The sequence below is a fragment of the Phodopus roborovskii genome, unplaced genomic scaffold (assembly GCF_943737965.1).
Source record: "Phodopus roborovskii unplaced genomic scaffold, PHOROB, whole genome shotgun sequence".
Lineage (NCBI taxonomy): Eukaryota > Metazoa > Chordata > Mammalia > Rodentia > Cricetidae > Phodopus > Phodopus roborovskii.
In genome coordinates, this window is record NW_026126567.1 from 14,050,720 (window position 1) to 14,122,808 (window position 72,089).

Here is a 72,089-nt window from a genome sequence, read left to right on the forward strand (position 1 = left end):
AATAGAGGAACAGTGGATCTGGGGGAGAAGAGTTATGGGGAATAGGGGAAGGAGAGGGAGGGAAGGCTGTGGTCTAGATGTATTGAATGAGAGGAGAGCATAGAAAAAAGATCCTTCCTTGCTTCATAATCACTCCATGTTTCCAATTGGCACAGACTGGCCTGCTAGCATCCCCAAAACGTCAGATCTCTGCATTGTGTCTGTAGTAACTTTATAAATTGTTAACAATTTATCTATGCATATGTCCATGAGATGGAAAAGGTTATAGCAAAACAAAACCATGAAAAGGGAAAGGTCATTGCAAAACTGCAAAACAAATACAACATATATACCACACAACAAAGTACCTCCAATTTAGCAGTAACATAGAGATAACCTGCTTTAAACGGCAGCCTTGACCTGACCTTCATCTGGTACAGATTTCTTATTATCAAACTTTCATTCTGTTCTTAACAATATATTTTCATATATATATATATATATATATATATATATATATATATATATATAAAATATATCCTTTGAAACAGGAAGAGTAACCAGACCATAATGGAAGTAGTCATTGTGGGATGTGGAAATCACTTAGTTTATCTATTAAAATAATAATAAGCAAATGACACTGATTGTTGAAGAATGTTTTATAGTATACTATTAAAATATCTATGTATCCTATCCATCTATCTTCTATGAACATCTTTCTTCTATGTATGCACATATCTTATATATTTATCTTCTATGAATGCATGTATGTGTGTATCTATCTGTATAACTGTCTATGTATCTTTGGTGTATCCATACATTTGCTTGTCTGTATTAGATATATAGAATAACTGATATATAGAATACCTGAACCAAAAACACAGCTGAAGGGATAAATAGTTTATTTTGCCTTCAACTTCCAGATGCCTCCTGTTCACACACAGTTCAAGAATGGGTTACTGAGAAGAGAAATGTGAATGCTTGTGAGAAAACTCCAAGAAACCAAGACAAGAGCCTTGTGACCTGAGTGTCTTCAAAATATGAATGGCTCTTAGATTATGGTTTTGTGCCCCTCTGAGATATAGAAGACAGGAATGGATTTACTTCAGATTATTCATTACACCTGGCTATTGTCATTTGTTTATATGCCTCTATGGGAAAGCATGTTTTTACCTGCCACATGCAGCTTGCCCGCCACATATGGCTTGTGACTATACTCTTTACTCATGTGACTCCTCTAGCCACTCAGTGTAAAGTGTCTAATGCCTGATTAAAGTTGGCTGTTGCACGAGACTTTAGTCTGCCTCATTTATTGGCTTCATTCCCTGAGGTCCCACAACCTCTAGAGCAGTCAGCAGCCTCCGGTGGCAGCAGCCAGCATCATGAGGCTTCTCTGGTGGTTAGGAGGCAGGGAGAGTAAGCAGGAAATGAGGCAAAGCTATAAATCTTCAAGGCCTGTCACCAAGTGATATACCTCCTCCAGCAAGGGCTGATCTAATGGATCTAAACCTTCCCAGACAATCCCTCCATGTCAGAAACAAGTGCTTAAATATTTAAATATATGAGCCTATGGGGGACATTATTCTAGTCAAAATACAACATTGTCTATTCTGTTCTATTCTATTCTGTGTACAAGATAGCGTGTTATATGCTAAAGATGAATATAACACTACCACCACCAGTACACTATATGAACATAGTAGCTAGGACACATCTTTCTTACCTAAATAAGCTTTACAAGAATTCCAAGAACTTCAATCTTTACTAAATAGACAAAAAAGCAAAGCTGGTGGTAAGAATCACTCATCCAACTTTTTAGAGGTTAGTAAAGAAATATTCGGTTCTATGAGAGCACATACCAGTAATTTCAACAGCTCTGAAGCACTGGTGGGGGTTTGTAGATTTGAAGCCAGCCTGGGCTACAGAATGAGTCATGCTTTTTTAAAAAAAAAAAACAAAAACAAAACACAAGGGATGGAGATATTTCTCAGTCATAGAAAATTTACCTAGTATGAACCAAGGATTGAATTTAGTACCAAGCACTGCAAACAAGAAGGAGATCATGGGGACTTATTCCCCAAATTGTATGCTTCTTCTGGTAAAATTGGGAGCTTCTCCTTATATAGCTATTCTAAAAATAACATTTTTTTAAACAGTAGATTTATTTTACCTTTTTACATTTATTTGTTTCTCTCTCTCTCTCTCTCTCTCTCTCTCTCTCTGTGTGTGTGTGTGTGTGTGTGTGTGTGTGTGTGTGTACCTCAACTTTGTGAATGTCAGGACAACTTGCTGGAGTTGGTTCTCTCTTATCACATGGGTTCTGTGCATGGAATCTCTTCAGCAGCTACCCCTACCCATTGAATCATCTCCCTAGGCCCTTGCAGTGGGATTACATATTATCATACAGTAAGTAGGAAAAACATCATTTAGGTAGAAGGTTTCTATAACTTAGACAGACTTGGCAAGTTTTAATACAGCAAACTACTTCCGTTCCACATAAGTGTTGTTTTCTCAAATGCACTCTTCTGCCTTTCAACAAATTAAATTCTTAACTCAAGGGTTTCCTTAACACCAAGGAAGATTTCACCATTTGCTTTTGTATTTCTTAGGATGCCTGAGTCAAAGCTTTAAAAGTATTATGTGTTTAATACATATTGGCCAAAGAAACTAATGAGTAAGCAAGTGATCACTTAATATCTTTTTATATAACCAAGCTAAAGCCATGCTGTGGTTGGACATTTCAGGAGGCGCGGTGCAACTATCGCAATAAGTTGAATTTTAAAGGAGGAAATAATAAGCCTTGGAGTAGCAGAGGAAACGCCATTTGCCGCAAACAATGATTCTTTGATCCCTGCAGCCTTGCCGTGATAAGATGAAGCTGATACCACTGATTCCATCTTGTACCTGAATACTCAAGCACTCAGAGAAACATTACCTTGCAGGCTAGGAACTCTTAATTCCTCCATTTGTCAAGGTAAATATTTCCCTGGTCTGTTATCTCCTGGTGGAAGAACAAGCAAGCATCTACCGACGGACAACCCAGACTTCTTATCAGAATCTCTCCCATGATTGCTATCCCCTGGTGAAACAGGGGAACTAATCTTGCCTAGAAAGCAGAACCTCCTGACACAATCACAACACATCCCAATGCTGGGTAATTTTCTCATGCATTTCAGAGGAGACTTCCAAGCCTCAAGCTCTTCTAAATTAATATTTTAAACTTTGAACAAAGAGCTCCCGATGCTTTCGGTGAGACTTGATGATTGTTAATCTAGCCAGCTCTGTAGGTATTTCACACACACTGCTGATGGTTAGTAGGTGCTTCCGGAGGAATCGCCTGCACAGCCACAGCTTTTAAGTCTTCAGGAAGACTTGACTAGTGTTTTATGATTTAGAATGCTAAACATTCTCACTGTAATGTGAAGAACAAATTCTTAGGGATACTGTCATTTTTAAACTTCTGGTGTTTTCGACAGTAATTATGTTTAGCACTTATTTCTTTCCCATCAGGACATTACAATGTTATGGCCATGTCCCACAATGTAATTTGAAGATAAATTTTCACATCCAAATCAATATGAAACCATCAACAGGAAATGCTTCGGATCTCCCAGTAGTAGCATCTTGCAAAAGAGGCAGTGTTACTCTTTCAATGGCCAAGTCATATTAAGGGCAAAAGCTGTAACTTCAAATACCCATGGTTGAAAGGCACAGGTCATCTCATTTTCACTTCCCTCATTACTGGTGCTTAAGCTAAGCTCCAGAGTTTCAGTAGTTCATAAGAACTACCAGGAGGCTTCCCAATTTTTCCTAGCATACATATTTCCTGGAGTCACTAAAGGTTCTGCCTAAATGATCTAGGCAGGCCTGAGACTTTGAGATAATCTGCATCTATCTATCTGTCTATCTATCTGTCTGTCTGTCTGTCTGTCTATCTCTACACACACACACACACACACACACACACACACACACACACACACACATAATTTAAATTTGAAACAAGCTTGATTTACATGTCACTCCCAATTTCTGCACTCTCCTATCCTCCCATTCCCCCCCACCACCCCCATCCCATGTCCTTTCTGCTTCCCAGGGAGGGTGAGGAGTCTCCCATGGCGAGTCTTCAAAGTCTGTCATATCATTTGGAGCAGGGCTCAGGCCTTCCCCCATGTGTCTAGACTGGGGAAGTATCTCTCTATGTGGAATGGGCTCCCAAAGTCCATTCATATACTAGGGATAAATACTGACCCACTACTCTAGAAGTCCCATAGACTGCCCAGTCCTCCTAACTAACACCCACGTTCATGGGGTCTGGGTCAGTCTGGTTTCCCAGCTATCAGACTGGGGGCCATGAGCTCCCCCTTGTTCAGGTCAGCAGTTTCTGTGGGTTTCTCCTGCCTTGACTCCTTTGCTCATCACCCCTCCCTCTCTGCAACTGAGTTCAGCTCCGTGTTTAGCTGTGGGTGTCTGCTTCTGTTTCCATCAGATACTAGATGACAGTATGTTAGTTTTCTCTTTTTCAAAAAAAAAAAAAAAAAAAAGTGAGCACATATCATGCTATCTAAATAATTAGGAAGAGTTGGGATTTCATGGTCTTTTCAAAGATACCACAATGTTTCTCATGGAATGGGAGTTTTAAATTTGTTGTGAACAGGTGTAGAAAGAAGTATAGTTCTTCTGAAATCACATGGTAACTACTCAATGTGTGGGAATTATTTTGGAAACAGGCCCTTTTCTTTTCTTTAATCAAATAGTAAGAAAGGTCCCTTTACTCAAGGAAGTTTAGCTATTATAATCTTAACTAAGAAATAAGCTCACATCTAACAATTGCTCATTCAAAACATATGAAGTTCCTAAGATTTTTCATGAGTTAATGACGTGCCACAGAATTTCTAAGGAAAGTTATTGCTCTCTCTCTTTTTTTTTTTTTAACTTACTCTTTTTATTACATATTAGCAAATGACTGTAAATACCTCTACCATAAGAACTGTTTTTACAATATTTTAAAACAAGGTACACAGGGCAAATCAACTCCACCAACCTACCCATGCTTACATATTTGATATCTGTGGTGAAAAAGTTTGAAATCTCCCCTCCCAGTGACATATGCTTTACTCAACTATTGGGAGTCTAAAGATTATTTCTATAATGTAGATATTTAACACATTTGTACAGACAAGACTATTATTAATTACTTATGAACAAACATATACATTTTCAAATCTTCCCTTCTGTAATTATGGTTAAGACCATAATTGCAATTGCAGAGGACCCCTTAAAAACACTTCTGCTTTGTTTCACTCAGTTAAGTGCATGCTCATCTTGATGAACATGATAGCACTTAAGAGTGTTCTTATACTTTTCTGTAGCCAGTATCTGAAAAGCCCAAGTGAAAAAGATGTCATTGTGGTACATAAAGGGACTTGAAAATTAAGTAAAAACATAAAAATTATATAAGCAACCATATAACTACTTTGTAATTAAAGTAGCATAGCAAGATTCTATTCTGTGACACAGGGATTCTTTCTCCATTTAAAATAGATGACTCTAGGCTGTAGATATGGCTTGCAAAGAAAACTGGTTTGATGCTCAACACTCACATGGCAGCTTATAGCTGTCAGTGACTCCAGTGAAGGGGAAATCAGATACCCTCTTCTGGCTTCCATGTGCACCAGGCACACACACACACACACACACACACACACACACACAGAGGCATGCATCCAGGTGAACACTAAAGCACAGAAAATCAATGGGATTATGGTTGTATACTGATAATGTTCGGTTTTATTCTAATTCAGCGAGGCAAACCTGCCATCATAATGTCAAGATCTGAGAGTGTCTGCTGCTTATGGAAACCCTGAGTGCCCAGGAGAAAATTCCTAAGTGGGTAATTTGCATTTTTCATAATTGATATGAAAGCCTCCAGTACTTGGGGATGTAGTGGATGAGCCTGGAGGTAGTGCTAGTGACTGTGTGTGCTTTTTAATAGTGTAATATTTGAACATATCAATAACCCACTAAACCAATAGGTTTCCATATCGACATGTGATACTAAAAGTTCATGAATGTTTTAAAAGATGGTCTGTCTATCTATCTATCTATCTATCTATCTATCTATCTATCTATCTATAGGATACATGGTGCCAAGGCTGGCTTGAATTCATGATTTTCCTGCTTCAGACACTTGGTGTCTAGGACAATAATCGCAGTACAACCAAGAGGCACATTTAGAATGTTCAATGAACAAGTTTTCAAGTGGCAGAATACCCAGACTCCACCCTGTTTTTTTCTTTCTTTCTTTCTTTCTTTCTTTCTTTCTTTCTTTCTTTTTTTTTTTTTTTTAAATAGATTCAGCAGTGGAAGCTTCCAGGCTCAGGCTGTCTAGGAAGACTATTAAAAAGTTCATTCATTTCAGATGACATAGAGGTGGAAATACCAGCTTTCTTTTCATATAGCTATCAAAGCAACAAGAAAATTTCAAGCAAATAGAAGAGCTCAGTTTTCTTCTGTAATAGACAGTAAATGCACACACACACACACACACACACACACACACACACACACACACTAACCAGGCATGAGAGAGGGGATGGGGTAGGTAGATGCTCCTTTTTCCTGATTTTTTTTTCTTTCCACTTGCAACTATAAAATTGAAGATCCAGAAAAGTGAAGTGTCCTTCTATTCCCACAGACAGTGGATATCAAAGGAGAGTTTGAGTGTCTGGATCCCTTTTACTTATAGGGAACGTTATCTTCTAGCTTTAAAGGGTACTGGCATTTTTTCTCTTGCCCCCTAGGCAGGGGAGGGGATGGCAGAAGTTCCCAGATATAGAATCCAAGTTTATATCTGCCCACAGCTGGAGCTATGGGTTATGAGTGACCAGGTAGAAACAACAAATGTGTTTTTCTTTAGTAAAGAAACTCAGTTTTGTAGCAGTTCTGTTGCTTGATTTGTTAAACATAGGCGGGTTTTAACATCACTAAACAACAGCAACAGGTAAGGCACCTCATTTGTAGGCAGTTAAGAAAATTCGAGATGGGGTTATGAGGCCCTTTTGGGGTAGTGTTGCAGGTAGAGGCTTGGCACCCCATAATTTCTACCCTACTCCAAGCTCAGTTTAATGTACATTGTACATCATGATGTAGAAGCTGGGAAATACTTTAAAATAATAAGGTGATTTTCCCCCAATCCTGAAAAATCAGGAAGTGCCAGTGTGATTAAGTGAGATGAAATTGTACTCTGAAATCTGAGCTAGTCTTTGCAGTAGCTGAATCACCTCAGGCAGGGTTCAAAGGCTGAAGCCAAGAGGGCTATTGGGAAAATGAGGAAGTGGGTCTCCACAGAGTGACCCGAAGAGTCATCCATGGGCTAAGCCTTCTCAGAAATGAAATGAGTGTTTGGGGAATTGGTCTGGGCCTGGCTTTGCTGACCCAGCGCCAGGGGATGGGCCAGCTGACTATCTGGCTTTGTAGCCAAACTCTGCAAGCCTGTTCACACCTTCAACTCCACACCTGTCCCGATGCCTGCAAGGGCCACCCTCAGTGTACTCTACATTTCTGTTTCTACCTGACTCGTGACTAAATTTATATTCAGAGCTTATCATGAACAAATCACCCAGTAATCAAGGTACAGTAGAATTAAAAAGAAGTCCACACCAATAGCACGTAGAAGATGAAGAAAAGACGAGAGAGGAAGAAATGAAAGAAAAGGAAATAAAAGACCAGTGAGGTTTTACCAAATTACTTGAGCCTCTTTTCCAAGACATAGGTTACTGAGCAAACCCACTCTCATTTTTTCCTAAACAGCGCCACCTACTGTCTGTTTTAATTCATTAAACTTTTTTCTTTTTCTTCTTTTTTTTTCCTTTTACTTTGGGTGGGGGCGGGGGCTGAGGCTATGGGGATCAAGGAAAAAGAAGCAGAAGCCTTCAGGTTGAGGGAATAATCTGGAAAACGAACTGTCCAGTCTTAGTGGCGCTGATTTTTATTTTTTTTTTTTTAAGTATTTTGAAATCACTACATTAAAGGCTCTCAAAAACCAAAGGTGACTTCAGCCGTCTTTAGCGAAGGCCACTTTCCCTTCCTTACGCGTCCTCAGGTTTATGGTTATAATCATCATCATTATAAGTTTTATTTCTCAAGTGTGCCTTTCCTATCTGGGAATCCATAATAAGAAGAAATTTTAAGACATTTTCTCTTTTCCGTTCTCAGCCCACCCACAGCGAAAGCTTCTGCAGCGCAGAGGCATTGACATTTGCCTTCCGCTTAGAAAGTTTGGAGTTGGCTAAAAAGAAAGGGTTAACAAATGGTTTGGGGAGGCTCCAGGTAGCACAAGCCAAGCATACACACACACACACACACACACACACACACACACACACACACACACACACACACACACACACAGAGCTATCCTGCCCAGGACAATGATTTAGTCTAAGAGAAACATTTGGACTTAAAACAAATCACGTATATGCGAGAGGGGGTTTATACAGTCGAGGGAATCCTTTTAACCAAGGCAGACTTCAGCCGTATTTGCAAAGCAAGGCTCCTCTCTCTGCCGCCACAGGAAAGGAGGTGGGCAGCATCTGTACGCTGCGTTTCTCTGCACACGTTAACAATCAAGTTAATTGAATTCATTGGAGTTTAGAAGCGGCCTCTAGCTCTAAGAGGGCTTTGAATGGCCAATTTCTCTCTCTCCCCCCCCTCACTCCTCCCCGCCTCCCATCCCGCCCAGTCCCTCCCCTCCGGGTTCCCCAGTCCACACCTCCCTCCTCCACTCCCCTCTCCCCCACTCTCTCCGTCCTATTAAAACACCCACCGGCTCACTTGTTAGGACCCCCTTAAGTTGGAGGAGGCAGAAAGGCAACAACAGAGAGGAAGGAGAAGTCAAGGCGTCTGGAAAGAATTACCCAGTCCTGGCTTCGAGCAGCCCATTGAACCGGGGACTTGAACCAGCCAAAGACTTCTCTCTTCATTCTGCCCTTCCTAGGCTCTCTCTGTTGGGTCTCCACCGGGCTTTTAGGTTGATGTGAAAAAGAGAGACTTCGCTTTATCGGAGGGAGGGAGGAGGATTGGAGCAAAAGAGCAAAGCAGAGGGGGAAGTTTAATTTATTCTAAAGCACGTTTAACAAAAAGAATTAGAAGATTTAAGTTCAACGGAAATAATAAAAGAATATTTAGTGCAATTTCTTCTCAAAAAGGGGGAGAATCGAGCATTTAAGGCTCCCCAATCTTTTTTTTTTTTAAATGTTGTTTTTAAATTTTTTATTTTTTTTGGCCGGTCGTCTCAAATTCATCTGATTTCTTATTACCTCAATTTTGGAGACTGCTTTCCACGACCCTCCGGGACCACACAGACGGGCTGAGGACGAGTTTATGAGCAGGAGTTGAACAAGGTACGTTCCACAGGCTTTTGGGTGAACTGTGAATGCCCCAGGTAGATCCGGGGCAGGGAAGAAATTATCCACAGGACTTGGAAAAATAAAAAAAGAAAAAAGAAAAGAAAAGAAAAAGACTAACATGTGAGGTCTGAAGTTTTCATTTTTCAACAGACTGCATATTAGGGGATATTAACAATCACTATCAAGCCCCGCAGCATACCCTGGCTTTTATCATCCTTGAGCTTTAGCCAGAAATCCGCTGCCTTTCAGGGCGCACAGGTAATTGTGTGTCCCAGCAAAGCCGATTGTCCCAAGATGGACTTTTCCACTAGGCATCTTCCTGAGCCTCAAAGGGGCTCTGGAGCTAGAAAACAAGGATTTCCACTGTGTAAGGAAAATGCATTCCATAAATGTCCTTACCTTCCCACCCTTCCCTTCTTCCTACTCACTCACCCCCGCTACTGTGTGGGCAGGAACACCCTGACACAGTTCTGTGTGCTTTAAGGGGGGGGGGGGGCGGGGGGAGGCGGGTAAGGCTCGATTTTGGCTTGCATCGAAAGGGTTAAGCGACTAGAGCTTCCAGCTCTGTTTGGCTGAGACCCCAAGGAAAGAAAGTCCTGCGCCACCTTTGCTACCATCCAGGTTCAGCCACTCCTCTCCCCCCCCCCCCCTTTTCCAGGGCCTCCACTCTTTTGCAGTTTCCAAACTCCATTAAAGTGTCAGGCGGGGGGCATCCGGGCTCAGCCACTCTGCGGAAGCCTTTCTGGGGCAAGGGGTCCCTAACGCCGGCGGTGGCATTCTCCGCTGGAGGCGAGACTAGGGCGCGCATCCCTACTTGCGCCAGGCTATCAGCCGCGAGCCCAGAGGCAGGGCGTGCGCAGGGACAGCTTTGCGCTCTCTCGGGCAGCTGCACCCTATCCCGAGCCAAATACGACGTGGCACGGAGCACGCTGGCGTGTCTTTCCTCTGCTGCAGCTGGAGACACCACTGTGTGGGGGACTTGGGGGGGGGGGGGCTCTGTCCCTAGACCCTTGCCCAGAATGGGATCAAGGGGCCTTGGGAGCTGGAGTGGAGCTGGGAGGAAAGCCAGAGGCTGGGTTGAGACGGGATAATCAACACCTTGGGCGGAATTCGTCACGGTGGTTCCCGCCCAGAGTGAGCCAGGGCATAGAAATCGGTCCCGGTGAACCAGAGGGCGGGTCTGAAAGGAGGGTCTGTGTAAGGGTGAGAACTTCGCCGCTACAGAGGCAGCTTCCTCTGGTCTAAGAAAGGCAGGCAGCCCAGGGGAAACAACTCTGAAAGAACCCTTAAGGCTTGGTGGAAATGATAGGGGCAAAGACGATGTTTTAGGACTAGAGCTTATGAGATCCAGGTCTTATTACACGGTCCTAGGTGCCAGTTTCCATCCGCCCTACTCTGGACATGTCCCAAACTCCAGGACACACTATCCCGACTCAGGTACCCGGAGTCACTAGGGAAGCCAGCTGCAACAACCACGTCGGTGCTTGGAACATGTAGAAGCCCAATCAGCCCCTCCCCGCCCAGCTCACTTCGTTATCTCCTGGGACCCTTTACTGCCAAACGAGTCTCTGAGGCAGCTGCACAGAAACGCTACACCCCTTCAACCCACGTGGCTGGGCTGGGATTGCATTTGATGTCACACCCTGGGAGGGGTGTATGTGATGCAATAGAGTAGGAGGCTCCCATTGGCCAGGAAGGGTTCCCCCCCCACCCCCACGCTAGAGGCCAGAGTATATATAGACACTCAGTCTGCTTAGTGTAAAACGAATGAAAGCAGTAGATTGGGTTCCTTGAAGTGGTGTGGTGCTTACTCCTGAGAGCAGCCTCCCTGCCCATTGTAGATGGCAAGGCTTAGCCTGGCTGGGATTTCCTGTTAAAGAGAGGCATGTGACAGTGTCCCTTTGGAGGTGTTAAATCTCGCTGTGACTTGCTTTTCATGGCTCATTTTAAAAATAAATATTTGAATAGTCAAGACATATTTGATCTTAGAATATGAGATTTTTAAATTGAAAGATGCACCTTGGTTGGAAGAGCTACAACAAATATCCATACCCAGAAACCTATTTAAGAATAACATTTACATTTTGTAAAAACATTTAAGTGTAAAATAACTCCAATGTTAAATCTTTCTCTTTGCCTTCCAGCCTATGGAAAATGATTCATTCGTAAGGTTAATGCTTAAATTTTCTTAGATAAGATTAGCTTTTCAAATGAGATAATGTTTTTGAATACTAATAATCTTCTTCCAGCGGTTTTCCTAGTAGAGTATTGGTTCTTTCACTTTTTCAGTGGAAATTTAGAGACATAAAGCATAGCTGTGACCTGTATGTTATGCTTTGTGCATTTGCAATTCTGGACAAACAGAAATCCTATGCGGAGGTCCTGGATTAAAGCCTTGTACCTGGAATATCATCTTTCCTATTTTCATTACCAGAGCCAGATAATTTGACACCTGGATTGTAAATGTATTGATTAGATGCATTTTACCTAGGCTCTTTCTATTATATCAAAAACTGAATCCAAACTTTATCCATTAAAATCATCAGTGTATGCAAATCCAAGTATTTAAAATATGAGTGATTAGCATCAAGTTTGAACATCACTCTCTAGAATGCAAATACTGTATACAGTCTGCTGTTCTCTGGGAAAACAGGACTTTGTAATGAATGACTAATCAATAGTTACTAGAAAGTAAGGTAGCTTGTTGGTTCTAAAGGGTTATCTTTACTAACCAAAACTTCTTGATGTTCTGGTTTCTCTCTCTCTCTCTCTCTCTCTCTCTCTCTCTCTCTCTCTCTCTCTCTCTCTTTCTCCTTCTCTGCTGTCCTTCTTTCTTCTCTCCCTCACTCTATACCTTTATCCTTCCCTTCCTATTTTCTTTTGCCATGGGTTCACTACAGAAGCTGGACTTATCTCCAATTCGCAAGTTCTCAACACCACTACACCTTGCTTCAAGACTTTACAAAACATTTCCCTTTTTGATTATTTTAAACACATACCTTTCTGTAAATATTCTAATTTTAGAACCATGTGGAAAGCCTTTGTTTTGGGATCCAAGTGGAGATTCCCTTTGGGGAATTTTTATTACACAATATCATTTTAAGTCTGAGAAGGAGTGACGAGGAGTTGGGCATTATTAACTACCTGCATCTTGCATGATGTGCAGCCCACAGATTAATGTAATGATGAACTAACCCATAAGCTCTCTGTCTTTCAGAGTTCTTTTCATCCATGCATATCCAGGCTGTGTTCTTCTAGAAGCTGTAAGGATAGAGACAGAGCTCTTGGAAGCTGCCTGATAGCTGAATAGGTGTTAGCTCCCTGTATAGAAAACCCATTGTCATAAGTTACCACAGCTTGACTTTCATCATTTTCCCTGGCACAAAAACTTCCATAAAGTGAGTGCCAACTTGCTACATATGGCTTTATATTATCTCACATAAACCCGGACATTTGTGCTGCACTGAACTGTATACCTATTTGACCTAAAAAGTTTCTAAGTTCAAGTATTAGCAGTCAGGAAGATGGCATGTCAACTCCTTGTGTATTTCCCTTCCACTATGGATACAGTGCAGGACTGTAACATTCAGGGACCACTTGCTGTTTGGGAAGACTGCCTAGAAGCACATGGTTAATAGTGATGGTGCAATGGAGATAAATTTGAAGCCTGCAGTTCCATTGGAGTGACACAGTGGTTAAAAGACTTTGATTTCTGATACTGCTTACTTGGCTCGGGGTCTTTGGTAGGAAGACTGAGGTGAGACTAGAGACAGAAAGGCAACTTCAAAGACAGAGTAGGTCAGATGGTCGGATGGGTAAGAGAAAGGCATGGGTGTGTTCCACTACGAAGCCTTAGGAGCACTGCAGGGAGCACTGGGTATTTCTAGTTTAGATGTCTAGTTCCGAAAGGTAACAGAAGGACATCACATTATGTACACCAAGGGGAAGGAAGTCTTGAACTCTGTAACTCAGTAACTGCTAGCCCAGACTTTGTTGCACTTCAGAATATTGTGACACTCAAGTAGCAGCGTACATCATTGACCTCTGAATATTGTCCCAACCACACACCAGCTGGTTTTTATATGTCTTTAACTCAACCAGATATACATCAACATTTGGGGACTGCTGAATTTTAACCTTTCATTCACTACCCAACTTTTGGCCATGGCTGGCTGGCAGAAAGCTACCATGAGAGTGTCTTTTATTATGAAAAGCAAGTTTCCATTATCCTTGCTGATGACACGTGTCTTCATCAATACTCCCAGTTCTAAAGGCCTATAGAAAAAAAATGAAACACTTATAAAATATTTAAATGAGTTTATGTCAAATAAAAGTTTACATTGCAGTACTGGTTCCATATATTAGCAGAGTCTGGAGCAACATTTTCAGTAATGAACAGTCATCTACATGTCTCCTGTCATCTTGGTGTCATAATGTGATGACATACTGGTCCCAAGTTAGAGTATTCAATGGATTTGAAGGAGAGAAAGCAGAAGTGAACTTTACTTTGCTTTATATGCATTAAAATACTGGCTTGTGTCAGCCATCAAAGAACCATTTTTTCAATACACACTGTACTTCAGGTCAAGCCTTCCATACATTCTCCATTCCTCAAAATGGTGTCATTCACAAGTCACTCATAGACCAGGAAACGACGTCCAAGGGGTGGATACCAATAAGAATGTTCTGTCTATTCTCATTGGGTAAATATGGTGAAGACCACGGAAATGGAGAATTTAGTGTAACCCATGTTAATCTACGAACCAATGAGTCTTAGCGCTATTTTCCACAGAACCTTCAAAAGTTTATGTAATGTATAAGGCTGGTATAAGGCAAAACTTGCTTTGATGCAATTTGCTCTAACCCCTAATACTCCTGTGCTGTCCATCATGCCATTCTCTTAATCGTTAACTAAGAAGTAGCAGTGGGTTATAAGGAAGGTGAGTGCAGGTAATTAGGTCATCATGGGAAGGGGAATAGCATTATGGGGATTTAACTGATGGCTATTTCTTTTTTAAGCACTTAAATGAGCTTCTCCTTTTCCTCAATTTCATTACCTTCTTTGCAACTCTTTATGATGGCTCCATGGCATAACTTGAGACACAAAAGTCAGCTTATTTTATGTACTGTGGTTCAAGTTACACATTGATTAAAAGGAGGATCTCAAATCAGTCTGTTGCTTTGGGCCAAATTCTATGGGGTGAATGAAAAAGCTGGGATTCGAACGTAAGTCTGTCTGATTTCAAAACTTTTGCTAATCTCGCCAATGCCTCTTAATCTCTCCAGTGAAGAGACAACACAGATGCACCTTCTCTCTGTCTCTCTCTCTCTCTCTCTCTCTCTCTCTCTCTGTCTCTCTCTCTCTCTGTCTCTCTCTTTGTCACACACACACGTAGTTAGACCCAAAATATAAAGCTGTGTAAGGGTTAATGAACAGAATCGGACCACAGGGGATAGATAGCCTTTTGGTTTATAAAAGATAATCTTCTTATCCCTCACAGCCCAAACATGACCCCTGTACTCATAAAGTTCCTCAGATTGCAAGTCATAATTGCCCTGAATGCTCTCAGGGACCATGCCTATCTTCTGTTGTTATTATTTTTATTGCCCCAAAGTCTTCTAGGGCTGGTCTGGGACTCCTCACAGAGGAGGCACCATCTGACCTACTATCTGCTGCTTTCCCAGATGTTCATGCAACAAATCTGAGCCAGCTTCAGTTCCCCAGATCAAATGTAAAAAGATGCTGCTTTTAATCTATGGAAACCCAGTTCTCAACATGGCACCAAGGCAAAGAAAGCAGCTAATATTCCCTCTTTGTCCAACAGTCTCCTGTCTTTATGATATAAAAGGTCAAAGGTGAGGAAAAGGCTCTGATGCTCACTGACCCAAGGTCCCGTGTGGAGGAGATGGGCTACCAGTAAAGCTTTATGACTTTTCCACAAGTGACAGCACTAGAAACAGTGGTCCCTTTCTCATGGCAAGATGGGATTTCTGCTGCTGGCATTAAAACCCATTTGCTTAGATGGGCCAGTAGCTTATTTAAAAGCAACACTGTTCTTTATCTTTTTAGGCTGCACACATGTGGGAAAATACACAAGCGCAGGACTTTTTGATATTGCCTGGCTATATATCTGAACTCACAGGATTGTTCATTCTCTACACATTTTAAAGTTCTCCCCTAATCTTCTCTTCTGCCATACAGTTTTTAGCTAGAAACAAAAAGACTTCTGTAAAATTTATCATGAGTATTCAAATCTTTTTCAGCAAATGCTACCTGGATTTAGGGCACTTTGTGGGTCCCTCTCTTGGTTTGTAACTTTGGCCAAGTAATTTCAATACTCAGTATCTTGGTTTCTTTGTCATATACATGCATTTTGATGTGTGATTAATGATAAGTTTGCCACCTAAAGTCATTAAGATGAAATAAGAGCAAGCCTTAAAATAAACAAAAGCCTTTCTTTACTGATTAAAGCCCAATAAATGATCAATAACTATTAGCTGCCATTACACAGGGGGATAATGATGATAATTGTGATGAATGCATTCAATCAGCAGAGTGAATACTAACTGTAAATTAGGCAATGCCTTATGTCATGATATACATTAGTAAAAACAGCAGAAAGATAAACATATGGGTGGAAAATGATAGATGGATAGATACATAGATAGATAGGTAGATAGACCAATGTATAGATATATGTATTGATGTATGGATGTATGAATGGATGGATAGAGATATGAGCTTATACTATATTAGAGCAATCTATTCTCTTACATTTTGTCTTGACCTAAATTTTGGGGGACAATAGACATTATTAAATAGTTGCTATGAAGTTCAAGTACAGTAGCAGTTCAAAAGCCAGGGGACTAAACTCTGATCCTGCCATTCCCTAAATTTAAGTCTTATAGTTTAAGTATTTACAGAATGCAAATTTCCAAATCATCTTTCTTAGGATCTAGGGCTAAAGTAACCCAGCTTCTCTAAGTCGAGAGAAAAGTCACAGACACATTCTACTTTTAGTTGGAAAGTAAGTTTGTGTAACAGAGTGTTTGAATTAATGATTGTCTCAGAAATTTTACATAGATGTGGTGCCCACATCTATGAAACTGCTCCTAGTAATTAAACAAGTCACACACACACACACACACACACACACACACACACACACACACAGACACACACACAGAGAGAGAGAGACAGAAAAAGACAGAGAGAGACATACATACAGGAACACACACACACACACACACACACACACACACACACACACAAAGCAGGCCACACAATGTGCCTTTTGCCCTTTGATCCACTCTGAGATGGTCTACATGTCTCACCAGAAAGAACTGAAATATTGCAAGAATATAAAGGTTCAATTCTAACCACATTATTGCAGTTTGTTAGCAACTTTCCCAGGCTTCAAAAGGACATTCTGCAGACGTCTATGATGTAAGAGGGTGTTCCTACCTCAGTTGTGGCCAGCAGATGCTGTATGACCACTCTCTACATCCATGTGTGCTGATAAAAAGGAAAATGTGAATAATGAAAGAATGACAGGCTGTTCTTTTGCTAGTGATGGTGATTTTTAAATGCAAGCTGAGCACACACTCAAACTTCTCCCTGGCAAATGCTTTGGTCTCTTTGAAATTTTTCACTCTTGTGAGAATGACTCATGTCTTGGAAATGACAAGTTCAAAGTCTGGTGCTAGCAGCACCTTTAGGCATTGGTTAATGTGGCCTCTGGGAGTGTTCAGGGTCCTGTCAGCTGTGTTAATTAACAGGGATGCAGTCCCTGCTCACCACTCACTGAGAACTCTGCAGCTCACTCTTTTTCTAGCAGACTCAGCTCTCTATTTGTGCTAAGGTTGTTGTTATCAGAGTCCCATACCACACACTGTGGTATTCTGTCTTGCTGCTGAAAGTGTCACCCACGTCTATATTTTGTTCTGAATGTTTTTCAGCTTCCTCGCCAGATGACCCTTCCAAGGAAACTCTTTCCACTCTGTTTCACTTTGCTCCTCAGGACAGTGCTTTGAAGAGTCTGATGAGCATGATCACTTCCATTTAACAGAAGGAAATGATGTCTACAAAGTAGAAAGATGAACGGCATCTTGGTCTCGGGCCTACATTGCATGATCTTGGTTATACCAATTAGGGTTAATGAGATCTAGAAATATATAATGGCCAATTTAAAACAACAAAACCCTGAAAGTTACAGCTGACTTACAGCTACCTTGCTAGATGAATCACTGCATTCCATATTTAATAAAATGGCCAACCTCTCTTCTAATCCTGGGGTGATATATGCCTCAGAACCTTGCTGTTATATATTCAAATCAGAGGAAAATAAAGAGGGATTAGAGGGAGACTAAAATCTTTCCTCTATTAGAAGAGGCATATCTTAAATTCCCACAGGCCACAATGTCATAGCTCCACCATATCGTCTATGAACCAGGAGAGGTGACTGTTTAGGTGCACAGACCATCAAAATTTCTGACACATCTAGTTCATACTCAGTCAAACATGATTAGGTACAATAGAAAGTGAAGATAGCTGTACAGGTGTTAGTAACCAAGACAATACTACTTACTATGGGACATTCAGTTTTACTGTTTGCTAAGGCTTACAAGACTATAAATAACACACAAAAGAAGAGGTTTTACAGCGATAATTGCATTCTCAATCTTTTACATTTAAAATAAATTTATTCAGTTTCAAAAGTTAGTAGGGCTATAAAATTAATATGTATTTATGACACGCAAATATGGCCCATTCCCCAAGTGAAAATGGGAACAAAGGCACATTGCATTTAAAACAATTTATTTCATATCTTATTCTTAGAAGGGGGCTGAAAATAAACTAAAAAGTTTGTGGATCAAATTTTCATTGCTTAGTATGGGAAGTGGTTAAGGAAACATGGAAAAAATGGCTCCCCAGTCCTTAGGTTGTTTAATACCTTGTTTAGGCAGAGGTACACAGATTGTTAAGGTCCCCTGTCTTGGGCACTTGGCAAATTCCTGGCCAGTGATAGGCCTTGTCTCAAAGAGAAAAAAGAAGAATGGCATTGGAGGCTGTCATCTGTTTCCACATGCATGTGCACACAGGAACATATGTACTTGCACACACACACACACACACACACACACACACACACACACACAGCCTTACTTAGGATACATGCAGAATTTAGGGGTGAATTGAGAGCTGAGAGAGACTTAAGGTCTGACCTGCTATATCTTTTGATACGATGGACTTTCAGCTGTTGGATTTTTTTTTTCTCACTCAATGTAACCATTATTCTAATAGTATGGATTTTATTCTGTGATGATGCTCTTGTTTTCCTGACCTTCAGGACTGTACCATCTGACACTGGTGGGTGCAAGGGACAGACACATGAATTTAGGACTTCTGGGATAATGGATTTTAACGTCAAAGGGAGATTTGTAAAGTGTGAACATTGCCATTGAACAGGTCTTAAAAAACAAACATATGAACAAACAAAAACACTGAGATGCAGAGAAGTGAGATGATGCAGCACTAACTGATAAGCTAGTCCCAGAACCCAGTCTTCCTAATCTCTAACCTCACCCAGCTTTCTGGAAATATAAGCCTAGGGACGAGTGTTAGAGATGAAATGAAGTCATGCTTGGGAAGATCAACAGAATCTTCTTTGGATTTCTTACTCATCAGTAATTAGAGGCTGAAGAAAGCATTGAGCAGGCAAAAAGATTGCTTTAGCAAATTTTAGTTTGATGTCTAGCTGTGCCTACATACAGAGGGAGTTGCCTTGGACCTAAGATACTGAGAACAATGCATCTGGGTAGTATTCAATGTGTTGTGACAGTTACTGGCACTGCCCACCCATCTGATTCTTGAAACAGTCCCGTGGGCTGTGTTATCTGGGTATTCTGACTTGAAGATGAGCCTTGGCATCAATATAACAAGCTAAGTGAGAAACTCAGTGTTACAATTCCTGAATGTCGTTGTGGAGGAGGGGCACCCCAAGTTCCATTTCTTACTGAGGAACCATTGGTAGCTGATGGCTGCTGGAGAATGAAGTCTCAGTTTTCATCAGTTTCATCATCCTGGGTTGTCATGCTCCAGAGGATGACACTGTATCTGTGCCCACATTGGTAGCACTAAGCAGGCAAAAACAAAAACAAAAACAAAAAAAGTACATGATAAAGTGGGCAGGGAGACATGGCGGTGTCAGTATGGGAAGAGCTGGAAAGGAGGGAGTAAGCAGTAGTGTTGATCAAATCTATTGAATACAAGTACAAATTTATCAAACAATAGATATAAAATGAATAAAAATAAAGCGGGGCAATCCATGAATGTTCCTTGTACAGTGTTCCCTGCCACTCATATCTGTGTATGATAAGCATGGGATAAGAGTGGTTAACTACAAGGGTCTCTGATTCTGTTACAGATGCATTGTGAGAGGTTTCTATGTGTCCTGAGAATAATTGGAACTACACTCTTTGGAGTCTCTCTGCTCCTGGGAATCACAGCTGCTTATATTGTTGGCTACCAGTTCATCCAAACGGATAATTACTATTTCTCCTTTGGACTCTATGGTGCCTTTTTAGCATCACACCTCATCATCCAAAGCCTCTTTGCCTTTTTGGAACACCGGAAAATGAGAAAGTCCCTTGAAACCCCCATTAAACTGAACAAAACTGTAGCTCTGTGCATCGCTGCATATCAAGAAGACCCTGACTATTTACGGAAGTGTTTGCAATCTGTGAAAAGGCTGACTTACCCTGGGATTAAAGTAGTGATGGTCATAGATGGGAACTCAGACGATGACCTTTACATGATGGACATCTTCAGTGAAGTCATGGGCAGGGACAAATCAGCCACTTACATCTGGAAGAACAACTTCCACGAAAAGGGACCTGGTGAGACAGAAGAGTCCCATAAAGAAAGTTCACAACATGTAACCCAATTGGTCTTGTCTAACAAAAGCATCTGCATCATGCAAAAATGGGGCGGGAAGAGAGAAGTCATGTACACAGCCTTCAGAGCACTAGGACGAAGTGTGGACTATGTACAGGTAGGTACGAAAACGCCTGCCAGGGCAAACGTACGTAGAAATAAAGGCGCTTTTGTATCTCCCCGATCCTATGCTATAGCCCATCCTTGTCCCCCTGAACACAGTGCTCCTTTCAGTCCATTTGAAAACAGCATGACTGTTGAAAGCACATTTTAAAAGACAGAAAAAAAAAAGTCTTACAAAACTGCTAGGAGCATCTAGGAAAGTACTTCCCTGTCCACACACTTGGTCAAAAATTAGGATTATTTGGACAGGAGACCTCTCCTTCCGTTTGATCTCTTTTCCTTAGTTCTTCTCTGTCCCTCCAGATTCTGCCAAGTCAAATCTGACTTCCTTGTCCACATTGTTTATCCTCCTTGTCCACACTCTTCTCTCTCTCTCTCTCTCTCTCTCTCTCTCTCTCTCTCTCTCTCACACACACACACACACACACACACACACACACACACACACAGAGGGAGGGAGAGGGGGGGGAAGCAACATCAACAGCAGCAGCTATGTAAGTAAACAGCCCCTGCCTGACTGCCTGAGTGGAAAGGTCTTGAGAAAAGCTTCAGGCCCAATGAAAGACTAGAAAATAATTGGTCCGTAGACTCGGTAAACAGGGAGTAGTGCAAATAGGTTTGATTTTTAAAAAGAGTAAGGGTTGTAAAACTGAGAAGGAGAAAGGAAAAGGAAAAGGAGGGACAAACTAACTGTCTTAGAGGGAGCAAAACCAATGTAATGTTTACTTCACTCCCCACACAGCATTACCTCACTGCAACTTGACCTTTGGAAAGAGTTTGGGATGGTGTGTGCTTGCTGGAAACTTAGGCAGGCTGTGTGTCTTCTTACTTCCCATCTAGCTCTCTGCAAGCTTTCTCCTTCTGTTCACACTAAGTACGTGGCAATTTTCTCATTTTAAGTTGCTTTCAGCTTCTTTCCTTAGTTAGATTTTGACCATGAGGAGACCAAGAAAAGAGGAGTAGGTCTGGTATAAGAAAGCCATTGTAACCCTTTGTCTGGCCTAAGAAGCGAATCCCTGTTTTTAGAAGTGGGATCCTATTGCATAGGGGTTGCTATTTCACGCATATCATGCTCCCAGGTCCGCTAATGGCATGGGATTGAGTAATGATTTTAGAGTCATTGCCTGAGGATCTATTCACTTGGATTATTAGCTGTTAACTGAGAAATTCCATCTCCTTGAGCCTCAGTTTACCAGATAGAATAAACAAATCTTAAAAGTACTTTAAAATAATTAGATCAAATAAGACATCCCCAGGGCTTAGCAAAAGTCACAATGCTATTGGCCACATAATTAAAGATATTTACTATAAATATGTTGTATATTACATTATCCTCCAATTTATAGTAAAATATGCAGTATGCACCATCTGTTGTCATGGGGTTAATTTCAGAAAGTGTTAAAAGAATAGAAGGTATTTCTGTGTAGTCAGCATGGATCTCCTCTTGTCTCCTAATTTCTCAAAGGCAGAACTTTTTCTACTAATGGAATTTTAGTTATTTTTGGACAGTTGATGTTTACATGATGTACCTTTGGTTCTAGATAGGAAGACAACAGGATATTTTTTCAAGGAAGTTATGACAGATACTTTAGAGCACAAAGAATAAAGCTTTGTGCCTTAAATGAGAAAATGTCTGTTTTGATATTTTGCTTTTAATTCTAGTTACATTCATCAGTTCCAATGAAGACATCATTGTGTGCATTAATTTCTCCTTTTTCTTAACCTACTCCTCCCAAACCCCCTTCTCCCATCACTCTTGTTTTGAGTTTTGTTTGTTTCCTTGACAACTTTACACTCTATTTGTCCAGGAAAAAGTAATAAGGACTAGGAAAGGATGGAGTAGGCTTTCTATTGGAGTCTTCCTCCAAATTAAATTGTCTAAAATACTGGCGGAAGCAGCTGCTGGTTTCTAGGCTCTGAGGCCTCCTGAGACTCCCAAACTGTTTCATGCACACCAACAGGAATAAAAGTCATTTAGTATCCCAAAGCTGGCCATTTCTTCCTATATCATTCCTCAACAAAAACCTCTGAAAGATAACCTTGCTTAGCTTCAAAATGGTATCTACTCTAGATTCAAGCTAAACACCGAATGCTCTAATTTTCTCTTGTGGCTGATCCAAAGTTGGGAAATTGGAAAGTAGAGGCCCCATTAAAACAAGAAATATTGCTGGTGATTGAACTTGTGGGTAAGCACCTAAAGGGTAGCAGGGTGCAAGACTCCAAGGGTAGGACACGGAGGATGGAGGTGTAAAAGGGAGAAACTGTGACTATCTGTGTACTTGTTAGAGAATACTGACTCACCATGGAGAGGTGTGGCCAAGACATTTGGTTTCTAAGTCACGGCTGGCCTGCAGTGTGCCTCTGTACTCAGTGCATTTGATTTTCGGTTTCTGGATTATTGTTTTCATGACCTATTATTTCATATCTTCATCATGCTCACAGTTCCCCATCCAAACTCCTCCCTGTGTAACTACTAACAGATGACCTCACCTCCCACAAAGGAGAAACCCAAGGATACTGAATGTTCTTAAAGGCATCCTTACCTTCTGATGTGCATCCTGTCTCAATAGCACCCAATCCCTCACGACTTTCTGATCAGTGCTATCCTTTAGAGCTAATCTCCAGGGACTTGAGACTTCCTCTGGTCTGCTCAGGATGGAGGCTTCAGAAGTGTGAATTGTTCCTTTGTCTGTCTTCTTGGCTGACTACTGTCCCAGTCTTGTAACCTTTCAAGCACCTAACACTGTGCCAGAATACTACAGAAGTCCTGGTCCAGGGAAAGGTAGTATAATAGCAGATTACCTGTGATGGTGGTGGTTGCCTTGGAGATAGAGCAGGTAGAAAAACAGAACAAGAACATAAAGTGAGAAAACACAATGAAAGGAGTATAAACCCCCTGAGTGGAGGAAGGAGAGTGAAGAAGGGAGGATTTTAGACATCTGAATGGATGATTTTGTAATGAAACCAATTTCCAAGAAGATACTCTCACTGAACTGCCTCTGCCCCTCCAAAGGTGAAATCCCTTGTTTACATCCTCAATATTGTTCTCATGTGTGTTATCTCATTTATTAAAGCAACTACACATTCATAATGGTATGTTTTATATATTTAAAAATCACAAGGAGTAGAATTAAATGATCTGCAGGAAATAAGTGATCAATGACGGGCTGATGCTTTCTACTATGTACCCTTGGTGCTTTACCTGAGTTTACAAAAGCTTAAGATTATATTTAATTTTTCATTAATTCTTTACATAATGCTATCAGGCTAGAAGACATATTTTGATATCCATACTATATAATTGCTTATTCATTTCTGTTATCTTTAAACATGATATGGTACATAACAAAGTGGCCATCAGTTTGTAAGACAAAGAGAAAAAGTCAAAATCCCCTGATGTGTGCATAGGGAATTTCCCAGATAGAAAGAATACTATAAATATGAACATTTTCTAAAAGGAGAATTACAAGTGGCAACTTTATCATCAGTTTAACCTGGCAGCATCATAGGTATCCAGATTTCAATAGTTTGCTTTTGTTGTTTTGTTTGAAGCACGATTTTACTGTATAGGTTTGACTGTCCTGGAACTCATTCTATAGACCAAGCTGGTCTTAAACTTCGATCTGCCTGCCTCCACTTCCAGAGTGCTGGGATTAAAGGTGTGTACCACCACTTCCTGGCTCTGTGTGTGTGTGTGTGTGTGTGTGTGTGTTATAATTTCTAGTTTTCAGAATTCTGTTTAATTTAGTCTTTGTCCCCACTGTCCCTCACCTCATACCAAGTCAAAAGCTTGCACAGCGCTAGTGCCTATAACTTCAGGTGGAGCAGAGATGAATGAATCCTAAAACTCATTGGACAGCTAGTTCAGCCCAATCCATGAACTTTCGGGTTAGTGAGAGACCCTGTCTCCAAAAATAAAGATGGAGATCCATGAAGAGAAATAGTCGTCGTCTTCAGGCCTCCACACCCACACACACATATTCACATGCACCCTCCTCAATCTCAAGTACTCTTGAGAAGAGCTCTAATTAGATGTTGTGAGGTTCCCGACTGTTGTAGATGGTTCCAAGTAAACTGCATTCTGTTTGCATAAGAGATTCTCTATATGTAATCCTATCTTGAGTCCCCTTTATGCTTCTATTGAGCATTTCCCATAGAACAAAGATCCTTTAGGTTTGAGTTCCCTCAGAAGGAAGTCATTTAAGGGTTATTTACTATTTTATGCTAATGGCAGACAGTGCTTTGTAACCCATGTAGGGTTTAAGTATTCATGGTCCTACTAATATACGGTGATTGTGATAAGTTCAAAGCCATGCACTAGTAAGACACAAGAGTTTAGGTTTCTTGATTCTGTGAGCAGTTGTTCTTAAAGTAGGCAGTAGTGAGTCTAGAAAATCTGTACATTAGCTACTATTTTCCGCTCTCCTAGTCGCCACTCTTTGTACCAGATGGAGAAGAATGGAACCTTTGAAAAGCCAGCATAGTTAACATTGTGATTTAATCTCAGTGAGTGCTGCTGATTCTTTTGTGAAAGCAGAACCTTTTCCTGCAACCAATTACTTTAAATCTAAGGTAGATGAACTTTGCTTGTAAAACACCGGAGATGAATATTATGTTTTGCCACTGTTTGACTTTGTTGTAGTGTGAACACAGCAGAAAGTAACAGGTACATGAACAAGTATGGCTGGATGACACGGACAGTGAAATTTGAATCTCATACAATTTACATATATGGCCAAACTACCTTCTTTTGTTTTCTCAAATGCATAAAATAATTATGTGTTTTTCAAACACATAAAATCATCTTAACCACTAGGCAGTAGCCAGAGAAGTGGCAAGATAGTTTTTAACTAAAGCCCCTAGTTTGCCAGTTTCTGCTTAATAAAAGGAGAAAATAGAGGGCATTTTTAACTCTTGTCAGGAGTGAAAAACAGAGGAGAGGACTGGCCTTTCTGTGGTTAAACTGAGGTAGCTGATCCTTCCCAATAGTGGATTGGACATTGGACTCCCCCACCCTTATTTTATTCAAAAATTGTTATTCTTCTTCATTTCTGTTATCTGTTATTGAGAAATTTTACACCTAACCATTATGTGCTTGAGTTATTCATAGTAATACCCAGTATTGATAAAGACTTTTGATCTGTGCCATGTCTCCCATGTGCAAATCCCATCCTATAGCTTTTCTTGACATGAGTTTCAGCTACTCATGAAGTGGTATATGTCTATCCTTGGTTCTAAACCTCAACTAGGCAGCCGGCATTCATTTTAAACATGTTATTAGCCGGTGAGGAGAAAACTAGGAACAGTGCCCTATGAGATGAATTCTAAGGACTAAAGTTGTGGTCTTTACATCTTATTAAATAAATGTTCTTGTGCCCCTGAGCACACATGGTTTTTCCAATTGGCAAAGGCAGAGTTTCTAGTTGGCATTCAGTCACTGACCAGCATCCAGAAACTGAAATTCTCTAAAGCTCTTAAATCCTATGATAACAAACCCCTTCCCAGGAGATTGCTGAGAACTTTTCCTCCAGATATAACTAAGCTCACCATACAGACAGCCTCTCTCAGAGACTGCAGTTTCTGTAGCAAAGTGGGAGGAGCCAATTTAAATATGACGAACTTTAGAGATTTGGTTCAAGTTTTGTCCTTTCAAAGTGGCAGTTCTTGCTTGCTTATGTTCAGAAGCAGGCGTGGTTATGTGGATGTTACTTCTGGATTGCTCCCTTCCTGTTGTTTTAAGCTTATTTTAGCCTTTGGTTTTTACCATTCCTGACTTAAGTCAATAGAGGTAGATGTGACCTTAACTTTGGATGCTGGAATCTAGAGGTAGCTGGATTTGTACCTTTACCTCTCTCTCCCCTTAAGTGAGGTTTACTGCCCAGCATGTCGACTTATGAAAACTTGTAATAAACAAGTCACAGGAGAACCAAAGTCACTTTTTGATTGCCTTTATGTAGTTTACTCAGGCTTGGAATGCTTGGATTTAAAATGAGTGTTAGTGAAGATTTGTGTTCTAGAATGAAGAACTGAAAACTTCCCTCTGCCTATTTTGTCCTCCTCAAAATAAAGGCTATATAGTGATCCTAAATGTAATTTTCATAAATCAACGAAACAGAACAAGCTACCACAATAAGAACAAGGGATAGATTTTTTTTATTTGTAAGAGAGTATTTCTACTTAGTAAAATGACAACAACAAAAAAATTAAACCCATAATTTAAGCCAAAATTTCTGTAATTATTTAAATGTACAGTGATATGATTACTTCTAGTTGTATGTGCATACATTGTTTAAATCCATGAATTCCAATACTGCATTTAAATAACTGTTTTTGCACAATCTTCACTAGCAAAGAATCTTTTCAGAAAAGGCATTAATGAAGTTGAAAGAGATAGGTTTTTAAAACATTGGGATTGATTAGATAATAAGGTAAGTGGTCCATAATACATATAATAAATGTCTTCAGCTCCTGAGTTCCATGCTTCTAAAACTTACTTATTTTCACAAAATAATTTTAAGGAAATTTGGAGACTTGTTAAGATTGCCCATTTTGATTATAAATGTGGTTGTATTTGGTAATACACTCTGAAAATGCATTTTAGGTGACTTTTGTACATGGGTATGATTACACACTAAATTGGATATAAGCCACTAGACATTATAATATTATGATGCCACCAGCACACACGTCACCCATCTTTGACCAAAGTATCATTTCATTACATAAGTTAGTACTACGAGGATACTCAGAACTGAGGGCAGAATAGAGAATTCGGGAGAAGTGGGCAGTACTTTAGGGGATGGGAGATTTATTTTGCCTCAGAATTTGAAGGAATAATGTGTGTCATGGCTGGGAAGACATGGCTGTGGGTGACTCCATGATCATGGAAGCTTGCTGCAGCTACTGGCCGGCCTGTCTGTGGATCAGGAAGCAGGGAGGACAGAGACCAGTCTAAAAATCGCAAGCCCATCTCCCCAGGATTCCAGTGAAGCTCCATCTGCTAAAGGTTCCACAAACTTCCCAACCAGTGCCACTAACTAGAGACCAAGTTCACACAGACAAAACCATGGAGTGCGTTTCAGACAAAAACTCTAAGAGTCTCTCCAGTGGTTCATCACATAGCAACTCTTGGTCAAATTACATTTGTTATGGCTGTGCTGGATTTAATACAAAAGAGTACTGTGTCCCATTGATGTGAGTTGTGGTGCTCTTATCCGAGGTGATTTCTGCTGCATTAACAAAATACCTGAGGCTGGATAATTAATAATGAATTTTATTTGGCTCACATTTCCGGAGGCTAGGAAGCACAAGGGCACCTTATAGAGGTTTGCATATGCAGCATGATGGAGAAGAGGAAAGCTAGTCACAGAGCTTGCTGCAGGACAGCTGAGATTTCCTGGCAAACCAGGACAGGCTGATCTACTAACATTTGAGCTGGCCTGCCTAGCAGTGTATTGAGCCTGCTAAAAACCTGTCTATATTGGGTACGATATGAAGAACTGTTTGTCACATTTGTCTACTTTCTGACGGAAGTGTTTGACAAGGCTAAGAGTATATATAGCACACAGGCTCCACTGTGACTGAGGTCCAGTCATCATGCTCTTTACGTCATTTCCCGCTTTCTCCTTTGCAGGTGTGTGATTCAGATACCATGCTTGACCCTGCCTCATCTGTGGAGATGGTGAAAGTTTTAGAAGAAGACCCTATGGTTGGAGGTGTTGGGGGAGATGTCCAGGTACACATGGCTTCATTGTTTTTGGATGAAATAGTTTTGCTAACTCATATATTCATTCACTTGATATTTATTGGTTCATTGTTCTGTGGTATTGGTGCTGAACAATTGTGAGAACATACACCGAGTAAATTTTAATCCTTATTTTCTTATCTAACTTGAAATAATTTGGGATATCTATACTTTGTTCTGGTGTCAAATATGTATTCATAGTGACTAGTAAGTGACATATAACGCAAATATAAATAGATGAATAGTAATTTCCATCAGGCACCCTCAGGCCACAACTTACTAGTCAGCTACTAAAATCTGATATTGCAGTTATTTCACAACAGAAATGATGAAATGGAAGAATATTCAGGAATGTATACTGTATTGTATACCTCTTCATTTAGAAATCTGGCTACTCTGTAGTATGTTAATATCACAGAAAGAAAGGTCCAAAGTGATAACTGAATTGTTAAGTGCACTTTTGCTTTAGCAGAGAGCTTAGCTTCATTCAGCATCCAGCACTCACATGATGGATCACAAATATCTTATCTCCAATTCCAAGAACTCTGTTGCCATTTTCTGGTCTCTGTGGAAACTGCATACATATAACTCAATGCACACACATTACATACAGACAGGAAAAGCACTCATACACACAGCTTTTTTTTTTTAAAAAAAATATAGACTGAAAAACAAAGAAGGAAAAGAGAAACAGAAATTCAAACTCACAACAGTAAGAATAGACAGAGACAAAATTAATAAGTGTTTCATCATTTATTAGCAATGGAGAAACAATTGTTAATGACACAATAATGAAGTTCTTGGACAGAATTTAAAGTATGTGAAAATATGTAAAGTTTAAATCAGAGTCCCTTGAACGTGTAGTATTTAATTCTGATGCCAGATGATAGGTACAGAAAAAAATGAATCTCAAAATGGAGGTTGGAATCACGCGACCCATGTATGCATGCGTTGCTATGAAAGAGGACAATGAGACACGTATTAGGAAGAACAAAGAAATATCTTGGTGACATAAAAAAGTAGAGAGGCATATGGAATTCAGATAGAATTAGTTACGTTGGCAAGTCTTTTCTCCCTGGCATTACTAAATGGAGGAGGAAAATGAACAGATAAGGGCTGGAAACATAGAAGTTAACCAGAGCAGAAGCATCTAGGACCTTAAACCTTCCCACTTTTGTAGTAATTTACAAAAGCACATCTGGGAAAGCTTAGGGATTGATGGTTGATGCTTAAAAATATAACCCAAAATTAGCGTCCAACAGCATGAAAGAATATAGCAAGAGAATGAGAATAATGAAGTAGGAAAAAAAATCTATTCCTGTATAGACACATACACCCTGCCTGTCAATCTTATTTCATAATACAAAACCTGAGCAAACAAGATAAAGGAAGTGCAAAAGGGGGAGAGAAACCAAAATGGAGTCATGGAAGAACAGATCTCATGTCAGGCAATGATCTTAGGATGCTTTGGGGTTTTTTGATATTATTAAGCTAAAGATAACTTTTACTTAATCGTTATTTATTTATTTATCTATCCATTTGTTTATTTGTTTCTACTTGCAGATCCTAAACAAGTATGATTCCTGGATCTCCTTCCTCAGTAGCGTCAGATACTGGATGGCTTTTAATATAGAGAGGGCCTGCCAGTCTTATTTTGGGTGTGTCCAGTGCATAAGCGGTCCTCTGGGAATGTACAGAAACTCCTTACTGCATGAGTTTGTAGAAGACTGGTACAACCAGGAATTCATGGGCAACCAATGCAGTTTTGGTGATGACAGGCATCTTACCAACCGGGTGCTGAGTCTGGGCTATGCAACAAAATACACAGCTCGGTCCAAGTGCCTTACAGAAACACCTATAGAGTATCTCAGATGGCTGAACCAGCAGACGCGTTGGAGTAAATCCTACTTCCGAGAGTGGCTGTACAATGCCATGTGGTTTCACAAGCATCACTTGTGGATGACCTATGAAGCTGTTATCACTGGATTCTTTCCTTTCTTTCTCATTGCCACAGTCATCCAGCTCTTCTACCGGGGTAAAATCTGGAACATCCTCCTCTTCCTGTTAACTGTGCAGCTAGTGGGTCTCATAAAGTCGTCTTTTGCCAGCTGCCTTAGAGGAAACATTGTTATGGTCTTCATGTCTCTCTATTCAGTGTTATACATGTCAAGTCTACTTCCCGCCAAGATGTTTGCAATTGCAACCATAAACAAAGCTGGGTGGGGTACATCTGGAAGGAAGACCATTGTTGTTAATTTCATAGGACTTATTCCAGTGTCCGTGTGGTTTACAATCCTTCTAGGTGGCGTCATTTTCACCATTTATAAGGAATCTAAAAAGCCATTTTCCGAATCCAAACAGACTGTTCTCATTGTGGGAACCTTGATCTATGCATGCTACTGGGTCATGCTTTTGACTCTATATGTGGTTCTGATCAATAAGTGTGGCAGGCGGAAGAAGGGACAACAGTATGACATGGTGCTTGATGTATGATCACGATGACGTTTGCAGTCACACATGGGGACACACACACACACACACACATCTTAGCTCCTCAAGAGGTTGTACAGTATTGTGGCATCTCACCCTGCCACCACAGGAGACATATCACTGCTGCTGGGACTTGAACAAAGACGTTTGATGGGTTGATTTTCGATTCTGCCAAAGTAAATTGATACATCAGTAAGAAAAACTCAGATTTAACCTAAAATTTCTAGGAACGTGGGATGACTGCTTTGTTTATGCACTTTCCCCCTTACTGTGCATCCAACTGACAGTGTTTGTTCTATATACCTCACTAGCCGTGCTTTATGTGGGTGATCATGGAAGAAAAGCATTCTGAAAACTCAAGGGAACATTCTTTCAACCTATACAACCTAACTTATGGACTGTTATGATAGATGATTTTCTTTCTTTCTTTTTTTTCAAAGGAAAAATGTTTGTCTTTAAATTTACCAAATGAAATGCCAAAGGAGAATTTAAAGGCCACTGGCTATGCTGTATTTTGATATGACTGTACTGTGTTTTTACATTTTATATGCCAATTTTTAAAAAACAAAGTTCACATCATAGTCTATATTTTACTTCTCTGACAAAATACACATTTTCTTTTCTTTTTTTTTATAATAAAACAGGTTCTAAAAAATAAAAATAAAAATCTGTACTATAAAAATTAACCTGCCCAAAATGTGAAGCTTGGTTGACTGATGTTCATGAAAGAATAAAATGATTCTCTCTTTCTCTACTTTTTACAATTGAATGGTTGTTTTCTGTGAAAAAAAATATGTAAACTTTCAATATTTCTAACTTTTTATTTCTTCTAGAAAGGGCCAAGATACATGTCAACTTTTAGGTAAAAATACATTACTCATATGGGCACAAGAGCAAATCTTTAAAGTTGAGGCCAAAGGGGTAGAAAAGTGCAATTTTGAATACATTTTTTTTTCCAAAAGGGAATACTAGTCTTTGAAAGAAAACACTGGGCACCTTTGTACTGAATAAACATGAACATCAAAATTGGGTCATCAGTAGAGAGGATGGCAATATTTGTGTAGGCCTAGGAAAATGGTAAACTGGTGAAAATTTATCTGTGTTATTGGGACAAATATAATTTAGTCTGTGGCCTGTATGTGGCAGACCTTAACATATATACATTAGGTATGTTCCCCTGCTTAGTGTCTGAGTTTGCCAATTCACACTGCATGCTGGTGATGTTTACGTGAGTGAATTTAGACTAATGTAAAACACAATTCAGAACTGGCACATTTATGTTCCAAGTGTCCTCTTTACTTCTCAGGAAGGGTATTTTTTTTCTGAATTGTACAGGTAATCTTTTCATCTCTTCCATACTTGGCTTCCCTAAATATGTCCACAAGTAGAAAAGACGTTAAGATTTAGGTAGTATTATTAAGAACGGGTACATATAAAAAGTGATGACCCAGTTCCTCTGAACTTGACTAATTCAGTTATTATGGCCTCAGTCATTCAATCTGACTTATCCCCTGTTATATCTTGCCTTGTGGCTGGTGCTGTGTAGACCTGTGTAAAACATGCACTCAGAACACAAGAGTAGCTGGATGAAAAAGCATTGTGTTGAAGTAGATGCAAAGTCAGTGTTCTGCTTCCTCAGCATGCAGGCTTCTGTGTTATATGTCACCTAAGAAAAAGCTGCACTCTCTATCTGTGAGTACAAAGAGGTTTGTTTAAGTTCTGAAAAACTCAGACTCTCACTGCATGGACAGCTAGTGGAAAGCAAACACGCCATGACAATAAATGAGACTAAAACTTGAGTTTGCCTTTTTAACTATTTATGTTCTAAGTTAAGCTTTGATAACGTTCAAATGTCAAATTTTCTCATTCTTATAAAAAGTTGAATTAATTGCCTTGTATTTATTTTAGCAATTATTCAATGTATTTCCATTATAGGATGTATAGTATAATTGATTTTTGTAAATAAAATATTTTTGATAAGATTATTGTCTTCTTTTTCTAAGGGAAGGGGGTGGGGTTGTTTTATTGACTGTAGTGGTACAAGTCTAAAACTGGGGTGTGTAGGAAAGTATCATGGTTGGTGAAAAATATGTCAGCTGATGATTCCTATACAGAGTATAAATCTTCCAAATTGGTGTGGTTTGAACATCTGGAAGTCCCCAAAGGGACAGAGACAGAGACACCATATCATTTATCATTATCTTTGTATCTGAATTCATCCTCTATGCTTCTTCCATAGTTTCCAAAATTAGAGAAATCACAGACATGATGAAAGCAATAAGTAACTTTGTTTACCATTGCATTACTCATACAAAATAACAAAGCCGTAATTAAAATCAAATACCATTGGGCAACAGTTAAATGGTTTATTAACATATGTTAATATAATATATAACAGTTAAATGGAGCATTGTCAGCTACTGAACACACTATCAGAGACTATATGAGAATGGTGGAGAATGTCACACTTGAATGTCACCATTTTGTACAGTAGCATCCCCATTTTGTAATGACCAGACTTTAAATGTGGTTATATCTAATTACAGCAATATGGCTAATTTATATTCTGTATATACTTTTTGTATTCTTCTAGTAGCATAAACATGTATTGTCTTTACATAAAAGGAAAAATATAATAAATGTCATTTTTTAAAAAAAAGTAGGTTGAAGCATCGAGTAGCATTTGCTTGCTTGAGGAATTTTGATGGTTAACTGTTCTATTTCTACAGTTATCATTAAAAGTCAAACTATTTTTATAAATTATTTTATTTCATTTTACTCTTTTGGTTTCTAAGAATCCTTCATTTCTTTGGCGATGCTACCATGAAGCTAGATCCACCAGATAGTTTGGGCTCTATAGGGACCAGAGATACTATTGACTCTAGTCCCAAGAATTCACTACTCAAGTGTCTGGATACTATAGCAAGGGTTGGCAATCTTGTACTGTAGATAGACAGTCTACATTTCTGATGTTGATGGCCTGAAGTTATATCATGAAACTTCTCACCTCTGCTATTTTAGTACAAAGAAAACATGCACAGGTGATATATAAATGACCTCATGAGTCTGTGGTCCTGAGCACCTTGCTCATGAACATTTAAATTTGGAAGTTTTAAATAATGTTCATATTACAGACCTTCTTTATGATAATTTTCAAACAAATGTGGCAAACAATAATAAATCAAAGACCATTCTTAGTTCATTAGCATTACCAAAGCAGTTACTGAAGCAAGTCATCTTACAATTTACAGCCGGAGTAGAAGTCACTAGCCAATGTTTCTCTACTTGCTTGCAATCCCTTTATATCAAGCTTCATTTCCTTCAGATCTTTCTGCTTTCTCACCCATGCGATATGAATAAGAGAAAAAAATATGATGATCTCTTTAGAAGGTTCCTCTGCCAATTATCCATTACTTTTCAATTCAACTTCAGTCCAGTTCTCAGGAATAATAAGAATGTCCTTTGTCTCAGTTCTCTATGGAACCCTGGCAATCCCTGGAAACCTTATGAATTAGGCATCCACTCTGCATATTTATTAACATCTTCACATATTGGTTCTTCAGACTCCCACAGGAACATCCCACTAATCTCTGATTATAATATCTTAGGGATACTTCAGCACAGATCTCCAAACTCCTCTATCCCCTGCCCCGACTTGCATAGCTGTTCTAAGAGTCTATGAATCACATGATCAGGGTTATCACAGAAGCAGCCGAGTCTTCGCTACCAATTTTCTGTATGTCCCTCACTGCTGTAACAAAAAAACAAAACAAAACAAAAAAAATCTTGCAAATGTGTGTGTGTTAACTTGAGAAAAGAAGAGTTTATTTTGCCTCACAGTCCATCACATGGTTAGGATCACACCGATTCTTCAGTTAGGAAGCACAGACATGGGTTCCAGTGGTCAGTTTGATTTGCCATTTTTATGCCATTCAGAACCTTTTCCTACAGGATGGCACATCCATATTCAGGTCAGTCTTCATTTCTCAGTTTAAGTTTTCCAGAAATAGTCTTGTAAAAGTGTGCACATGTACAGTGCCATGGTAATTCCAGGTCCCACCACATTAACATCTGAATCTATTTGAATCTATTATCACATGGTCTTCCCAGTTATTTCTTCCTTGGATCTTAATTAAAAGTCTAATACTTTCTTATGAACTGTGTAAGTATCCAGTATGTGATGGTATCCAGAATAAAATTCAGCACTGACAACTTGGCATCTGACAAAGGGTTTCAGAATGTTCAAAACATTGGGACAGTAGGAGGAAGGATGTGACAGTGGCACCCTGTGGGGCCAGAGTCTTATTTGACACCCCACTTGCTAGTTTGAAGAGTATATACCTACTGCAACCTCTGTAATAATGTTATTGAGATTTTAAAGTAATAACTGGAAGGGAAAGTCATTTGACATTCAGAGAAACTCTTCAGATTTTTGTTGCAGTTGTATTTATGAATGTTGGGAAACACTCAAGTTTTTTCCATGATAGACAAATGTAGGGCATCCATTCTTCTTGTATAGGTCTCTTCAGTCTTATTATGAATGTCATTAGCCAATCTCTTAGAACCTTGTGCTTATCATTAGAGATATCTGCCTCTTATCCATTCTTGCTGCTCTTTATTTCTTTATGAAACAGTCAGTGGGAAGGCTTGTCACCCACCTCCTTGGATGTCTTTATGTGCCATTTTGCTCAGGACACTATGTTCCATAAGGCCCAAAAGATTCATCACTGTCTTTTTTTATGACTGCTTGGTAAACATACCTCTTCCTTACTTATTACACCCTTGAACTTTTTTTCTGTTCCCTAGCCAAGACAAGCTTGTTCTTAGTCGAAGTCATGAAGAGTTAGTATTTATCTGGCCCAAAGCACTCTTCGTCATCATGGCTGATTTATTCTTGTCACACAGATTACCTCCTCAAGACTCCTTTCCTGGCCATGCAGTGGAGTGTGATGCTCTAATCTCCTTCAATGTCTACTATCACTTCCCTTTATTTTACTCATAGCTTTTATCATTATCAGAAAGTAGAATATTCATTTATTTACTAGATTGGTAACTCCCTTACTACACAGGACGTAAAAATCAGAGACCAGAGGCACACTCTTTATCTCAGTGCGAAGAACAGGGCTTGGAATACAGAAAGTGCTAATGAATGTGGTTGAATTCCCATACACATGGAGTCAAGTCAAATATCATCAACTTTCCCTAAATCTAGTAGTCAAATAACTCATAGTATTATTGGATTTTCCTTTGCCAGACAATGTCATTTCCATAGAAACCCTTAGGAAAATTTCAAAACATTTTTTAAAAAGTACGATTACATCATTTCCCTGTATCCCCTTTCCTTCTTCTTACCCCTCCCACCCACACAGCTACATTTTCTATCACCACTCCTCGTGTTGCCTCATTCCCTTCCAAATTCCTCCCCTCCCTTCCTTTGTTGTTGCTACATACGTGCATATATGTATGAATACAACTTACAGTCTCTTCAGCATTGCATGTACATGATTTCCTGGCTGGTCAATGGTATCATGTGCTTAATTAGAGAGTCTCTCTGTGAGGGAAGGTTAGTGGTTCCTTGTTAGCATGTCTATTGGTGCTGTTCTCAATCAGGTCTTGTCATGTTGTTGAGATATCATGGCTGAAGCTTCCCTACCATTTCTAGGAGACACAATCCCATAGCACACAAGTCTTTCCCTACCTACCTCTCCCATGTCTCCTATTGTACATGATCCACTGTGGCTGGGAACCCCATGGTCAGTTGTTCTTTTCATATTAACCGCTTGTGGATTTTTGTAAAGGTGGGGCTCTTTCTTAAGCAGATGTTTCCCAGGATAGCCTTCTGTCCACACAATAAGATACCATTTTTCAATGGCTAGAAATAATTTCAAGGGTAGTTAACTTTGGACATAGTTAACCAACACCGAAGCCTATGATAGACACAGTGGAAATAAAGTTTAAAGCTCATTTATTCTTTGAATGATAAAATACAAGTTTGCTTCTTCTCCCTGCTAATTACTGCCATGAATTAAGAACTTCTTCATAGCAGGCCCAAATAAATACTTTACAAATGTATGGCATGATTTTGGAGTGTTGGCTCTTTAGAATGTCTTTTTATCAGCCCCACAGGAATGTGTATTTAAGTCCCCGATATGTCTTTCTTATCTGGTAGCATTTTTTCCCTGTCTTAATATGATGTTATTAATCTAAAGAAGGGAAACACTTCTGTAATACTGAAGTTACTACTTTCTAAACATCTAGCTCATGATTAAAGTAGTTTTGCTCCATACAGCCAAAGATCTAGGTATTTGGCTGTGATTTGTAACTAGCAGTAATTTTCCTTAATTAGAGTTTTGGCGGAAGAAGTTCAGACATTGGGAACACAAAGGAAGCTGAGAACTTCTAGCGACCTTCCCCAGATGATGATGGACAGAGGCTGCTGGTATTGCTGTGATCCCAGCAGGTGGCCACCTTCCAAACTGTTCAAAATTACTTCTGGGCATATAGAGATGCTATCTCACTGAATGGACAGAAGCCCAGACTTGTTTGAGAAAGTGTCTCCATGGGAATGACATTATCTGGCAAAGGGTGAATCCAATGATATCGTAGGTATTTCCCATTTTCCCTCCTCAAGCTTGACTCATTTCCTTCATAGACAAGATAAGGAGTAGAATTACAACTGGGTAAGAATTCATCTATAAAGGTTGAATTATTTCTCTAGAGTTGATGTAACCCAGCTGAGTTCTAGAGTCTGATAATTATGGGCTTTCTCAGTAATAGCCTTTACCTTCTTTTTCTTTTACCACTGGGAATGGGATCAGATAACAGACCAACTTTTCCACTCTGAATTCACTGACAAAGAAAACTAGTTTATGTTTTTCTATTTAAAATAAGTTGGTAGAATTAAGACTTAACTTTAGAGCACATTAGTAGATGATAACACCAATTCAGCCACATCTTATTCATGATAGTTTGATTAGTTAACTTTATAAGGCTTCACACACCTTATCTGATTACTCTATGCAAGAACTTTAGTGATTTTAGGTCCATTCAAACACTTGAAGGACAATTAGTGCTACAACATTTTGCGTTTCAAAGAAAAACAAAGTTCTTTGGAGGGATTTACAACTGCCCACTTACCTAATGGGAAGCTTCTGCTAGAAATTTCACTAAGGTTTGAAAATATTGAAAATTGTCCCAAATGAATAAGAATGACAAGGCTGGAAAGTTTGTTCCCACAATGAGTTAGTCTGGGTCCAAGGGGCATATTTTATTAGCCATTTAATGTTTTCCAAATAAGATTTTTTTCTGGAAAAAAAATGATGATTTTTTTTTTTTGTATCAGATGTCTTATTATTTTGGTCTGTAATTAACTAGTCAATTTTGCTTCTTTTGAATGTCTGGCACTGTATAGTGTTCTATAAATGTTACTTTCCTTCTGTTTCTAGAACTTTATATATTATTGAATTTCATTAGGGTTCATGAGAGAGGAAACAAAGAAGAATTAACTTACATGAAGACAATAATCTTCTACACACTGGAAGTTTCTGTCTTAGACACTTCCTACATGGGTGAGTGGAGGGGTCCTGGATGCTTTCCCTTTTTCCCAGCATGATCTTAACTTAACTTTATTTGTAGGATGCCCTTAGAATACCTATCTTTCCAAGCCACACCCCCAGAAGACCTTGATACTTGATGCCATGTTCTGATTTTGTTTGTCACTCTATTGTCCCATCTGCAACGAGCTTGTCTCCATAATATTTGTAAAGTTCTTTTACTTGGCCTTCATTTCCTCACCTTTAAACCCTCAATAAAATGAGTAAGAACTCAGGAGGCTTATTTATACTACAAAATCCAGGACCAAAGTCTACTTTATCTTTGTTGATTCTTCCCTAATTCCAGACACAAACCTCTCAAGAGAATTCTTAATATCTATCATATGTCTTAAACTCGTTCCTAGGTAACATTCCTTGAGATAGAATTCACCTCTATTTTTACATATGGTTTAATGCAAAGTGCATCTAGGAAAAACACTTGTAAGCTAGTGTGAAAGGCGACACTGGTGGGTAGAAGAAAAAGACTTCAGGAAGATGCATTTGGAATGGAGGCCCAAGTCTATTGCCCGGGGTTTCTGGAGATGAAAAAGCCCTCCAGATTGTCCTTAGTTCAGACAGGGGACTACTGCACTGTGTCTCTGTAACAACACAGGCTGTACCAACCAGAAATTAAAGTTATTTTAGGGCAATTGTAAGTGCAGAGGGAAAGACTCAGTGTAGGTATTTCCCTGGGAAATTCCTGGGGAGTAACTCAACTGTCATTCAAAGCAGTACTCAACGCTTGGCAGCAGGAGGGATGAATAACTGTATCCTAAGGCAGAGGAGCTGTCATGGCATCTACTGCACTGTGCTCATTTCAGGCTTCCAGGCAGGAACTTTAGTAAAAACACCTGGTTCAGGGCACCAGAAGCCCTGCATCTCCTGGTTTGTATCATCTCTACAGCCTGGGAGCCATTTTGGTAAGGATTGCTGCAGGTAACACTGGAGTCAGCCTCTAAGAGGAAGGGCTCCTTTGTTTCATTCTTATTTCCATCTCCATGAAGAATCCACCCCCATCCCCCCCTCCCCCGGCCTCATTAGCAAGTTATCCCTTTACGAGATTTCCCATGCTGTCCCTGGCAAGAGCAAACTTCCCCAAACACTGGAAAATTCATAATGACAAGGCCTGTTTCACTGCTTCCTGAATTGCTTCACAGACATTATCTTCTCTTCCTTTCTCAAGAGATGATATTATGATACTAAGTTTTAGTGCCTCCCAAAGGCAATATGCCTGGTATTCCCTAACGTCCCATTGTATCTGACATCTTGTATCCAAGCCCCTCATACACTTAAGGTTTTCAGGGAATGTTCCATTAAAATGCTTAGCTATACTTTCGGGAGAAATCTGGAACAGTGGGTGTCTCCAACTAAGCATGGTATACATTTGCATGGTGCTTCCCTTTTTCTTCAAAACCAGAGTGGAGCATTGCTTGTGTCCTGTTGACAGAACATTTGTGTTATGAACAAACTCGACAATCAGTAATTTAGATACCAGAGGGGCCAGAGATACTGCCTTGCTGTGGCCTTTCTTTGTCCCTGCATCCTCTTGAACTTCAGGAGACTGTACTGAGGATCACTAAATTCTAAGTTTTAACGCCAATAACTGCTACTATAATAGTATGAATAGTAGCAGCAGTAATAATAACAACAACTGCAGCCCTAACTTGGACTTGAATTTGTTTCCTAAGAAAAAACATTTAGTAATGTTGCTACATTAGATAATTTCAAGAGAGGATAGCTCTAAAGTGCAACACCGAATCTTAGTATACTTCTTCATCCTAAGGTAACAAATCCTTTGTTGAAAGAAGTCAATAAATCAATCACTATCCTCTCTCTTTTTCTCAGGAGAAAAAGTGACAAAAGATCTTTTTGTCCAAGCAAGATAAACCATTCTAAAGATGAGTTGAATTTAGAAGTAATGGCAGCATGTTACCTGCTACCCACAAAGCGTTGATTTTCCGGAATCAAAACTTTTTACACTCAATTTTTGATGTAAGATAATTACAGGTTCACATAGTGGAGTAAGAATTCAGATAGTGCCTGTAACCTTTCCTTCTTTACCTCCATTCTCTTCCTTGTTACATTTTGTAAAACCACCAACAGCAAAGAGAGTTTGGTGCAGTCCTTCTGCAGGGTGGGTTCTTCCTAGTCTGTCTCACACTGAGAAGTTACATACAGGAGTCAAAATGTCACTCTTCCACTAAGGATATCTGGGTATTCTGTTTCCTACGCTAGGGATGGGCACATACACATGTTCTTTCCCAGATCTCTAGTTCAGTAGTTGAATGTTAGGGGCAATCCCACCAGGGAGCATTGAGGGAACATTGCAAGGAGATAGGAAAGGGCCCACGTGACTAGCACGGAGTGAAAGAACATGCAATACGATGCCAGCAGCATTGTGATTCATCTGGTTGAGGCTGATGGATGGGACAGTAGCTGCACCAGATGAATTCTCACGACTGTCTCCAGAGCATCTCAGTCTGTCATTGCCAAGGATTCTCCTCAGGGAAGAAGCTGGGGGAAGCAGGTGAGGATGAGCGGCAGGGTAGAGATGTTGGGCTTGCTGGCCCAGAACAAAGGCTGGCTCCAGCTTTTCTCCATAGTGTGACTTGAATTCCTCAAGCTAGGAGTATCCCCCTATGAGGTCATTTTTTAGGAAAGCAGTTACATCCCTGTTTTTCTTCCACATCCCTGTTTTTCTCCCAATATCAATTTCACCTACTTTCCAGTTCTTAAGTCAACATGCAACGTTGTGTGTCCATTGAGTTCAAGGTCCCAGGGCCCATCGAAATGTACATCTACTTCATGTCAACAACACATCCTGGCATACAGTATGAGAGGCTCTCTGATCATATTAGTCTCGGGCTTCATGTGAAGTGCTTGGTCAACTCCATCATCCAGAGTGTCAACCTGCTATTCACATGTCTTTGTGACATTCGTTCTGTTCCCCAGAACACCAAAGACAAGGCTGTTGTTTTTACTGTCATAGGAAAAAAAAGTCTCTTAGTTCAGTTGACCTTGAACTCCATACCACCATGATCCAGATCCTGGCTTGTCAACAGTGACTATGTAGCAAAGAGAAGCAGCATCAGCCAGCAGCTTGGACCGGAGACAGTTCAGTAGAACCACAAGGCTCAGATTCTAGGAAAGATTGTTCCTGCGGTTACAGCCTTCGCCATGATTCCTTCCTGAGAACAGCTGCCTATAGGTGTGACTACGGCTGCTGTCAGGTGTGTAGAGACCACTCTCAGAGTTCTCTGCAGGCATGCATAGCACCATTCCCTAACTAGTCACTTGCAGACCACAGCCCCAGCTGTGGCGTGAGGGGCCCTAGGAAAATACCTGAAAGAAATAAACGGAAAGAGGAAGGACATGATCGCTCTGAGGCATGGTCGGGGGAGAAAGTTTATTGTAGATAAAAGCGAGAGCACAGGTAGAGGCAGGGACATCTGGGAGAGTCCAGAGTAGACAGGACCAGGCTGAGCTGGGCCATGTGAGAGACCGGGAGGGGAAAGGAGAGGGAGAGAAGTGTACCAAGTTCAGCAGCAGAATGTCAAAAGTCCACAAAGGTGCCCTTCGGCTTTCTTGTAACACTTCTTTATAATACTTCATGATGGTTTTCTATGAGTTGTAGAGAGTGCCCTTGTGGGACATCATCACCAAAGTATTAATTATGAAATCACAACACAAGACTTCAAGCTCTGACAATCCGGAGAGCTTGCAAGGAACGTCTTGCAAACTGCAGGCTATATGGCAATTACACAGGCTATTTTGAAATCGCTTTCTAGTTATGTGGGGAGTGGGAGACAATGGCAGCTTAAGCGAATGAGGAGATCTCTAAAATCCTTTGCTCTTACTTGACTGTGCACAAAACAACTCTCAGGGCTGCTTTGTGCTTTGTAGGCCCAAGGCAGGGACTGTGTGTGTCAGACATGAACTGCATGTTGGGGCCAGAATTCTAGAAACTGTAAAAAAAATATCAAAGCTAAGAATCCCAGTGAAGTGGCCCAACCCAAGCCTAGGAGCTATACACAAGGAGGTGGTGACCATGAAGGGCAAGTGACAGACAGAAGGGATGAATGAACCCTGCTTTGGTAAAGGGGCTTTCCTAAAGGCACGGATCAGACCCCACCTTCGGACTGAACACAAAGTCACACACTGAAAATGGCAAAACAAGGAGCCAGTTGCCTTATACACAGGACACAACGACCTGGGATGCCTAACTAAGCACCCTGAACGTCTAATAAAGAGGAGGGTCCCTGGCAATCTGTCTCCATTGAAAAGCTTCTTCTCAGCTTCCCGCCCCCCCTCCCCCGGTTTTGCCATACTTGTTTTTATTTAAGCCTGGCTAGGCCCCCCCAAGCAGAGACTTTAGAGGTTGCTTCTGAATCAGTTCTGTTGTGTAATATTCATGGTGCCAGTTTTAAGAAGGGAGGAGGGGACACAGCAAAACAAGAAACTCCTGGAGCCCAGAAAAGCTTGGCTCAGGTCTATGCACATAATAAAAAATAACAAGGAAGGGAAAAAAGTGTGTGCTCTTATAAAATACGGAGTCACAGCCTTTATTTGTCATCAAAACTCCATTGTCAAAGCCCAGGCACAGCTGTGGCTAAATGAATCGATGGGCTAGCCATGAGGTGAGGACCAGGATGCATTATGGGGCTTGTGCTCCCCTTAGCTTTTCATTTCTACACCCAGGCTAGATACCCGATCAGGGAAGTCTCCCTCACAGCCACAGGGCATAGAAACACGTTCCACTCTCAGGTCAACCACTTGTACCGCCCTGGGTGTCCAACTTCTGTCCTAAACCTATTCTCAGAACAGCCTGTCCTCCAGTCCAGTCTACCAAATCCAAGAGGAAAAGAGAAGGCACAAATGCAGTTTTCCTTTTAAAACTCTACTTAGCCGAGGCTTCAAAAGGCAAACGAGAGATCCCCATATCCCAACTCTTGACCTTTGCTGCAACTCAATCTCCTGGACTGGAAGGGTTTTAAATCAGAGGGCCTCCACGCCACCCTGTTTGGAGAGTGTCACAGAAATCTCCCAAAAGAATTGTATTTCACTTTCACACCAGCCCATTGGGATGGCTCGTGGGGCCCTGTCATCCCTGGCCTATGGATTTAGATGGCATGATGCCAGCTCCTCAATGGCTTGTGGATTTCATGATTAAGCCCCATTTAGATGTTCAGTGTAGAGAGTTTGAATAGAAGCTGTGAGAATCAAATTGCCTGTGGTTAAATTTCAGCTTGCCTATTTAAAAATTGTGTAATCTCAGTCTAGTCATTTAACTCCCCAGAATCTGTCTCCTCATCTAATCAGTGGAGATAAAAGAACAAACACTTGTTGATTTTTTTTTTTTTTTTTTTTTTTTTTTTTGTTCTATGAAATGTACTCAAGGACCTGTATGCTTTCCAATCTAATCTTTACAATGTTCCTGTGAGACTGGTAATCTTATCATAATCATCACCCCTAGTTTAATTATAACAATAGAGCCCTGGGATATTAAATGACACACACTAGGCTGACTGAGTAGCATATTGAGCAGGAATTTCACTTAGAAAGTTCAGCTCTATGTCTATAAGCCCTGAGTTTCACCATCATGTTGCACTGGGTGGAAAACAGTATTACCTACTACCTCATAGGGTAATGGCAATGCTTATGTGAGCACCAAATGAAGTAGAATGCTGCCTAGCCCACAGTACCTGGTAGACTCTTGCCTGTGGTTATGAATTGAGTGACAACAGTTTGATGGCTATGAGAACTTGACAACGACATGAACAAAGGCACCCGAGAAAATGTTGTTAATTCTTCTCAAGTCTGTATCATCATCTTGAGGGAAGAAACTCTAGACATTTTATTACTCTGGGTGGAAACCCTAAATTGCAGAAAGCTCAGGGTGACAAAGCTGCCGGTAGAGAGAAACTGTGCCCAAGGAAGGAAGCATGGGAAAAGAAAGATTAAGGGAAGAAAATGGAAGAGGAGAAATGATAGATTGTGATTTTGAGAAAGCATATGTGTGTGCGTGTGTACATTTGGGTGCATTGGGGTGCTTATATAATAAGCTCTGTCCAGAAGCCCAGGAGATGATATGAGAACAGGAAGGGGAAAGAATAGTAATAAGGGGTTGTAGATACAGAGCTCAGGTGGTAGAATGCTTGCTTAACCATGCCTTGCTATCTGTCCACAGTACCACGTAATCCAGGTGGATGGCACATGCCTTTATTCCCAGGGTTTAGATGGTGGGAACAAGAGTAAGTTCAAGATCATCCTCAGTATGCAGTGAAATCATCACCAAGGTGGTGTCCATGAGGTCTTGTCTGATATACAGCAACAAAACCAAAAATATTTCTCTACCTCACTCCTTAAATTTGACCTAAACATTAGGACCAATACCAGGTGATTCCCAGGCTAGTTTTCTTTTTCTTTTTTCAAGTTTTATCAGCTAAGAATTTGAGCTGGACAGTGGTTAAGAGAATAGCTAGAGAACCACAAATGCAGATTTTCTGAGTCAAGATGAGTCGCTCAGTTTTTGGCACACATCGCTGAGCTACTGTGGTGGCATGCAGGGACTGCACATAAAAAATTATTGAAATAAATAGCATAGAGTCTCAAAACTAGGAACCATATTCATTTCCCCACAGCATTCTCCCACCTGACAAACATTTATTGACAACGGCACAGATGCTTGGCTGCCCGGCACTCCCCACCACACACACACACACACACACACACACACACACACACACACACACACACACACACCAAGGCAATGCAGAGCAGGCATCCAGAGAGTCTGTGTTGTGTGTGCTCTGGCTGTTACACTCCAGAGCTGCCCTAGTTGGGGAGGCAGCTGTCCAGGAAGCCATTAAACAAGGACACAGACTCATAATTCCAAACAGTTGGGACTCTGTCTTTTTAAACACCCCTCAGCTCCTCTTTTCCTCTCTAGGTAAAAATAGTTCAGTTGCCAAGAAACCTCTAAGTGGTGAAACATGCCCTCACTAACGAGACACATAAATTTGTTATGAAATCCAACTGTAGATGCTGGCCTTTCAAAGCTGCAACTTTCAGTTGCAGAATATAGGACAGATACAAGATAATATCATGAAACATGCCTTTACTTTTCAATAATAAAAATAAAGAACATACTTTACAAAACTTGTAGGATCATGTTGCTCTTACCAAATCTCATGTCCGAGTCCTGGCATATTGTCTCTCTGGGGACTGTATTGTTCTGCATAGGTTCAGAGTACTGTTCTGCAGGAAATTCTGTCAGTTTTATTTTTAATATGTTGTTAGCAAGACATACATAAGTTATTTTACAGTTGCTTCTGCTGTAAGTTCACTCATATCATTATGAAGCATAGGAGCAAATGTTGAAGTCCTAACCGTATAATACATACTTCATAGTATTTACCTTAATTAGAAATGAGAAAAAGATGAAACCGGGGGGGGGGGGACCATTCTAAAGTAGATGGGAATCTTTATCCAGCTCAGTCAGTGTCCTTGTTAAAGCAAAACGAGGGACACAAAAAGAACATTTTTAATTCACCTAGTCTTGCATAGTTTGTTCTATCTTCTCCTGAGGTTACTGTGATAAGAAACTTGGCTCAATTAATGGGAGAAAATAATTATCTTCCCTAGCTTAGAGGTTACATACTGCTTTATTTATCTACCTAATTTTACTTATTCATCTAGTACCCATATCACCCAAAAAGAATTCAGTAAATAAATAAATTCATAAATAATAATTAATAAATAATTAATAATAAATAAATAAATAAATGAGCCTACTAACAGATGATGATATGTTCACTTGGGTACCCCTATTTACCATCTAAATCAAACTGGGCTTTAAGACTTGCTTCCTTTCTCAAGGAGGTAACTTTTCCAAACATAGCTTTGCTTCCTTTAGAGGAGGGAGTGCCTTACCAACCTCTAGCCTCTCTTGAGTGTGTTTTGTATGAAATTTTCATTTAGGTCTAAGAAATAGCTCTGTTAGATTGAGTAAAACCTATATGATGTTTACCTCTGTCTTCATTTTTGTTCATCACTCAGCTATGTTCCCTATGTGATACCTCATAACGTTTCTGGTGGTTCCATTTGTATCACACTGGAAAGTCAAGATGTTCAGGATAGCTGCCAACCTCTCTTCAACACACCATCAAGTTATGAAAAACAAAGGAGAGAGAGATCTTTGAAGACCAGTGAGTGTGTCTTGATTGGATCTAGTTTAAGACAAATAGACAAACTGGGTATGAACTAGCATGGAATCAGAATATCTAGACTGAGTTTTATTCATTAATTTATTGGGTGTCATAATAACCTTGCCATTTGAGGATAAGCTGTGTTTAGAGATATATAGTGCAATGAATTTTTTTTTTGTTTAGGTTAGCAAAAGAATAAAGAAAATGGTAAAACTATCTATTGTAAAATTCAGATGTGTTGAGAGAAACATAGATAATCTCCTTTTCTCAAGATATAGTCACAACAAAGCAAAACAAAACAAACAATATAAAAATATAATTTGTCAAGTAATTGGAGTGAAGACTCAGCATTGGGAATGCGCACTTTGTGAAAGACCCATGTTGAATTTCCAGTACACATATTAGGAGGCTTACAACTACCTGTAACTCCAGCTTTAGGGGAATCTAACACTTCTTCTGGCCTCTCCAGGTACACACATACACACACACACACACACACACACACACACAAACATATGTATGTGTGTGATTAAATTTTAAAATCCAGGGAAATGGACCATATGTCCAAATATAAAATATAAAAGCACAAACGTTTTAGAACAGGGGAAATTCTTCCTCACGTTGGGATTAGTGATTAGTGAGTAGTTCTGTGACATGACACTGAAGCCACTCCCCAGAAAAAGAAAGTAAATGACAAAGTGGACTCAGAGAGAACTTCAGATATGAGACAGTCACCCTATGACAAGAACTGCAAAGCAAACTACAAACTGGGAGAAAAGATTTGTAAGGCACATCTGAAAAGGACTTTTGTCTGGAACACTCAGTACGTAACAGTAAAAAACAGAATTGCTCATTAAAATGAAGGCAAAAGCCATGAAAGCGGAGGGTCAGTATCACTTAAAAAACTTCGATACTGAATAAGCTTTGAACATTGTTCAATGGTGCTGTCGCCAAGAAAGTAAACATTAACAGGGTATCACAAGGCCACTAACCATCTACATGTAGAAGTAGAGTAAATCAGTGACAGCACACATAAAATCTGGGGAGAACAGAGAAACTGGGGTCTCCATATTACATTGGTGGGAATATCGATTGTTATAGCCACTTTGTAAAAACCATACTGAAAATGAAAAATAAACAACAACAAAAACCGTAAGACATTCTCATCATCTGGTTAATCAATGGTACTTCTGGCCCTATATTTCCAAGAAAGGAAATATGGTCTCACAAAAATTTGTACACAATGTTTACAGCTTTTTGCCTGGGAATTGCACACCTGAAACCAGTCAAAGGACTCTCAGCAAATATGTGATGAGACAAGGTGGTATGTCTATGCAGTGGAACATTACTCAGCAGTAAAGATAAATAAGCCATTAATTAAGATACATGACTGAGCAGAAAAATACAGTGTCAAAAGGCCATGTGCCAGATGATTGCATTTCTATATCACTCCACAAATAAGCAAACTACAAAGAGTGGTGATTTTCAGTGGGCTTGGTGTGTATATCCCTTCAGATATTGATATTCTGTTTCAGTATATTAATTTTCTAGCTAACACAAATATTCTAGAAGCAGAGCAGGTCAATATATTCTAGGATTATTTTTCAAAGGTAGAATTAGAGAGGAAACCATGGCATATAAAAATGAAGCAAGGGCTTAGGGTATAGTGATAGCCAGGGGCACACCACTGTCAGAGTCAGAACTCCCGGCTCTCAGGACAGGGTCCCTTTCAAATTCCGCACAATGGATTCTGTGGCTGACTTAAGTAGCACAACTGGTTTATTCTACTGTTTACACTCTTAGCAAAGTTGGGGTGTATACCACTCCCATCAGTGACCTGGTGCGTAGTACTGCACACAGATTCAGTTGCACCCACAGGGGAGGCAAGAATCTGGGGGAAATTTTCAAATCTGTTACTGTATACAAATATGACTTTATGACAGCACATACTGTTTAAGAAACCATTCCTAGGACAAAAACCATTCAAATAACCACAGGTCAGAAGATCTTTTAGGTCTGGTTGTGAGTTGAAAGACTCTAATGTTGGGCAAAGCTTGTCTCCTCTGGGGCTCAGTTTTCTTATCTGTTAGTATAGGTCACTGTTGACCAGCTGGCTTCTAATATCTGGACAGAGGCTAGGATTCTGAGTCTGATTTTATTACAAATGTTCTTATAAATTCAATTTCTTACATCACTAAATAGCAACAGCAAGGTAGGGGCAGGGCATATGAGCAAGGCTGAGTTTGGATTTTGACTGAGGTTTAAGCTGATTTTTCAGTTTCTGACGACATACTTTTGTCCATCTTACAGACTTTTGGGGAAGTTTTGTTTCCTCCCCATCATTGTTTTGTTACTGTTATATATTCTAGTACGTTAAAGTTACTTGTAAAAAGTTCTCTTAGAATTCCTAGTGTTTCTATATTTCCTATTTGTATTTACCCCAATTCCTTTCCTTCTTTCTGTCCTTCTTCATTGTGAAATTCTCTTCTGTATGCCTGACTTGGACACACATTTCCTTGGTAGTAAGGTAGTAGGACAGAGTTTATTCCCTTTTACATGTGTAGTAATTAATATATAGCTGATAAAGTTTTTCAATCACAGGAAAATAGTCTTGCAAGAATAGTTCCACGTTTTTCTCAGTCCAAGCTTTTCATGAAAATTGATTCTGATTATTTCTGTATTTTTAATTCCTCCTGTTTGCATAGTTTTAGGAGAGTAACTCCCCAGCATCTGAAAAACCAAGCCAACTATGAGAATGACTAGAAATTCTTTGAGTTTTCAAAACAATTTCTTACATATCTCATTTGCTTTTATATATTAAAAATAACAATAATAAAAAAAAAACACTACGAGTTGAGCTTGTGTTAAAGGCTAATGACTCTATTTTACAGTTAGCAAGAATTAAGAACAAAGAAGCCTGGTCTCTTTGCCTTAAGTTTCCTGAGAATTTGTATCTATCTATGTATCTATGTATCTATCTATCTATGTGTCTATGCATGCATGTATGTATGTATGTATGTATTATGTATGCATGTATCTATCTATCTATCTATCTATCTAGCTATCTATCTATGCAAATTAGTTCACTTCTGTTGCAATGATAGGCTAATTAGCCCCAAGACCAATGTTCCTTCCTTTTGTAGGTTCACAGATAACTTTTCCCACCCTCTCCTGTCCTTCCAAAATTTTGAGTTCTAGATAACCATGGAATTGACTTGAAATGTTGAATGGCATTTATGGATATGATTCCTCATAAGATCTTTTATGCATTATAAATTTGCAAAACCAACAGTATGCTATTCTTAACAACCATTTCCTACAACTCATTCATCCCTGGTTCCCTCCTTTCCCAGAACAATCTGTGCCCTTTTTATTTGTGCTGTCGTGAAAGCCAAAGACCTTCAAGAATCCATACTTCAAGAATCATATCATGTGAACACTCTGTTCTCCATTAATCCTTTCTAAAGAATCCCTAGAATATGTCATTTCTAAATTCACAGGGTCAGCAATCAGTGTTGTATATTGTGCTATTTGGTTAACTTGAAGGAATTTCTTCATGTTCATTGGATCAATTCAAATCACATTACCATAACATAACATAAAGCTGAGACTGAAATGGATGGTAACACATGTGTTTCCACCATAGGGCTACACTATCAGACACCTGTCTGATAACTTTAACAGTCCCAGAAGATACTGTACAGATTACTAGGGGAAAAAAAAAAAATAAGGTTTCTACAGTCTGAATCAGCTTTGAATTCTATAGATTGAGATACCTAGTTACCAGGCAATTATGCCCACCTGTGTGAAAGTGGAATGACTCTTATAGGTAACAAATCACTAATTCTCTGACTGGATTGAGCTCTGGTCCCACTGGAGGGAATCAATGCTTGGTACTATAAATCGAGAAAGAAAAAAAGGACAAATAAAATAACAAAACCTATCCCTGAAGAAGCCGTAAACCCTAGCAGGGAATTTACTACTCTCATTTAACTAAGTGAACATAGCAACAAATTATTTTTCTAAGTATTTATGCTTATGCTCATACACAAAAATTTCTATCAATCTTAATCCAAAAAGTCTCTGTAGTAAATGGTGGTGGATGCAAAGACTCATAAATACCAATGTTGCTAAGAATAAGTAACAATTAAGGACTTAGTCCTAAACAAGATTTTTCTACCTCCCCTTTCAAGGCTCAGAAACATTGTGGAAGAAGGTCTTGAAAGAATGTAAGGGTGAAAAGTGAGTGAGAAGTGGCCTGAATCCTCTGGTTTCTCTGCGAGGCCTTTGTAGGGAGACTCTGGATACAAACTTTTTGGGTGGTCTCCTCTCTCTCTCTTTGTTTTTCATCAGGAAGACAGAAGAATACTGTTGATTCTAGACATGACAGGTTGAGGAAATGAACATTATGTCTAATTCCTTTCTAATTTATACACACTTTCAGCTCTAAAAGACAGATTAATAGCAGTTTAAGATGGTTTCAGCTCTGCGCTGTGGTCATTGTGCTGCATGTTAAATTTCCATGCTGGTAAATGAAACAATTTTAAGGCTCTAAAACTCATTTTGGGCTCTAATCAGCACTACACCTAGCCAGAAAAGAGGGAGACACAGCTAAACAGCTGTTCATGTGAGCAGGATTACCAATTGCAGTCGACAGCCAGCCCAGCATGACTCACCAACATGAGTCTGCCAAGAGGATAATTTGATCTGGGGCTCAATGAACAGGATTGCAGTGTCCATCCAGACAAAACGGAGGGATACTCCCTTGTCTGCATGTGAATCAGACCACACCTACTGTCTTGTAGGCTTTGCTTACCCCCACCCCTATGTCTCATTATGGTGCTGTACACACGTTGAAGTAGAGCCAGCTATGAGACTCATCGTATAATATTCACATTAGAAACTATACTCTTCATAGTATTTCTGTTGTAGAATTTCTAACTTAAGTTGTTAAAGGTGTGGGTATTGACATCTTTGAGAAGGACAAATAGATCTTCTTTGGTGTGTCTGGTAGTACAAAGTAGATGTTTTCTAGTTCTACAGTTTCAAGGTCATAGACCAGAATCTAAATTTGTGTCTATCATCTAAATTGTGGAAATCTCACTCACCAGACCTAAATTCCAATCATGTTTAAATTCTTTTGAACTAGAGAAATAAGGCTATTGTTACTCTATGTCCAATTCTATATTTGGGGACCGGCATGCTCTCTTTTTGCCTCTCTCTCTGTTCAACTTCAACCTACCAGATAAAACCCTTAGATGTATAGATGTAAACCATTCTCCTCTCTTAGTCTCTTAACAGTAAAGTGAGCAGAACATCCTAGGGCTATGTCTTCAGAAGTCAAAGAAGTAGAGAACGGAAAAATGCATGGATTGGGAGAACCCCAACCTTCCTAGGAGAAAACACCGAAGAATTTAAACAGTGATAAAGGGTCAGGCCTTAGGGATTAAAGAAAATCCCATTTTGTGTCATTAGAGTTAGAGCACATGAATGCATGCTTGAATATGGAGGTGGCTTTAAAACATAGCAAGTCGCATTCCCTTCCCTCATTCTAGCCCAGCTATTAATCTGAACAAAGGACTGAGATAGCAGCCAAATGGGTGGTGAGGGATGCCAGGGGCAATTTTCACAGAGATTTGTTGGCAAATAGCATGTCTGGTTAGATCTCACTTTCTTTCAAAATTAGAAAAAAACAAAGCAAAGTAGAACAATCATCTAAACATCAGAAACCATTGGATGAACAAATATGCAGAAAGGGAACAGATATGTTTTTCTTTTTTCTGAAGGCTTACACAAAGAACTTTCTTTTAAAATGTAGGCTTCATATCTATTAATCTTTTTGTTCAATCTGTCCCCTTCTCTTGTGTGTGTGTGTGTGTGAGAGAGAGAGAGAATAAGAGAGAGAGAATGAGAGAGAGAGAGAGAGAGAGAGAGAGAGAGAGAGAGAGAGAGAGAGAGAGAGAGAAATTGTGAGATTGTGTATTCGTGGAGGTCAGAGGATAACTTGCTGGAGTTAATTATCTTCTTCTAATGTGTGGTTCATGGTTTAAAATCAGGTCTGTAGTCTTCGAGGTCAGTGTCCGTACCCTATGAACAAAGACACTGGTCTCAGAATCTACTTTAAAAATGCATTTTATGTAGGCATCACAAGAAAATTATGACACAAGTTAATTTTATTTCATTTTCTTTAATTGTGAATTACTAATTATCCGAGACAATCACTTTCCTTATGATACTTTCTTACTTGTATTCAATATTCTTTGATCACATTTATCCAGTTTCCATCTAGTGTCTTTCCCACTGCTTGACTGCTTTCTTTTGCTAAATATATTCTGGAAAAAGATGTTATGTTTCAAGGATCAACAAAATATTACTAGAAATACATTGTAAAGCCCCACAGCTTCAGAATGACCATTCTAACTGTAGAAGGTCATTGAGATACAGACTTCATGTCTAGTTAATTTTAGTGCATGGTGCATTTTTTATTTACAATAAAGTTTATTTTAAGATGATACCCATATATGGAACACAAGGATAAAGAAAAATATCACAGAAAACAACTGACTGTTACAGAGGTGCCGCCCTGTCTCATCTCTTGGCACCAATAGTGCTTGGTTTTTGAGGATCATCTTCTTTTAAAAAGAATGATTAAGTGTTTCAAGAATTAATATACATTTATCTCACACCCTGTGCTTTAAATACAGGTTGGTCATAATCCCAGACTCCTCCATCTGTGTTGCATACCTGCACAGGGACTATTGTGAATAAATTTGCATGTGGGGAAGGCTTATTTCTAATATAATGATGCAAGGTTGCTTATCTCTGCAGTTCAGTTGCTAAAGCAAATATTAATTAAAAATAATACCAAAAGGTAAAACACTTTATTCCCTGTCCATTGATGATTCATTTTAAAGATGATATCAAAAAGCAAAATGTTTACAAAGTCTATAAAAATGAGGAGGTTGGAAGTTAGGAGGAATTCCCAAGGGGGGAAAAAAAAGAAAATCTGGAATAGGAGAAGGCTTGGAGGAAGGTATATAAAGTCCATGGGAACCTTACTAATAATTCTTGTTACTGAAATCTACTTATAGGTTCAAACCACTTCTTTTTATAAATGTTCCTATTGTTATATATATCCACTCACTCACTAGACCAAGAATCACACATAATGTACACCAGCCAGGCAGAATCTTATTACAAGTACAGAATAGTAAATACATGATTGATTGAACAAACAATTGCACAACATTCTACAAGCTAAGAGCACACCTTGCATTCAAATGTTCAAAAGGTTTGAATTCCTTTCCTGATTATGGTAGAAAACTGCCTGAACAAAATGCCCAAAAAGATTATCTGTAGACATTGGACAATGGGACAGCTCGGGGCTGTGATATCTGATAGATGAGAAACAAAGACAGTTCAACTTTCTTCCTGTAGTGACTGATGTTCAGACACTGGATGCATGTTTACATTTACACTGAGCACAAAGATGAAAATTTTCCATCAAGACAATCCAGACCGAGGTATCATGCTGGGTGAATTAAACCAGCCCTCTTACTACAGCTGAAAAACTGAATGCTAAGGCTCATGTGCTAAAAGCGTGGTCACTAGGTTGTGAATCTATTAGAAGACAACAGAGTCTTTAGGAGCAAAGCTAAGTGGGAGGAAGTTTGGTCATTGGAAGGAGATACTGGGATCCTGAAAAGCTCTCTTTCCCTCTCTGTCTCCTTTGTGTCTCTGTCTGTCTATCCATCCATCTGTCTGTCTGTCTGTCTGTCTTCCCCAGTCTTCTTCTCTGTTCCCCTTTGTCTTTCCCCTTTTCCTTTTTTCCTAGCTTCTGTGTTGAACATCATGTCCCTGCATTTCTGTCACAATGCTCTGTCTCTTCACAGCCCCCCACCCCCAAAGCAGTATGTTGTTTGAAACCTTTAGAGTCATTAGCCAAAATAAACTTTTCCTCTTTATAAATTGACTTTTCAAAGTATTTTGCCACAGAATGTTTACTCACCTTTAAGAAAAAAAAAATAATACCCACCCCCCCAAAATTCTCTCCTTTTCCTTTTGGTAAGGTATTATTTTCCAAATGGCATTTCGGGCTAATGTAACATTTTATTTTAATAATCATTTTCCCCCTCCCTTTCCTCCCTGCAACCAGTAGCAGGTTCTGTCCCTTCAGGCCCTCCTGTGTCTTCCTCCTTATTTCCTCTTCTCATTCATGGCTTCTTTTTCTCTAATTATTGTTGTCACGTGAACACCCCCCCTCCAGTATATATAATGCACATTTTCACGTGTAAAATTTCTAGATTTATCATTTCCAATTATCCCAGAGACACTATATGGATAGTTTAAAAAATATTGAGGTTAGGTCCCTATTTCTGAGACAGACACATTTGGATACAGAACTCAGGTTACTCAAGCTGAATCTAACCTGAAAATCCACAGTACCAGAAAGTGCTATCCAAGCAGCCAAGAGAGGGAACGGATTACTAGCCCAATCCTGCTGCGATGCCTATGAGCCATAGCAATGACCAGCCTGGCAAGATACCAATAAAAGTGCAATTGTAGCACGCATATATGGTGGCAAACAATAACTATCTAATTGTACTTCGGCCCACTCAACAGGAAGGAAATCATGCCTAATACTAGCAACCTAGCCAGTGGCACAGGGCTAATGAGGTAATTGACCTTAGAAGAGAATCTATTACCGTCATTTTGCTAGGGCAGCATAATTGCTTAACTGCATTACAAATCTTATCCCTATACTCACAGATGAGTGGAGCTTCTGTCATTATCAAAGAAGCTTCTCTTGACAGCAAATAGAGGCCATTACAGAAGATCATAACTGGACACAGTGCAAAGGTCAAGGGACTGTGGGCATCCCAGCTCTGATGGATACATCAGCACAACAGCTCCTGCATCCATGGCTCAGGTAATTTTGTGGAAGACAGAGCAGAAAGAGCATAAAAGCCAGAAGACCAGGGTCCCATCCCTAGACAAAATAATACAGGTAACTAATGACTGCTGAGAGAGAGAGAGAGAGAGAGAGAGGAGAATTAGACTCTCCCAATGATAAGCCCCCTGATTGTTTATCCACTACAAAATGATCAGTACTGAAACCATATATACACAAAGACCACACACCGACTTGGCATATTCTGTTTTTATATTTGTACGTGTGTGTGTGTGTGTGTGTGTGTGTGTGTGTGTGTGTGTGTGTATGTGTGCACGTGCATGCAAAACAATACTAATCAAAGTAAAAGAAGCTATCAATTTGGGAGTGGAGAAGTACATAGAAGAATTTGGAGGAGAAGGACATGGGAGGGCCTAGAACTAGGAAGGGGATAAAAGGGTAAGTGGAAGTAACGTAATTATGTGTTAATTCAAAATTTTTACAAACAAAAACTACAGCCAAAAAATCTCCACAGATTGATAATCCTCACAAATACAAAGGACCACATACTATTTCCTTACCTAGTTCTAACATATTGATTCCATTTATATGAAATTCTAGAAGAAATGAAACAAAAGCAATAGTCCCCGGGGACTCGGAGCAGGAAGAACTAACAGAACAGAGGAGCTGAAGCTTTGGTCGAGATCGAAACACTCTGTATCTTAACCAGGGTTGTGGCTCCATGAGTTCATGCGCTCATCAATGTCGCTAGTTAGTATAGAGACAGGAGAATGTCATCATACATGCTGCATGCTTCTCATTTTCTATCATATCCCAAATAAAACTAAAAGACAACACTGAGAGGATATGTACTCAAAATAATGTGGCAAAAAAGTAAGCAGCTCTGTGTTGTTAAAATTATTTTCGTTATCATAAAAATGAGTCAAATTTGGTATAAATATTCCACAGTGAAAATGTACACAGCTATGCCTTTCAAAGTACTGACAATAACAATAATAACCTTTTTCAACTACCCATTTTGAAGAGATTTATATATATATATATATATATATATATATATATATATATATATATATAATCTAAAAGTGTGACCCACAGTCTTCTATAATGGCAATCTGAACAAGCGACACTGACTGAGATCTTTTCACAAATACTCATAACCTGAGCTTTGGGAGTTTAAGATGGAATCTGGGCTGAGGAAATGTTAAGAATGTTAATAATCATGCTTGTGGAAAGTCTCATTTTTCACAGGAGTCTTTACAACCACAGAGATAGAAATAAACTAAATACTGAATGACAGAGACATGGGAGAGCAATGACAGTTGATGTGGATGCAATATGTGTAATGAATCAAAGCGTGACACATATGGACACCTAAACCTTGGGAGCCTATCTAGTTATAACACCTGTAATGAGCATCAGAAACGTCAATACTGCAATTCATATTCATAGAAGAATAGAAATGATATGGTAGGAAAAAAGTCTACTTTCTATGTAATTTGATCTTTTTCAGAATGGTTTCACTGAACCTACAGTAAAAGTCTAAATACAGTATTAGGAAGAGTAGATGCTTTGAAGGACATTTTGAGGAACAGGCTGGTCTTTACAGCAAAACATGAGCACCGTGACCTTTGAACCCCAGATAGCTCAGTCGCTGCTTTGGTGTAGATTTTTCACAGTAGGACACTGAGACATAAAACTGATGGTTGCTTCACTTGATAGCTTAGACCATTTAAGTCACTTATATTTCATGTATTTGTTTCATTTTTGTGCTTGCTATGCTGTTTTTTTTTAAAAAAATGTTTTCATTAAGTTCCCAACTACATATGTATTCTCATATATTCTATAGGAGGTTAATTTGGCAGTAAAATAAAGAATAGAAACAAAAAGTGTGCCTAAATCAGGTCTTCATTGTTAGGGGCTTTGAAGAACTGGATGTTATCCTGATCTGTTACAGGCCAGCTGAGGAAAAGCAAAAAATGCACCCCCCCAAAAAAAAACCATGAAAAACAGCAAATTCAGTCAGAGAAGGTTTGGAGGGACTAGGGGAAGGACTGAAGTTAAGGGTTGGACACTTGGATAATGTTTGCTTCCCTGGAAAGCAAAAGCCTCCAAGGGAGTTCTGGAGGTGTGTGTGTGTGTGTGTGTGTGTGTGTGTGTGTGTGTGTGTGTGTGTGTGTTGGGGTGGGCCTGTAGGATTCTCCTGAGTCTGTAGGAATGAAAGATAAGGTGAGCAAGATAAAGTAGCCCCAGTTCTGCGTGGGATCCTATACACAAGGCAGGCTTTTTCTTTTTGATTCTAAAGGAGTCTGGAGATAATACTAAGACCTAAGCTGGCAGGGAGCTCATGAAGAGATAGCTAACCATTATCTCAGTTTACACTAACTGCACAGTAGCAAGAAAATGGTTCAAAGAGAGAAGATCAGGGTAATCCTTAGGCTGCTAATGTTTTGCAGACTTTATTTTATACTAAGCAGCATTCTGAGGGTCCCTGCAAGTACTGATTCACTAAGTCTTTGCCATAGCTCTGTAGGCGTAAGGTTATTATCATTCCTGCACGTGGATTGAGAAAGTTCAAGGATGGACTTTTCCCAAATTTTACAGAGTTTACACATGAAGACTTCGATTGCCCCGGAATGAGAGGTCAGCACAGATAAGCAGGGTTACCACTGAAACCCCAAATCAAATTTAAGCTAGTCTGACAAGGAGAAGTTATGTTCTCGCTGAGCTGAAATTGCTCCGGCAAAAGATAGCCAGGCAAGGGTGTCTCATTTAGGTTTGGGAAAATGGAAAGAAAATTCACCTGTAACCTGGGAATGAGGGTAAGTCCTTCCCTGCGATCTTTACCCAAGTCAACCTAGACAGGTTATATCAGTGGTCTTCAACCTTCCTGATGCTGTGACCCTTTAATACAGTTCCTCATGTTGTGGGACCCCTGACCATAAAATTATTTTCACTGCTACTTCATAACTGTAACTTTGCTACTATTGTGAAGCATAATTTAAATATTCTTGGAGATAGAGGTTTACCAAAGGGGTCATGACTGCTGGGCTAGATGCATGCAATATGGTAATGATTTTCTAATTAAATGTGGTTTGTGTGATTTACCTGCATTGTCTTTGCTTGGCTTCCCCATAGCCAATATGCATAACCTTAAGACTTATCTAGGGACTTAATTTTCTACGCCAACCTTCCTCCTCATTGGTCATTACAAATTTTGCCTCTTTCAGGCTGTGGGAAAAAGCTGACGGAATCCCTAATCATCGTTAATTACGACCTTTAATCCTGGGTTGAAAGCTGCTGTATGGAAGGCTCCTTGTAAGTACTTTGTTGTTACCTCCTCGGAGAGGATAGAGGAAGGAACACATGGAGAGCTGTGAGACCCATACATCTTCCCAGCTCCTGTGTTGGTGTTTTCACTGAATCCAGCCAGTATTTTATATAGAAATCCTAATATATTAGAAGGACAGAAAGGAAAAGAGGCATGTGATACAGAGACTCTAGCGTCATAAATACCAAGAGCAATGTGTAATCTTTAGCACAGCCATATTGCAAGCAATGAGAAAATAGTCTGATGCTAGGGTGTATGGTTTTTACAACTCATAAATGTGTAGGTTCTCAACAAGTAGGAATTCCATGCTCTCTTCCATTATAGTATCTCTTTGGCTCCTGCTTAATACTTTCTGTGTTTTACAGTTGGTATAAGCTGCTCCATTCATCCCATTACTGTCTGAGCCCCTCTGGTACTGATTATGCTATTTGATTTGGCACAGTTTAACCTCACTGAGAAGCATGGTGAGCTTTTGTGGCAATACCTATTGCATTTTTATATTTTCTCTCTAAGAATAGTAGGTCTTCTGGATAAAAGGCCTAGCTGGGTTTAATGAAAAGTACCAAACTGGGAGCTTCGAGGATATATCCTCATAGGAGAACATGGGAGCCATTGGCCAATTTTCCTGCATCCTTTCCAAGGTAGGGAGATGAATATTTTCTGGAAAAAGTCTCGGTAAAACAGCTTCCAACCCACAGCTAAGGTGCATCATTAAGGAGGTGGTAGAGACCATCATGAGGGAATCTAAGCACCACCAGCTGTTTAGAATTAGTTTAAGATGCAAATATGTAGTGAAAAGCAGATAATTTCAGAAGATAGAGGTCCTGATTGAAGTTTCTGAATGAGTTGGAAATCTCTTTCTTCTTTCCTCCCTCCCCTTCTCTCTCTCACTCTGTGTGTGTGTGTATGTGTATGTGTGTGTTTGTCTGTCTGTCTGTGCTCATGCATGCACATGTGTGTACGTGCATGTGAGTGAAACTAGCATCAGAATGAAACACAGGCAAGGAAGTTGAAGTAGGAGGATCCTGAGTTTGAGACTAGCTCGTGCTATGCAAGGAGACACTCCTCTCTAACCTACTCCACCACTCAGTGAAAACCCAGCAATCTGGTATGGTTTGCCACCCACACTGCAATGAAGCCAAAAGGAACAGGTAACACAAACTGAAAATGAAACAGGATAGGATGATCATGATAACAACCGCAACAAAGATAACTACTAGGGATTCAGAGAGAAACAGGCACACATAGAAAAATGCCGGACCCTCATTATCCCTCATTATCTATTCTCAGTAACCACACCAAAGCTCTTCCCTCTCTTCAATAAGAAAAATGAGACTCGATAAAGTTAGTGAGAGCCAGAGGGGAGAAATCACTAATTACACATTTACCACGTGCCAGGCTACTTGCTAATTTCTGATAAACCTTACAGAAGGGTTGCTAGTCTCAGAGGAGCACCAAATATGCTTTGAGTTCAAAAATGTTGTGGTAGCACAGAATTTTAGATGGCACTTCGGAATCCAGTTTCCTAAAACGTTAAGTGCAGTATAAATATGTCGCTCCCCAAGACCCTTCTCTGTGTTGGGTTATTTTCCTGGTGGAGGGAGACTGGACAGTTTGCTTTGGAGGATATGTTGGAAGTGTTAGTAATGGAAAAAACTAATTCATCCAAGAATTCAGTCTTTGGGAGGGTTTGGTGAGTTGGTTAGCACCACCTTATGGAAAATATCAGGGGCGCTCAGTGGTTCTGTGCTCCCATCACACACACACACACACACACACACACACAGACACACACACGCACACACACAGTGTTGTTACTGACAAAATAAGGGCTTCATCTTGAAGACATAATATGGCATACCTTGCTTTCCTTTTCATTACTATTTTTAAGGCAACCAAGTTCTAACTTGTCATGGATCTTCTCTTCTATCCAATTATACAAACAGGTACCATGCCTAACTTGACATAGATCTTCTCTTCTATCCTATTACACAAGTAAGTGCTATTGTTCCCAGCTTAAACTCTCCAGACAAAAGTCAACATTCAAAAACATCACCTATGAGATCCAGTTAAAAGTTCTTTTCTGTGCCTCCGCATGAACAAAAATGCTTGAGATGGAGACCCTAAAGGTTCTATAAATGGCCTGTAGCTGTAATCTGCCTTAGAGTTAAAATAGTCTCCTGTGACAGGCTGTATCTTGTTGCCTCCCTATACAAATAGCTCCGGCCAGCTGTTTCTTTCCACTCTCTTCACCCCTAAATGAGTAAATAAGAGACAAATGTCTCTTTAGTCATCCTGTTGGCATCTAAATTCTACACTGGTCTCCCTCAGTTAGAAAAATATTTGGTGTATCCCAGTTCAACCTGCTGCAGTCTTATTTACACTCAGAAAACAGTTTTTCTTAAAATATCTTCCAGTGAGTAATACACCAGGGCTGGGAATACTGTGGGCCAGGGGTTAATACAAACTTCAGTTCTTGTCTACTGGTCACTTAGTTTTCTTCTTTGGCACTTCCTGACCCTCCTAAAACACAAAGAGGTTCCCTAACAGCACCTGCCTTGCCAGCAAAATCGCAACCTACTAGTGTGAGTGTGTTTCATTTCACAGACACTGGACACTTGAGCTTAGCTTGGCTGGGCTTGGCATGATGGTGGAGAGAAGGTGCCAGGCACTTCACATAGCTCTCTTTGAAGCTGACAGTCCGCTAGAATAAAGTCTATGGCATTTACGGTGTTCCCTATGGTTGCAGTCATAGCTAAAATAAATAAACTTATGTGGGCACTCTTTCTTCCTTATCTTCTGCCAGGAGCAGTTTTCCCTGGAGCTTGCTCGTGAGTCTGTGAGAGGCCAGAAGAGGGGATGGTTGTTTACATTATGATGGAAGACAGGATAGGGTCCTTAAAATAAACTTTGGTTTCCTTCCTTTCTTTATCTAGGGGGAGACTAAAGTGGCTTTGCACAAAGGGCTTTTCATGTTGTACGCTGTTTAGTGGAGGGTCTGTCATGTGTATTGATTCTTTCCTCTAAAACAAATAATTAGAGTACAACCAGCTCTCCTTTTCCTTTTGTCGACCTTTCTTGGTAGTATCTTGCAAATGGGGTAAGCACAGGAACACAACCCTTTGTTACCAAGGCTGTAGTAATTTTGTAGGGATTTAGATGTATTTGGATGGGGATTTTTGCTTGCTTGTTTAAAGTTTCACTCTCAGAAATATATAAATGAGAGTGATGCATTAAGTCTCATAAACTGTAACCATGGCAAATGATTATAAAGTTATGCACACAGTTTTATTTGAAAAACATTTCACGGATTTATTTTTGTTGTTTTAATTCGTGTGTGTGTGTGTGTGTGTGTGTGTGTGTGTGTGTGTGAATGTAAGTGAATGCCTGACTATGTGGAAGCCTGTAGAACCCAAAACAGGGTGTCAGATCTCTTGAGCTGGTGGTACAGGTAGTTGGGTGTAAGCCTTTGTGAGTACTGAGAATCCAAGTTGGGTTTTCTGGAGGAGCAGCAAGCATGTTTAACATTGAGCCATCTCTTTGGCCCTGAAAAAATATATTCAAGTCAAGAAATAAAAATAATATATAATTTCCTCTAAACTCACATGATGGGAGATGTCATTCTGTAAATATGTTTCTCTTATAGGTTAATGAATAAAGCACCGTTGGCCAATAGGAAAGCAAGATAGGTGAGACTAGGAGACTAGGAGGAAAGAGGAAGTAGTAGGGAGGAGTTTCATCATGGGGGACAGAGAGAGTAGGATGCCAGCTCCTCTCTCCGGTAAGACCATGTGGAAATACTTAGATTAATAGAAATGGGTTAATAATTAAGACAAAGCTAGGCAATAAGAAACTAGTAACTGGCCAACAGAATTACATGTAATACAAAGTCTCTGTGTGTTATTTGTGGTTGGTGCGGCAGTGGGACCAGAAGGGGTGCAGCAGGGGAAAAAACATACTCGTAACACTCACCTATGAAATATAGAAAGGCTACTAGAAATTATAGGTTAATATGTGGACCACTATATATGCCCATGTATGTATATATGCTCACGTGCTTATATAAATGTGTGTGTGTGTATGATCAGTGATAAGTTTCAGAGAAGGTCTCTGGCAAAAAACATTGGTACATTTTCAAGATTCTTAGAACAGAATTTAAAGAACTTGTTGGCATGTCAGAGTTCTGTACTCCCTGAGATCTGACTGACATGAAATGTTTTTAATTATTTTATATCATCCTATTATTCAGGATGAAAACATTCTCTTCTATCTGAGAGTTCTTTTTTTGTTTTACTTTGTTTTCCTTCAAGAGTAAACCAAACTGACCTCGAACTCACAATAGGACAACCTTCACCACCTATTACTCACCTCTCCAATACACCAGGTTTTTATGGTTCTGGAAAATGGAATCCAGAGCTTCACGCATACAAGGTAAATACTATAGCATTTAATCTACAGCCTTAGCCTTTGACAGATAGTTCAATGGAGTACTTCAAAACTAGGACTCACCACTGGCTCTACCTCAGGCACCACTTCTAGTGTTCATACTCTTTCATGTGGTAGGCTTCTAATAAATAGCTGGCACATTTCACTAAGCTGTTACAAAAATAGAGGCCTCTGAGAATCTTTAATTTCAGGTAAAGCTGAAAAATGAAAATAATTGATACATATGCCATAGTAGGCCAATGTTGAACACTAATTTTTAAGTATATACTAAATGTGAAGGGCCATTCTAAATATGCATAACACACTGTATGATACTCATGTTTTCACATACATTGGGATTTTATACAACAATTTAATCACATATTCCATACTATGTATGCTGGAATTTCGCTGTGTTATAGATAAGCACATACAGAACAATCAGAAATATGGTCACTGTCACAGGGTACTAGCTGCTGCCTGCCTCAACTTTGTTCAACAGTCTTCCCTAACTTTGCTTACTTGTAATTCAGTCTTGCTGATAGAGAAGACATTAACAGTCTGACACCCTACCTGAAGGGGGCCATAAGAGTGGTTTTGCAGCTGGACAGTGTTGACACACACCTTTAATCCCAGCACTCAGGAGGCAGAGGCAGGCAGATCTTTTGATTTCAAGGCCAGCGTGGTCTACAGAGAGCATTCCAGGACAGTAGGGGAAAATACGAGAAAACCAGTCTCCAAAAAAAGAAAAAAATAAAAATAAAATGAGTGATTATACAGTCTTTTGACCCTCTGAGTCCCGAGAGTTCATCTAGGAATCTCCTACCCAAATTCACACGAATGGGTTTCTGTGTCAGATTCGCCCTCTCTTTCATACAAGTTTTTTCTGCCTGTCTGTATGTGTCTGGCTTGTGCCATTCCCATTTGAGCTTGTGCTGTCCTAGCCAAATTCTTTCCTCTTCCGCAATTCCTTATGATTCGAATCACAGCTGGAACCTGTATTAGCCTCTCCCTTCTGGCTGTACCTCCTGTGCCTTTCTCTACAGTGAGATGACAACTGTTCTCCCCTGAGTAGAAATTATATACAAGGATAGAGTACTTCAGAGATCTAGCCTAGTCTCTTGTTTCCCTAGATCTTATTCTGACTTCTTCTAGAAATCGTTTTCATTGCTCTGATCGTGGGAAACTTTTATTTATAGATGACTTCAGTAAGGACAATAATTAAGAAAGGATGAGTCATCACCAAGGACTTGGCAATTGAGTAGAGCCTTGAGGAATATGTAGGGTTCGCTCTGCTTTTTCTTCTTCTAAACCTTCTAGCATCTCTCAGGTATCCAGGTTAGCCAAATGTTAGAACCATCACTAATCTGGTGAACCTGATGTGAATTGTTCTCCATATAAAATCGAAAGCCTAGAAATTTTACCTGGAGTAGAATGAATTTATGCAAAAATTGATGATCTCCCTGTGTTGGGCATAGTGCCTATTGAACATCATGGAGCAGAGCTGTTACATGGCAAAATGACAGTGCCATTATTTAGGTTTTGGTAAATGGAGCTGCCTGGAATGGGGCCATTTTTGACCTGCATGACCACATGCAAAGGTTCACAATCAGGACCTCCTGGTATCTCAGATTTCTGATGAGGAAGTTTTTCCCTGTGGATAAGACAACTTGAGCTTTTCCTGAAAAATAGTCAAAAAGCAGATTGGCTCATGTGGACTTATTGGTTTAGCCTCAGTTGTCCTTATGTGTTTATTCTGTACCTATCCTCACTTTGTAGTTTTCTTTCCTTCGAATGTGCCAGCTAATATCTCACCAGCAACAACGTAAGATCTCACATCTCAAAAGTTGTCATTCCATCTTCAGCTCCATCTTCATCTTAAGCAGTCTGTCTCTGTAAGTACCCTTAGTCATGTGGAAGCATCTTCCTGTGTTCAATACTGTAACTTTAACACCTTGAACTGAGTGTTAACCAGTACAGTAGTAGTAATAGAACATTTACTTAAGGAATGAGTGGGGGATGTACATCAATTGTGGTTCTTGTTGCTATGACAAAATATCTGACAAGAATCAAGTCAAGGCAATAAGGAATTATTTTAGTTCACAATGCAGGGGATACCATTCAGTATGGATACTGTGAACACATGGCAGTAGGACCAGCTACTGTCTATGGTATTGGGAGGCTGCTTGTTCATAGCTCACATCTCAGTGTATTGGCATGTAGACAGCAAAAAATGGCAACAGGTATGTGCTTTCTCCTTTTGCTCCCACCCATGTTAATTTAACCAGGAACCCTGACCTTGGGCCCCTGGAATAGTACAGGTAATATCAGGGTAGATCTTGTCTCATTGTTGAAATCATGGTGGAAATTTCCTCAAAGACTCAGGCTATTGTTTGTTCCCTAGGTGATTTCAAATCCAGTCTAGTCAGTGATACAGATTAACCATCAGGGATGTTAACTGTCCCTGTCCTCACCAGGTTTTTTTCTAGATAGGCTGGATATATATATATATATATATATATATATATATATATATATATATATATATATTCTTTTTATCTTCAGTTTTGTAATAATGTCAACCTTTCTAGCTTCTATTAACTGACTTAATTTTTATTTACATGTATATGTGTATGTGGAGTGTATATGTGTTTATGCATGTGTGTGTGGGGGGCACAGATTGAAATTCATTAATTTCTTGATCATTTTCTCTACTTTATTTCCTGATGCAGGATTTCTCACTGAAGAGGAAGAACACTCATTCTAATAGACTGGATGGCCAGCTTGCTCTCAGGGGCCTCTGTCTGATTTAATGACAAAGTCCACAAGTTATGAGTGGGCCTTTACACTCACCAGGCTTTATCAGAGTTCTGAGTATCTGAACTCCAATCCTCATGCTTACACACAAGCATTTTATCCAGTGAGATATATCGATAGCCCCAGATTTTACCTGTTGAGGCAGCATCTCTGTAAATAGATACTTGAAAGACAAATATCCTGCTTGGGTTTTATATAAATATCAAACACCTTAGTCCACTAGATAAAAAAAAAAACAGAAGGAAATAGAAACTGGATCCAAAACAAAGCAGTTAACATAGAATAAAATGAGTAGTTCAAAAATATGCACTGTGGAGATGTCCCTGTAGTTCTGTTGAACTGGTGATCTTGCTCATAGTATTACAGTGAAGGAAAATTATTTTTTAAATATGGGAACATTGCAAGAGCTAAAAATGTCATATGCACTCAATGTAAAAATAATTAATTGGTAACTGATTCAAGACCAAAACCATTGTGTGTGTGTGTGTGTGTGTGTGTGTGTGTGTGTGTGTGTTGGTTTCTTTTTTAACTTAGTAGGAAATAATTGTTCAGAAGAAAGCAATCTTCTTTAGAACTTCAGTTCACTCCTTACACTTCACAGCTCTCTGCATCCTACAAGACAGAAATGCACTAAGGAAACTCCAGATTCGCTTGTAGTTTAGTAATAGCAGCCATGCTTTGCCTATGATGTATTAATGTGTAAGTTAAGGAATCATTGCAGAAAAGGAGGTGCAGAGTATAAAAGTCAATAAATGATTCAAAGGAAACTGTCTTCCAGATCCATCAGGGCTTCTTCACCTATGAATTTACAGTGGTTATGACATCACACAAGACATAAAAAACTTCCTAACAAGATCTATGACTAAATCCCAGGATGAGGAGGGAAGCTGGGCACAAACTTCTGCCTTAGTTGAAGAGCTATTGGCAAGTGACAGTTTCTGGGAGAGAAAGAGTGTGTGTTTTCCTAAGCGTGTAACTCCTGCTAAGTTGACTGTACCCCTGGGAAGGCCACACATCCATGAACATATGGGTAGCAAGTACAAACTGGACTTCTCAGTGTGAAAAAAAAAACAGGAACAAAAAAGTACAGAAAGTTTGTTGTTTAGGTGGGAAAGTGGATCTGGAAGAACTTAGAGAAGAAGGTGAGTGTGATTAAACACATACAGAATTCTCCCAGAACCAAACAAAATAAATAAAATAACTCCTAAGTTAATATAGTAGATGTTTTCATAATGACAGTTCTGAAGTGGTATTTGCAAAGTTTATAGATTATTGTCAGTTGAGCTTTACAGTTTGGTCTCAGCTGCTGAAGCACAGTGGAAGGCTTTCCAAAGGGAATGATATTGATGATATTGAAGGCAGCCTTCAGGTCTTGCAATGAACTTACTGTTTTGTCCCATAGCAAATGTTTAGTCTTAACAAGGTAACTTCAGAACAAATTAACAATAATGTGAAGATTCTTGGTCAATTGACCTTGTTGAGAGGGGTTTTAACAGTCACAGCAATTTCAAAAGAAGCAGAAAGTACCTTATTTTTCCATAACTGAATAACTGATGTTTTCATGAATATTCATCCTTTGTGCTAATTTACATAGTCGTGTATGTAAATAGAATAGACTTGTAGAAGAAATGGAAATTGCCCTTTGGAAAACTCAGAGCTTGTTGCATTCCATGTCTGTAGTGATACATTCTGTGTTGATAGTAAAGCAGTGATATAAAATATTTTTCCATGTCTGTGTTGAGACCACTGATTCATTTGTACTTCACTCCATAGGCCCATTCCCAGAATAACTCATCAAGTATATTCTTGTTGATCAAAATAGCAGGGGAAAAAATAGACATGTTATACTTGCCAGTCCTCCAAACACTGAGAGATTATTTCTAAAGAGGGTGTGGAAAGACTGTATGCACCAGAGGTGCTGAATGAAACAAAGCAACGGTATCTTCCTGATATAATAGGGAAGCCTCATAAATAAAGTCACAAGGGATACACAAGCCAGGAGCATCCTTAAGCCACGCCTTACACAGAATGGAAAAGGGATGGGAATATAAGCTCCCAATTGTAGCCCAGGAGCTATTGGCAATTGGTAGTTCCCAGAGAGTTAGCTTCAATTTTCTTTAAGAACATTGCCATGCTTTAATGGCTATCCATTAAAGCCATGGACACATATACACCGCTAATTAGATTCAAAGCTTGGAAGAAACGGATTTGGTGGGCAGGAAAGGAGGGCTAAGTCTGCAAGGAGCTGGAGCAGTGAATATGGGTTAAGGCATATTCCTGCATGTCATGACATCCATGTGGAAGCCAGAGGACAACTTTCAGAAGCTGGTTCTCTCCTTCCACCATTAAGTGGGAATCAGGGGTCAAGCTGAGGCCATTAGGCTTACCTGCAAGGGTTTTGAATACTAAGATCTCTCCCCAACCCCTTTAATTATATTTTTTTAAGTATTTATTGTTTGAAAATTTCCTATATGCATGTAATGTGTCAATTCTCACACTCCTTCTTCCAATGTCTCCCCCTATCCCCACCATTACTATTCTCTTCGAATTTCATGTGTGTGTGCGCTCTCTCTCTGTCTCTGTCTCTCTTTCTCTCTCACATAACCCAGTGAATCCACTTAGTACTGTTTCTGGGTTTAGGGCCATCTTTGATAGAGTAGTCTATCAGTGTCCATATCCTTAAGAAAAAACATGGTCCTCCAAGTCCCAGCATTCATTAATTTCCAATGCCTTAGTAAAGGGTGGGACTTCTTCAGCCCCTTCCCCATCATGCTAGAATTATTATCTAGCTTGATCATGTGCACATTGTCACAGTGGTTGTGAGTTCATACATGCAGCTGCTCTGTTGTGTCTGGGTAAACAGTTTTGTTGCAGTCGTGTACTATCTCTACCTCTTAGCATCTTTCTGCTTCATCTTCCATGGTGTTTCCAGAGCCTCGGGGAAAGGGGTGTGATATCGATGTTCAATTTAAGGCTAAGCATTCTACACTATCTTATCTTGATAAGACCCACCAGTTGTGGATCTTTGTGTCAATCACCATAAAATACTGTGTGTGTGGGCTTGCACATGTGTGAAAATGTGTACATGCCATAGTGTGCATATCCACACATCCTCTATTTGGCTTTTAAAGTTTCTGTGTACATCTCTATTTTGCTCTTATTTGCCATAGTAGATGTCTTTCTACCTTTTTCTTTTATTGTCTGTAAAATGAGGCAAATTAGGACATTTCTACCCTATTTTGGTTTTAGGAGCAGACAAAATAATCCATGTGATGTTCTTGGGGCAGTGCCAGGCACACTACTGCCACAAGTATTTTATGCCACTCAGCACCATCAGTTTCAGGACTGTCTCTGTCATCCGCACTGATGATTACCATTCAGCAGAGAGAAAGCAGGCTTCAGATAAAATGAGCAGCTCATGCAAAGGCAAAAAGACAGGGGGTGGGGGGAATACAGTGGGGAGTTTCTTCCTCTCCCCATGGATGTTTGATCAGACTAGGAGACAGGCATGTTTGGCTAGCAACAAACTCAATAGTATTCTTTCAGACAGAGGCTTATTAAGTGCCCATTGGAGGAGACGCCGCATCTCAAATGAGAATCCAATAGTGAGTTTCAGTATGCGTCATGGATGTCTGTCCCATGAGAATGAAGACAGAACAGTGCCCACACTGTGCAGAGGACAGACCTGCTTTCTGTTTGACCAGCAAAGCTTTCTCTCCTGATTTCCTTTTCAGATAAATGCATATTCTTGGGAAATCCATGGAAAGCCCCTTTCTTTGAAGGTTAGACTAGTCCGTGTCCTCTTGCTTACAGGGTCTCCCAGGCCACTTGCTGGAATGTCGAATCATAGTCTCGCCTCGAGGGGGACTCACCACTGACTGGTATAACTCCGGAAAGCAGGGACTTCCCAGAGGGGGGGAAAAAAGATTTGGTTCAGCTGTTCTGAGCCATTTACCAGTTTACCAGCAAGGGCATGGTTCCCAAATTGTAGCTGAATGGGCTTTGCTTTTAGATTTTTTTTTTTTTTTTTTTTTTTTGCTTTGGCACGGTGCTTTAGCAAGTAACGGCTTCTCAAGCTCAGCTCCTCCCTTTTAGGGATGAAATGTGTAGCTGCTTTTTTTGAATGCTAAACGTGGAAGGTAGCATTGGCTGGTGTGGTTTCACATGGGAAGTCTGGGGGTTGAAGTTACAATGAAGCATCCTCACAGATCTATTCTTACATTCAGGATGTACTGACCAATAGTCTGGCCCCATGTCAACGGCCTGGCCTATTTCTGAATGTAGCGAGACTCAGTTCTTCTAACGGATTTCCCTTGAAATCAGAAAGAAATTCCTACCCCCGTGTGAAGAGGAAAGTAATGGTAAATTTTGGGAAGAGGATTTATTTCTCCTCAGGCTTAGACTGAGATATGTCTTGTGGTGGTTCAGAAAGCATCCCAGCTGCAACTCTCCTGCCAGTTCATATCCCTGGCTCTGGGAGTCCACATGTCCATTCTCAGTTACTTTCTTTATCTGCAACACTAGCAATAATTAGGATGAGCTGTGGACGTTAATAGTGCACCAGCACTGGCTCACTCTTCACACCAGGCATGCCTGACATATTATATAAGCATGTTTTGAGATATTAGGATAAAGTGCACATGAGAGGACATAGGATTCTCTTTCTGTGTACTCGGTTTCTCTGTAAGTAGACCATCTTTCGGAACTGTGTATTCAAACTGTAAAGAAAACGAGAGAAAGATGCGGAAGCAATGAGCAAATACTTGAATTAGAAACCAAGTCACACAAAGAAAAGTGTTCTTTGCAAATTTGACCATACAATGAGGAGAATCCTCACCCATTTCTTCATAGTATTTCCCTCCCTCACACACAGGATTTCATAGGAAATCCACAGGCTGGAGACCCTTGGATATAGGCACATAATCACTTACTCTTTGTTTGGTTTCTTTTTTTTTTTTCTCAAAGCACTTTCGGAGGCAGAGTCACAGGATCTGCCTTAGGTCCGCAGGGTCAGGGTTGAACTGGCTCTACTCTTTTAAAGATTAATTTTAATCTTAATTCATGTATATGTGAATGTGTCCATGTGAGTATATGCCATGTGTAGTGGTGCCTGGACATTGGATTCCCTGGAGCTGAAGTTGAGGCAGTTATCTGTGAGATGCTACACTTGGTGTTGGGAACTACACCAAGAGCAGCAAGAGCTAGTAACTGCTGAGTTAACTCAACAGCCACAGATTCAATATTAGAGAAAGTTGGCCTTTGTCTATTTCATTGTCCTTCCCATGAATCATTTGGTGACAGCATGTTGCTAATAAGATATTATTTGTATTCCATACCAGAGTTCCCTAGAGGCTTAAGGATCTGCCTCTTGCAATTTAAGAGCATATGTTAGTTAGCTTCTATGCATAAGCTTATAGCAATAAACGTTTGTTCGGGGCTCTGATGTCACAACTCTAAAATCAAGGTGTGGGCAGGGTTGGCTTCTTCCTACTGTCTTCAGTATCAAATTCACTCTCCTGTCCTTTCTTCCATCTAGAGCCATGATTCTCTACCTGTGGGATCAAAGGACACTTTCACAGAGGTCACATGTCAGATTATTTGCATGATAACAGTAGCAAAATTCTGCTCCTGTGATGCTCATATGTTCCTCTTGTAAAGATTCTCTTGGTGACATTGGGTCCATGAAGCCAGTCCAGGTTAACGTTCTGCTCTCCAAGTTATGAAGAAGTCTAAATGGCTCTAACTGCACTATCAGCTAACACCAGGCTCTACAGAGGACATTGTGGACACTTTGGGAGGGCATCACATGGGGTGTTACAGCTGGTCTGTCACACTGCCTGCCATCCTCAAACTGCTGTCTCCCTCCCCCACACACTCAGCTCTCAGACCTTTTGTCAAAGGGGTATAGCCCATTATGCAGAGATGCCTGTCTAACTTCTACTCGCCTAGTTTCCACACCTTTACTATGCCGTGGCAGCAAGGGAAATGACAGTAAGTTTCCTCTGAATCGCTTATCCGCTGTTAAGTCGCTTGTCTTCCATTGCTTCAGGTTCACTGGGTTTTACGAATAAAACCACAAGCAGATCATATCAAATGACGCCAGTGCTTGAGTGAAATCAATAAA

At 39.8% G+C, this 72,089-nt stretch overlaps 1 protein-coding gene across 1 annotated transcript; it reads left to right on the plus strand.

Moving 5' to 3' along the window:
* Nucleotides 1–9,231: 9,231 nt before the first annotated feature.
* On the plus strand, nucleotides 9,232–31,092 carry Has2 (hyaluronan synthase 2). Its single transcript, XM_051202589.1, has 4 exons — nucleotides 9,232–9,383; nucleotides 19,817–20,443; nucleotides 28,082–28,183; nucleotides 29,756–31,092. The coding sequence occupies exons 2-4, from the start codon at nucleotides 19,817–19,819 to the stop codon at nucleotides 30,683–30,685; spliced, it is 1,659 nt and encodes a 552-aa protein (XP_051058546.1). The 5' UTR covers nucleotides 9,232–9,383; the 3' UTR covers nucleotides 30,686–31,092.
* Nucleotides 31,093–72,089: the final 40,997 nt, after the last annotated feature.

Coding starts and splice junctions, on each gene's coding strand:
- Has2 (XM_051202589.1), top strand. CDS start 19,817: ATGCATTGTGAGAGGTTTCTATGTGTCCTGAGAATAATTGGAACTACA. Junction 20,444..28,081: donor GAAGTGTGGACTATGTACAG/GTAGGTACGAAA, acceptor TCTCCTTTGCAG/GTGTGTGATTCAGATACCAT. Junction 28,184..29,755: donor GTGTTGGGGGAGATGTCCAG/GTACACATGGCT, acceptor TTCTACTTGCAG/ATCCTAAACAAGTATGATTC.